The sequence below is a fragment of the Capsicum annuum genome, chromosome 6 (assembly GCF_002878395.1).
Source record: "Capsicum annuum cultivar UCD-10X-F1 chromosome 6, UCD10Xv1.1, whole genome shotgun sequence".
Lineage (NCBI taxonomy): Eukaryota > Viridiplantae > Streptophyta > Magnoliopsida > Solanales > Solanaceae > Capsicum > Capsicum annuum.
In genome coordinates, this window is record NC_061116.1 from 34994120 (window position 1) to 35060469 (window position 66350).

At 34.6% G+C, this 66350-nt stretch overlaps 1 protein-coding gene across 1 annotated transcript; it reads left to right on the top strand.

The window, feature by feature from the left end:
- The first annotated feature begins 37281 nt into the window (after positions 1 to 37281).
- Positions 37282 to 47007, top strand: LOC107853423 (ATP-dependent zinc metalloprotease FTSH 7, chloroplastic). Its single transcript, XM_016698416.2, has 13 exons — positions 37282 to 38317; positions 41617 to 41682; positions 41778 to 41912; positions 42044 to 42109; positions 42439 to 42624; positions 42705 to 42791; positions 42869 to 42982; positions 43093 to 43217; positions 43308 to 43416; positions 44165 to 44290; positions 45221 to 45541; positions 45665 to 45788; positions 46276 to 47007. The coding sequence occupies exons 1-13, from the start codon at positions 37484 to 37486 to the stop codon at positions 46401 to 46403; spliced, it is 2421 nt and encodes an 806-aa protein (XP_016553902.2). The 5' UTR covers positions 37282 to 37483; the 3' UTR covers positions 46404 to 47007.
- Positions 47008 to 66350: the final 19343 nt, after the last annotated feature.

Here is a 66350-nt window from a genome sequence, read left to right on the forward strand (position 1 = left end):
TCTCTCGCAAGGTTAAGTGCGATTAGTCCTCGAATGGGGAGCTCTAGGTGCCCTAGGTGGGCTGGTCAGAGTAGGTGGGACTCCCGGAGTAGCATTAATCTCTAGATTCTGAGCTCTATTTTGGGTCCTCATCCCATGAGTAGGACGGACCTTATCTGTCTGTACATTCTGCTCGATAGTATGACGAGGAGACATGATTGTTTTTTCAAAACACAAGAGACCATTGATTAGGGGATAATTCAGACTCTAAAACACGAACTAAACCATAGAGAAGAGAAACATTCCTAAACATCTAGTATTTTTCCGCTTATAAGTGTGGCACACTACATACCCATAAATAAAATTTTACCCGATGCGATTTTGCAGACACCCAAGGACCATGAACTATGCTCTGATACCAAGTTTGTCACGACCCAAACGAGGGCATGGCTGTGATGGACATCTCGAACCATGAAGGCCCAGATTCCCTACTTTATTTGATCTGCTAATCATGTACAACATTCATATAAATAAAAAAAATACGAAAGTATAATCTAATACGTAAACATGGTCATACTCTAGATTCAGTTTAACCATACAAAATGAAATACGAAATCAACTAAACAACTTCTGAAACAGTATGCGAAATCTCTACTACATGATCTAAAGATAACTGTTTGAAAAGTTGGGACAAGGCCCCAGTAGACCAAAACAAAGGAATCACATAATCTTAAATGATAGGCCTTCTGGAACAAATAAGGCTCACCACTGCACGAATCACTTCTCCCTGGATACTCTACTGATTAACCAGACTCCTAAACTAAGCCTCCAAACCTGGGAGGTAGGGGGTCAATACAATTGTATTGGTATGTAGATAAAATCCAAAATAATAATTTATATTCAACATATATGAGAGCAATTAAAAACATTTCATAAACATATCATATAGTAAAAAATCTCATGGGCATTTCTAAAAGACTCTATAAAATCATCTGAACTCTATGACACTCTTTATTTTACTTCTATGCTAGGTGTTATACCCTACATCTCTGAAATTCCATGGTCTATATGGAATTCATCATTGACTCAGCGGGAAAGCCCCCAACCCAAGTGTGCCATAAGGGTTGGAGTCTCTGACTCTGCTACGCCACACGACCGTTGCCAGCGTAAAATAATATACCTGGATTGGCAAATCATGGTTTTAGATTAAGAGTTACTTGAACTCAAACCTTTTTTGGGTAACCACCTAACCTTCTTTAAGCCCATTTTAACTCTTTAAAACATGCATTCTCTGAAATCAAACTCTGAAAAACATACTCTGTTATTATACTTTAAGCCATTATTGGCATATTACACTCTCTGTTTCCATAATATAAATTCGAGACGACCATATCAATAAATCATTTCAATGAAACCTTTCTTTAAAACTCATGTAAACACATATATGCAACTCCCTTTGTCAAATTTTTAATGATGCAAGGTGGCCATATCAAAGCTCTTGATCTCATGCAAATATTTCTCTTTTAATAAAATATATTTACATCAAGAAACTTCCTCTCATAAATCTCTAAATCATGCTCAAAATACTATGGTATTTGAGTAAATTATTTTCAAGCCGTGAATTAAGCATTTCAATCATTCGCCATAAGATCATAAACCTAAGGTTATCACAGGAGAGGAATTTTTATTATTTTTGCTCTCAAACAAATCTTCAATTTCAAGTTTCATACATATACTTATATGTGTAAATCAGTTTAAGGGGATAAGGCCTAAAGGCCAAAACAACAATATCATTAAACATGTATAAAGCATAATAAAATCATGGATCTCAAAATCCATTTAACAAATTCATGCTTGATGATTTTTAAAATCATAATTGGGTGTTTTCAATAAGTTCGTGTATTTTTAGGATAAACCCCAAGTTCGTGTATTTTTAGGATAAACCCCACGTACCTCAATTTAGAAACTTGATGGATGATTCTTGAAGCCTACGGTTTGGGGATTCCAAATCTTCACTCGATTTTGAAAACCCATGGTTGAATCTTGAGTTAATTGGGTTTTTAGTTTGAAACCCTAGAGAGTGTTCTTGTGAATTTTTCAAGAAAGTATAAATAATGTGGTAACTTTTTAGTATAATCCCGTGTTTAAGCTGATAAGGGGGATAGAAAATACCTAATATACCCTTAAGGAGACGGAATAAAATATAATTGGGAGCCCGATTTTATGGGTCACCGCAATGTGACACAATCGCATTAGCTCATTGGAAATTGATGAATGGGATTCTTAGGGTCACCGCGACGTGGATCCATCATGTTTTACCACTGGTTGGGACTTAAACCTTCAATGCGATGCGCCAAAATCGCGCTAGGCTACTGGAATTTGACAATTGTTAAATAGACCCCCTCCGCGACGTGCCAAGCACTAAAATGATGGTGTTTTTCGACTAGGACTTAAATTAGCCATAATTACTTTCCTAGGTATCGGATTTGGGCGAATCTTAAATCGGCAAAAAGCATATCAAATCTCCCATGTGATGAAAAGTCAAAATTAGGAAAAATAAATACATGGTTTAAACTTTACTCACTTTGGAAGTCAAAAAAATGAGACTAAGTTTCTCTGACACTAAAAAAACTTGAACTCTAAGAGCATATTATCATGAACTAACGCATGGATGATGCGGGGTGTTACAATGCTAACATGTGTTATCTATTCATGTACAAGTTAATGCATAACAAGTGTTTGATAAAATATCTCTATGAATGAATTATGACCGAGAGAACATTTATATGTTATTCAAAGTTATTCTTTGCTTTACTTTTCATGCTATCGAGTCTTGGGGTATTTAATACCTGATAATTTAGTTGTTTATATAGAGACAGTGTCAGTTACAGAATATTATAAGTCATGTCACGATCAGTAGTACTCTCAGTCCATTATAGAACTCAGTAGAACTTAGTCAGTTACAGAACTTAGGAAAACTCAATAATCTTAGTATCAGTACAGTCCAGTTCAGTATTCTCAGTTTAGTGTCTTTTAGTTGGGAGTAGGATTCAGTACCGAGCGAGCCTAGGGATGGAGGCACTCCCGTTAGTTAGGACTGGGTCCCTAGAAGCAATCCCTAAGTTCCAGAACTACGTAGCCAGCATAGGTTATGAGATGTCACTTGTTAGATAGGACTGACATACTCAGGGATCACCCGCTAATTTAGGACTGAACTCAGGGGTCACCCGCTAGATTAGGACTGACTATACAGCAGTTGTTAGTACCCATGGAACGATATTATCACCCTTCCAGCTGGGGTTACAGGTTGGACCCCAATTAGATTAGAAAGGGGCATGTCGGTTAGATGATTACCTCTCACAGTTTTGGTTTTAGTCTTACTATAGAATTCAGTTCAGTTCTACAGAAATAGGACTGTTAGATATAGTCAATTAGTAACACTAACTCAGTTATCAAAATTTAGTACTTAGCTTAAGAAAAGCTCAGTTACAGTATACATTCACGTATATGCACAGTATTGCATACTCAGTAGTTACAGTAGTTTCAGTTTTCATGTACTCTCATATTCAGTTACTCTATATCATTCAGTCAGTATTGTTCATGTTTATAAACCCTTGTATTCAGCCTCACCTTATCTTACATACCAGTACATTCCACGTACTGAGCATACTCTCTCTTACGTTATAATGTCTTATATCATAGATTTTGATACTCTGGTTCCTGACCGTGCATAGACAAATTCAGATTCAGCCAGCCATAGATTTAAAAGTGAATTCTTATCTATTGAGGATATAGTTTATTTTAGTATTTTAGTAGACTCAATATTTTAGTAGAGGGAGTTATTTGGGGGATTATCCGATCAACTTCACTTTAAGACAGTTTCAGTTGAAGGCTTTTTAGACTAGTTTTCAGACAGTATTCAGTTTTACAGATTATTATTTCAGTTTTTACACTTTATCAGTATTTAGATTTTGAACCTTATGGAAATTCATCCAAATTCCTCATTTATTTCATGATTATTATACAGTTCTCACAGTAGATATCAGTCATGTGTTAGCTTGTGGTCCTTTGGGGTTGTAAGCACCGTGTGGCGCCTAGTGTGTACTCTCGGGGTGTTACAGCTACCTTCAAGGAATTCACTCTTTATCAAATAGATATAGAGTAAGTATTATTGAATGGATATATGAAGGAACAAGTCTACATAAAACAACAACTTGGTTTAGAAAGTAATGAGTTTTCAAAATATGTCTACAAAATTGACAAAGCCTTGTGTGGCTTGAAAAAAGCTCCTAGGGCTTGGTATGAGAGATTGTCAAGCTTATTACTGGAACATCGTAACAAAAGAGGTAAAATTGACAACACCTTATATTTGAAAACTAATAGAAAAGATCCGTTGATTAGGCAGGTATATATGGATTATATTATTTTTTGAGCTACTAATGATAAGATGACTCAAGAGTTTGCAAAATTAATAATTGAGAAATATGAGATGAGCATAATATGAGAACTCAACTTCTTTATTGGATTTCAAACCAATCAAACTTTCACTAGAACAATGATATATCAATAAAAGTATACAAAGGATCTGATCAAAAGATTCAATATATGGGAGGCCAAACAAATTAATACTCATGTTGAAATTGCTACAAAACTTAATCTTGATAAAACAAGTTCCTCTACGGAGGAAAATTTTCATTGAAATGATTGGGTATCACTTGTTTCTTACAGTAAGCTAACCTAACATAGTCTTTAGTGTGGGACTTTGTGCAAGGTGTCAAGAAAAACCCAACTAGGCTCATCTAAGACTATCAAGATGATTCTGAAGTATCTCAAAGGATCAACTAATTTAGAATTATGGTATCTAAAAGGTAAAAATTTTATCCTGTGGATATGCAAATGGGACTGTGCAAGATACCTAATTGACAGAAAAAGTACCTTGTATGACGCACTTTCTTGGATCATAGTTGATCTTCTGGTCCACTAGAAAGCAAAATTTTATTACATTGTCTACTGCTAAGGTTGATTATGATTCTTTCGGATCATGTTGTGCTCAATTATTATGGATCAAATAATAGTCAATGAATTTTGGTATAGATGTAGGATGTTTTCATAGTTTGTGTGACAACACTAGTGCCATAAATATTTTGAAGAATATTGTTCAACATAAAAGGGTCAAGCATATTGATATAAGATACCATTTTCTCAGAGATAATATAGAAATGGGGTTATATTTTAATTAAGTTTTGTAGTACTGAAAAATGGATTGCTAACATTTTCATCAAGGCACTAAGTAGGGAGTTTTTAGAAAAGAATAGGTTACACTTGGGGATGATATGAAGTCTGTCTTAATGGTTGGCTAGAACTAGTTTCCTACTTTTACTATTGGTTGATTAATTGTGGACTACTCAACCTTATCATTTAATTGTATGTTATTATACCATATCAAAGGCATTTTTCTTACATTGTTTGACATTACAATATGCAGTGGGACACCCTGAGGAAACTTTAGTGATCCACTCATTACTATCCATCAAGTATGTGTTTCATCCTTAAATAAATCTATATATATATATATATATATATATATATATATATAAAAGAGATCAATAGTCTAATCCTATGTGGCATGCCTTAGAAGACTCCAAACATATTTATCTTTTTTGTGGTTTTTTGGGATATTTATTGAGTTTTCTTCTTATTTTAAATATTTATGTGCTTAAAGAAAAATCAAAAGTCACCACATTTAAAGTCTATTTATTATGTAATAAAACAAAAAAAAAAGTTTGAGGTAACTCATCTATTTAATTTCTACTAATAATATCTGTAACTCTCAAGCTATTCATGATTTTATATTTATAACCCCTAAATATTTGATACAAAAATTATTGATACCTTATGGTATTTCTTTATTTTTATGTATATAAATTCACATTTTTTGTTTCATGAGATGCTATCCAAGGTTACCCTTCATTTTCACTATTATATTCATATTTTCGTTTGTCTTGGAAAGAAGAAGACTTTGGAATGGTGATAGGTTTGTGGAAGTAGATATCAAGACATTTATGTATTCAATCCGTTTTTCTCTCTATAGACGTTCATATGTTTTGTTTCATACAATTTTATCCAAGGTTTCATTCATTTTCAGTATGATGTTTATGTCTTTATTTCACTTGAAAAAAGAAGAAGACGCTCTTAAATGGTGAAAGACTTGTGGAAGTGGATTTCGACAAGAGCTCAAACATTTCATTTCAGCTTTCTTTTTATTTTTCAACTAATGTTTAAAAATATAATAATATGTGTATTGTATTATTTCTATATCTACAGATGATGCCTCTTAAGTTCAATTTTTTAAGTCTATAATTTCTTTTTGTTAAATGAATAACTTTGTAGTTGGAAATTTGCTAATTATCAATTATATTTTTTAATTTATAATTGATTTTTTTAGGCATGTGGAAATACATACCGAGACATTAATGTATTCATTTCATTTTTCTTATTAATAAAGTTCATATGTTTTATTTCATGCGATTTTACCTAAGGTTATCCTTCATTTTCACTATGATATTTATGTTATTATTTCACTTGAAAAAGAAGAAGATACTGTTAAATGGTGAAAGGCTTGTTGAAGTGGATATCGGCAAGAGTTTGGATAATTATGCATTGGTTTCATCTTCTTCTTTTTTTAATTAATGATTAAAAATATAATAATATGTGTATTGTCTTATTTTTATATCTATATAAAATGCCTGTTAAGTTCAATTTTTAAGTCTATAATTCCTTTTGGTTCAAATGAATAGTTTTTAGTTGGAAATTTACAAATTATTAATTAAGTTTCTTAATTTATAATTATTTTTTTAGGTGACTAACTTATTTTCATTAAACACATGTAAAGCAATACAAAGCAACCAACATCCACCGATAGCTAAATAAATTTTAATAATTAAAATATATTTGTTATTTGGTCTTAGTTATGATTAAGTTTTAAGACTATCAATACATATGCATGACAAAAAATTTGAGAAATATAAAGGAACATGGAGGCGAAGGAGAAAAAATGAGGTAATTAATTCTAAAAATTCTAAAAAATTTATAAATTTTATAGGATCCCTGTCTTGCTTCTCCTTCACTTCCTAAACTAAAAAGGATTCGGAACCGCTTTGCACTCCTATAATACCCTCAGTATCATCAAACAACCTAACCCCCAATCTAGCCAAACGATGTACCTCACGGGCCAACTCCTTGTTACCAATCTCCACATGTGCTACACTACCCATGGGCTTCCGACTAAGGGCATCTGCTACTACATTGGCCTTGCCCAAATGATATAGCATGCTCATATCATAATTTTTCAACAGTTCTAACCATTGTCTCTGCCTAAGATTCAACTCCTTTTGGGTGAAGACATACTGCAAGATCTTATGGTCCGTGAAGACGTCGACATGGACACCAAACAAATAACATCTCCAGATTTTCAAAGTAAAAACCACGGCAGCTAATTCAAGTTCATGGGTAGGATAATTCTTCTCGTGAGGATTTAGCTGCCTGGAAGCATAAGCTATAACCTTGCCCTTTTTCATCAATACACAATCCAAACCGACTCTAGAAGCATCACAATATACCACAAAACCATCAACACCGTCAGGCAAAGTCAACACAGGGGCTGAAGTGAGTCGAGTCTTCAACTCCTAAAAACTCTTCTCACAAGATTCAACCCATAAGAACTTCATTTTCTTTTGGGTCAAATGGGTCATAGAAGATGCAATAGATGAAAATCCTTCAACAAAACGACGATAATAACCATCTAGACCCAAGAAACTTTGGCTATCAGAAGAAGAAATAGGTCTAGGCTAACTCTTTATAGCCTCTATCTTTTGAGGATCAACTCTAATACCTTTGGAATAAACAAAATGACCCAAGAAGGCTATAGAGTTCAGCCAGAACTCACACTTACTAAACTTAGCATACAACCGATGAGTTCGAAGAGTTTCCAAAATGATTCGGAGATGATCCGCATGATCACCCTCACTTCGGGAGTAAATAAGAATATCATCAAGGAACACTATTATAAATAAATCCAGATATGGCCGGAATACATGGTTCATAAGATCCATGAAAGCCGTTGGAGCATTAGTTAACCCAAAAGACATCACTAGAAATTCAAAATGACCGTAACGGGTTTGAAAGGCTGTCTTGGGGATATCACATTCCCTAACCTTAAGTTGGTGATAACCGGATCTGAGGTCTATCTTCGAAAAGTAGCTCGCACCTTGCTATTGATCCAATAAATCATCAATTCAAAGAAGCGGATATTTATTCTTGATAGTAACCCTATTAAGCTGTCGGTAATCAATACACATCAGCAAAGAACCATCTTTCTTATGCACAAACAGGACAGGTGCACCCCATGGGGACATACTAGGTCTGATAAAGCTTTTGTCTAAAAGATCTTTCAATTGCTCCTTCAACTCTTTAAGTTTCGTGGGAGCCATGCGATACGAAGGAATGGAAATAGGCTGAGTATCGGGAAGAAAGTCAATCCTGAACTCTATCTCTCTATCAAGAGGTACTCCAGGGAGATCTTCTGGAAAGATATCAAGAAACTCATTAACAACATTAATTGACTGAATGGTCGGGGTTTCGGACTTAGTGCCTTTAACCTGAACCAAATGGTGGATGCAACCCTTGGAAATCAACTTCCTAGCTTTGAGATAGGATATGAAACGACCCTTAGGAATCACAGAACCCCCGGATCATTCGAGGATAGGTTCATCAGGAAACTGAAACTTGACCACACGGGCACGACAATCAATAGACGCATAGCATAAGTGAAGCCAATCAATACCCAGAATGATATCAAAGTCAACCATATCTAGCTCAATAAAATCAGTATACATAACCCGATGAAAGACAGTAATGGGACATTTCTTATACACCCGCTTAGCAATGACAGACTCTCCAATCGGAGTAGAAACCAAAATAGTCTCAGAAATTAGTTCAGGATCCGTTTCAAAATTTACAGCAACCAGAGGTGTCACATAAGAAAAACTCGAATCGGGGTCCATCAACACAGACATCAAAATAGAAAACACGGAGCATACTAGTGACAACATCGAGAGAGTCCTCCTGCTCCTGACAAGGTGGTATAGCATAGAAATAATTTTTGTGTTGACTGCCAATAGTACTAGATGAAGCACCCTTAGGAGGAACTGGATGGGCTGCGGGAGGTGGGGCATTGGTAGCCTAACTCTGGGGATGGGCATCACGACTCCGCTGTCTGGCATATGGGCAGTCTCTAAGTATGTGGCCCAACTTGCCACAACCAAAACAGCCTCGCTGCCCCATATAACACTCCCCAGAATAGTCTTTACCACACTTAGCACACGAAGGAGGATGAGGCCGGTTGCTTACACTGTCCTGAGACCTAGAAGGTACCGACCTATTCTCGAGCTCTTCCATACCCCGATATACGAGAGCACTAGCTGAGGAAGGCACAGGTATAAATGTTCCGAAACTGAGGGCGACTCCCTCCGAAAAATCTAGTCTGACCAGACCCCTGTTGCTCCGATCTGACTCTCTTAGTCCCTCTTACTCTTTCTCTTTCCTTCATCTTGTCTGACTCAATCTATTGGGCGTGAATCATTAACCTACGAAGATCAATCTCCCTGTTGATCATAGCATATCTATATTCTTTCACCACATAACCCGACACCCCATTTAGAAACTTGCTCATACTAGTCCTCGAGTCAGCCATCATATTAGAAGCATACTTCGATAGCTGATTAAACTTAAGACAATACTTCTTAACCGACATGGAGCCTTGTCTCAAATTGATAAAATCCTCTATCTTATCTTCCCGTAACTCAAGAGGAAAGAATCTTTCCAAGAAAGCATCTTGGAATAAGTTCCAAGTCATCGAAACAGTATCTTCCTCTCTACCCTTATTCTATATCTGCACCCAGTCATAGGCAACATCCTTCAACTGATAAGAAGCCAGCTCCAAACTTTCTTCCTCGGTCACGTGCATAATCTATGTAATTTTCCTCATTTCATCAACATACATCTATAGGTCCTCACCTGCTCTCAACCCATGAAACTCTGGCGGATTCATCCGCATAAAGTCACGAATTCGTGCTGCTACCAAATTATTTTTCTGTGGAGGTGGAGCGTTGCCTCAGTATTGGTCTACCTAGGCTAGCGTCTGAAAAGCTGCCCTAAATTTGGCATGGGATATTGTCTCATGTAACGGATCAACGGGTTGAGGTTGGTTGTTATTTTCGTGAGCTCGACATGGAGGCATTTTCTGTCATAAGAACGCATGAATTAGCAGCAGAAGGAAACAGTTGTAAGCCTGATAGACTCTTGTAGAAGAAAGAAACAACTTTTTCTAGAACGCCCCGCAACCTCTTGATCATAGGTGTGGCATGCTACACACCGATGCTCAAGACTCTACGTAATGCGGCTTGTCAGACTCCCTAGGACTCTTCACAACCTTAGGCTCTGATACAAAGTTTGTAATACCCCGAAATATCATCCCGAGATGCCACACAATGCCCAAGGCTACACGTAGCCTCAAGCTAACCTTTTAAACCAAAACACTACCCTTGGTTTCCAACACAACAGTATACACTCTACGCTAAGGATATATACATAAGTACATATCATATCATATCGCACATGGCACGAAATATCATTAGACTGTACATATATGGAATGTCTATATACAAACTAACCCAACAATACACTAGACTAACATAGCCTCTATACAGCAAAATCAACAAGCTATTGGGTCAAACCCCTAACTGACTCAACAGACCAAAGGGATCACAAAACAGCAACACCAAAACTAGCAACTTAGTCCTCGAACCATGAGGACTCACCACTGAAGGAATGTAGATGCGGCACTCGGATATCACTATCGCGGCTGCGGCTGAGTACCTGAACCTACATCATGGTAAGAATGTAGCCCATAAAGAAATATGTGGGTCAGCACAAGATACGTACTAAGTACATGGGGGCGCATGCAAAATATAAATAATATCACAAATTTTGTAAAAACGTACATACGGATCATAATGACACACCTGGCTTGAGTGACACTGAATTATGCAACTCATAACATCTTAGATAGGAAATATAAGAGAAAAACCTCATAAATCATTATAGATCATCATAGTTAACTTGACTTACCACATCAAAACTCGGAGTGACTCGGTATTTCAATAAACATGACTCTTATGGACAGGGGAGTTTCCTATAACCGACAACCCCACGTGAGCTACATGGAATACCAACCTTTGAAACCCCCATTGGCAGGAGCGTCATACTTTTTGCGAGGGAGTACGACCTTAAAACTGCAATAATCACAATCGGGCTCTCTGGCCAATAATATCATCATCAAACAACCCTACGGTGGCACATAGGTTTGGGGAAATACCAAATTGCCCTCTTGGTGCTAAGTACTACTCCCCGACAAGCTCAGAATGAGTTAGGAAATCCACCACAACATCACAAGGGTCTATCATAAAGACCAAATCAAATCTCTTTCTCATTTATCAAATCATATCAATTTGTGGATTTCTAACTCAACACATTTTAGCTCAAAACATTTTAATCTTCCTCAACATCAACAAGGTATCAATGCATTGCTCTATAACCAACTCGACATTTGGACAAGGATATGAAGACTCAATATATAATATTTTCAACAATTTAACTCATCAAAACCATCCGAAAAATACCAAGACTCATTGCAACTTCAATATCAATATTTCTCAATTTGCCATCCAACTTTCATTTAAAGGTACTTGAGACATCAACCCATAGTAGGGATATAAAATTTTCAATATCAATTATAAATTCATAATAAGGAAATAGTGGAATGATAGTATAAATCAAAGCTTAACAAATTAAATCATTATACTCTCATAATCAAATACTTTTTGGACATAATGCCATCTCAACATCATACACATATCGGATGACATAATCCCATAGCTCATGGACAATAATACAAGATATAAAACCATATTTCCAATTCATGGTAAAACATGTAAAATCTCATGTCAATGTAATTCAACAAAAATACCGGGCACAAGATCGAAAGGATAATCTTGTTCAAAGCCCCACATACCTAAAAATAGAAGATGAATATGAACTTCTGACTCCGGAACTTTATTCACGAAAATAAAGGGTGCTTCTCAAAGCCCTTAACATGATCAACTCGAATCCCAAATCAATTTGAAATTTCTACGATTCAATCAAGAGACATAGAAGGATGAAATTTGGAGTAATAGGGTTGGGGTTTGAGCCTTAGGAAATTTTGGAGAAAAATAAGCTATTGAATGCTCTTAATTGACTTAAATCCATTGTTTACCCTGATGGATTGGAGTGGGAATGACCAAAATACCCTTAAAAATCAAATAATGTCAAATCTGTCCTTTGGTGGACTGTTTTGATAGGTTGAAGTAGATCGACCATAACTTTTTTCTTCTATGGACAAATTGGATGAAACTAATTTCATTGGAAAGAGGACTTTCAGAGATTTTTGTTGATATATAGTAGCTCACCTAGATCATTATGTACAAGGAGTTATGATCGTTTGAAGTTAACCCTAAAATTCTCCTGGCCTCAGTATTTTTTCTTGCATATTTATTGTTCACCACTATTCACGGTTAGATCGGAATGATCATAACTCATCGCTCGAGTGTCTGTTTAGGATGATACACATATCGTTGAAGCGCTTATTCAATGCTCTACGCGATGACGGGTTGTATATCTAGAAATTCCACAAAGAAAAATTATTAATCATTATAAAGAATAGAATTCAACATATTTTCGTCTGAAATCTTAACGAAAAAATTTTTCAGGGCATCACAGGTATGCACTGTGTAAGCAGTTTAAAGATTATAGTAACCTGAAATTTCAGTAACAAGTAGCACAGGTGAATTTTATTAAAACGAAAGCAAAAATGAACGATACTAACTGATATGGTTACTACTGCTAGAAGAAAAGGGTAAAGATGAGAAAGGTTATAAAGAAAAAGAGAGGCTCCGGGGCATCACAGGTATGCACTGTGTAAGCAGTTAGATTGTAGTAACCTAAACTTTCAGTAACAAGTAGCACAGGTGAATTTTATTGAAACGAAAGCAAAAATAAATGATACTAACTGATATAGTTACTACTGCTAGAAGAAGAGGGTAAAGATGAGTAAGGTTATAGAAAGAAAGACAGGCGAGGACATGAGAATATGTTGCAACATAATACGATGATGCCCTACGTTTTCCTGCACATTTTCTGTTCACCACTATTCATGGTTAGATCGAAATGATCATAACTCATCGCTCGAGTATCCGTTTTGGATGATACACATATCATTGGAAAGCTTATTCGATACTCTATGTGATGACGGGTCGCATATCTAGAAATTCAACACAAAAAAATTATTAATCACTATAAAGAATAGAATTCAACATATTTTCTTCTGAGATCTTAACGGAAAATTTTTCTGGGGCATCACAGGTATTCACTGTGTAAGCAGTTTAAAGATTGTAGTAACCTAAACTTTCAGTAACAAGTAGCACAGGTGAATTTTATTGAAACGAAAGCAAAAATGAACGATACTAACTGATATAGTTACTACTGCTAGAAGAAGAGGGTAAAGATGAGAAAGGTTATAGAGAGAAAGAGAGGCGAGGACACTAGAATATGCTGCAACATAATATGATGATGCCCTACGTTTATCCTAGATACTGCATAATATATACGTGCCTTATCCCTGTTGCCATATATAATTCTTCAAAAGCCTATTGACATGTTTCTGCCTATTGCTCCTATGTGGCTGCTTCTCAGGCCCAATTTCTTCTGTTTGAACGGCTAGCCTATTTACTTCATTGTCTAATATCGGTTTACTGGTTGGGTTCATAACATTACTCCCTCTTGAAAGGAGAACCTTATCCTCAAGGTTCTGAGTAGTTAATTCTTGGAGCTTCAATGGAGTAATTTGTTGATTGGGTTGTCCTCTACAGCGTTTAAGCAACGAAATATGAAACACCAGATGAATGCAAGCCTCCTCGGGTAGCTGGAGTTTATATGCCACCAGCACAATTCTCTTGAGCACCTTGTATGGGCCTAAGTATTTCCTGCTCAGTTTATGTTGTTGGTTACTTCGTAAGGATTATTGTTTATACAGCTGCAACTTCACAAAGACCCAGTCACCTTATTCAAAATAATCCTCAATTCAACCCTTATCAACGTACTCTTTCATTCGATCTTGCGCCTTGGAGAGACTAAGCTTCAATAGATCCAAAAATTCATCATGGCACAACATGTATTGCTCAACGAGATCATCAGAAGCACTGCTAAGAATATATCGAGCTATGTTAGGAGGTTCTCTCCCATATAAATCTTGAAAAGGTGTCAACCCAGCTGATGTATGAAGTGTTGGATTATAACAAAATTCAACCCATGGCAGCATAGATATCCATTCATGAGGGCTATCGGCTACAAAGCATCGCAAGTACTGCTCAACACATTTGTTCAATGCCTCAGATTGTCCATCTATCTGCGGATGATACGCCTTGCTCATAGCCAAAATAGTCCCCTATAATCTGTTTATCTCTTTCCAGAAAGTATGCAAGAAACGAGGGTCATGAATAGTTATAATTGTTCGCGATGTGCCGTGAAGTTTAATCACATGAATAACAAAAATCGCAGCCACAGTTTGAGCATTAAAAGTTGCTGGAAGAGGAATAAAATATCCATACTTGGACAGTCTATCAACCACAGTCATGATGGTAGCTTTTCCTTTAGAGCTCGGAAAACAAGTGATAAAGTCTATTGCTATCTCTTCAAAAACCATCTTCGGCATCAATAATGGTTGTAACAGACCTACTGGCAATCGATTAATGTCCTTAGATCGTTGAAAAGTCTGGTACGAAGCAATGTAAGCCTTAACATCATTATCCATTCCGGGCCTATAAAAATTCGAGGCCAAACGATGAAAAGTACAAGAAACTCTAGCATGACCCCCTATATTCGAATCATGAAATTCTGAAAGTAACAATTGTTTCAAGGGAGAATCTCATGGTATTACAAGACGTACTTTGTAGAAGAGGAGCCCTTTGCAAAAAGTATAGTCAGTATATGCAGCAGGTGCGTTCCCCAACCCCTGTTGAACGAAAAACAATTCTGGATGGCATTTATTCGCTTCTAACAGTTCCCCAAGCCACTCATAAGTGTGTTCTGAAATAGCAAACAACACTTCAGCATCAGGTGGTCTGAACAAGGCATCAATGGCCTTGTTCTGTTTTCTCGGTCGGTAACGTATCATGAAATCATATCCCACCAGCTTTCCAAGCCACTTTTGTTGCTCTAGGGTTTGAAATACCTGATTAGTGAGGTTTTTGAGGGATTGCTGATTAGTGAAAATGGTGAAACATCGACCCAACAAGTACTGCCTTTATTTTGCCACAGTTTGAGTAATTGCATACATCTCACAATGGTAAGTGGAAGCCTTTTGCATTTGAGGGCTTAACTTCTGACTTTAGTAAGCAATCGGATGTCCCTTCTGTGAAAGAATAGTGCTAATACCAATACCGAAAGCATCAGTTTCCATGTGAAAGTTATCATCAAAGTTGGGCAAGGCCAAGACAGGGGTGGAACTGAGTCGAACTTTCAATTCTTTAAAAGCTTGTTGGGTTTGAGCAGTTGATAATGCTCAAATTACACCTCTCTTATGAGAGAGTAAGTGGTCGTTGTCAAATATATAACCCAACTAGGTTGGGGTCGAATTCCAGAGGGAATATGGTGCTAATAAGTTGTATGCAGATTAGTTGACTTTTAATCATTTGTTTCCGTAAAATAAATAGGGGGATTTGGTTCAGCTCACAAATTAATGGTTTTAGTTTAACAAGATGAAATATGTGTAGTAGTATTCAAATTCAGAGAAATAGCAAGCTAGGGTTATGTTTCAATACATTCTAACTATGGGCTTTACGAATTCATACATGCATCGTGTTTACAGAGAAACGTATTGTATTTAACAACATAATCCTAGTGTTTCTCAACAATCAAGGACTAATTCACTTTAGTTCTCTCGAATTAAAAGCGTTTACCAAAAACAATACAAAATCTCCAAGTAGCTAATCCTGCTAAGGCATTAACTTATAAAATAGGGGTTGGTAATTCTATTTTCTTGTCACTACTCTCTTTTTTGAACATCAACTTTTCTTTCGAACAAGTTGCATTTTAAAGCATATCCTCTATGTTTGCAACCACGAGAATTCAAGATAAGCGAAGAGAGTATGATGTAAACAAATCAATGCATAATGAATTCAAAACCCAAAGTAATAGATTGTATGCTACAAGGCTTCCATAACCCTAACTAATAAACTTAGCTACTCATGAATAAAACGAAAAGCATCATAAATATATTCATCATACCAAAAACTAGAAGACGATCTTGGTGTGCGAATAGTGAAACAAGAGAGAAACGTTTTTCTCTCTCCATCCTAAGTCGTTATACCCTTCTCAGAATACTATAGAATAATTCAATAATGAATAAAAATTCAGCAAGTCTTTTAATAATCTCTTCTCTCATAATTTCCTTCTAAGTCCCTGAACTAATTATAAATAACAAATTAGTCTGGGACATAGTTTCTAGGCGCCACATTTGGTCCAAATTGCTACTCTCTCTTGTGTCATATGTCATCCGCATTCCATAGTCCCATTATGTCTTCATCTACCTCATTAATACCTGAAATCATGCTAATCACACCGGTTAGCTCAATTACATAGAAGTAGAGTAAAAACATAAGAAACTAGGCACTTTATTCTCTAAAGTTAGCAAAAATATGGATAAATTATGGTGCTTAGGCATATAAATACACCCAAGATCAGCAGTCGACAGGAAGGCATCCGTTCGTAGTAAATCAAACAAAGGAATAGAAATAATCACAAAGTGATAAATGAATCGTCTGTAGTACCTGGTGAGGCCCAAAAAACTACGTACCTCCTTCACTGTCTTTGGTGCAACCCACTATTTAATAGTGAAAATTTTTGAAGGATCCACTGCCAGTCCATCGAGGGAGATCACATAGGCCAAATAATCAATAGTTTACTTCCCAAATTGGCATTTACTGTATTTAGCCACCAATTGATGTTGTTGGAGCAATTTGAAAACCAATTCTAGATGTTCCAAGTGTATCAACCACTACGTACTATAAATAAGAATATCATCAAAGAAGACCAACACAAACTTACGAAGATATGGGCAAAATACATCATTCATGGTCTCTTGAAAGGTGGAGGGGCTATTAGTTAAACCAAATGGCATGACCAAGAACTCGTAATGGCCGTCATGGGTCATGAACGCAGTCTTTGGGACATCAACAGGACGAACTCTGATTTGATGATAGCCAGACGGTAAGTCCAACTTGGAGAAAAATTGAGCCCCATACAGTTCATCAAATAGCTCATCAATAGAAGGAATCGAAAACCTATCTCACACAGTGATGGCATTGAGAGCTCGATAATCGACACAAAAATGCCAAGAGCCATCTCTCTTGCGAACTAATAACACGGGTGATGAAAAGAGACTTGTACTAGGATGGATAATTCCATCCTTTAGCATATCTAAAACTAATTACTCCATAATTTGTTTCTGAAAATATGGATAACGACAAGGCTTAACATTAACAGGCCCAGCATTGGGAGTGATGTGAATGGCATGATCCGTAGACTGAACGGGAGGCAACCCCTGTGGTTTGTTGAAAACTACAGAATATGAATTCAATAATCCCCATAAGTCAGGGGCATATCCTTATTATTCTTAATCGTAGTGCCCTCGTGCACCAGGAAAAGGCAAAAACATGAAGCAATTGCATCGGTGGCTGAATAGCGGCGTAGTGTTTTTAACTGAGCCTATTGAAGATTGTCCGGTGAGTCACCTACCCATTGCACCTGCTTGCTGTCCAAATAGAATTCCATATGACATTTAGAAAGGTCAGTAAGAACAGGTCCTAGAGTAACCAGGAAAGCCCCTCCAAGCACCACATCTACCCCATGGAAGTCCAATACATGCAAGTCCATAGCAAGGTCAGTCCCTTGGACTGAGAATCGTACATCTCGAATCACCCCTTCACACCGAAGACATTGGCCATTACCTACAACTACCGCAAAATTAGTAATGGGTGTAACCGTGAGGTTTAGGAACTTAGCAGCTCGAATTTGAATAAAATTATATGTACTTCCCCCATCAACCAAAACAGTGATTGGAGACCCCTACATGTGCCCTTTGAAACATAAAATAGTAGGAGAATGGCCTCCAGCTAAGGCATGGTATGAAATTATGGATTGAGCTTGCAATTCCAAGCCTCGGAGCTCCTCAGTTAACAATTCCTCCATGGTGGTATCGTTTAATGCCAGACTTAGGGGGTCTGAATTATCTTCGAGTAGAAGGATTTGAGGTAGATTTGGGCACTGATGATTAGCCACATATTTCTCATCACAATAATAACACAATTCTTTTTCCCAACGTTGTTACATCTCAACCGAAGATAAACGTTTGATAAAAAACTTAGCAGAGGGAACACCCATGTTTCTAGAGGGTGCTAGAGATCGAGACTGAGGGTTGGGTAGTAGAGGTTGGGTCTTAGTAAAAGCTGGTTGCATTGGCCCTCTTTCTAGATTAAGACGCTGCTCATGGGTATAGGCTAAGGAAATAGCCTCATCGAGAGTCCTGGGTTTATGAACCAACACATTAGTTTTGATATCCAAACGAAGCCCAGATACAAATAACTTGACCATCAAGGTGTCTGGTATATCCTCAGTCTCATTAGTGATAGCTTCAAACCTAGCCTGATAGTCGTCAACGAAGTTTCGCTAGCTGGCCTTCTGAATCCTCCAATTCTCTTTTTCGAAATCGAATGACTAGCTTAGAAGAAAAATGAGGCCAATCAACCAACTGCTTGTTTTAGAAGAGCCAGCGATACCATTCAAGAGTGATCCCATCCAAATAAAAGGAAGCCAGAGGTAATTGTTGCTCTAGAAGGATGGAGTAAAAAGTAAAATACCATTCAACTTGAAATACTCAGGCATCCGGGTGTTCACCAGAAAACCTACTCAGCTCCACAGATGCTGGTTTATGTCGGAGCATAACTGAGTTACCACCGTCGATGCGGGAAGACAGAACAACTTTGGCCGATTTTAAGCGAGAAGATTCAGCCAATTGATCTTTTAATTGAGAACTAATCAATGACACTTGATTAAGAACTTCTTGCATCAATTTTTGCTGACTGTTGACTGCCAATCGAAATTCTAACATCTCTCGGGCCATGCCCATTTGTGCCTCTTCAAGTTGCTTGAGTCGAGTATCCACCATTGAAATACAACAATGAAAGCACCAATGTAGTAACCTAAACTTTCAGTAACAAGTAGCACAGGTGAATTTTATTAAAATGAAAGCAAAGATGAACGATACTAACTATTATAGTTACTACTGCTAGAAGAATAGGGTAAAGATGAGAAAGGTTATAGAGAGAAAGAGAGGCGAGGACACGAGAATATGCTACAACATAATACGATGATGCCCTACGTCTATCCTAGATAATTCATAATATACACGTGCCTTATCCCGGTTGCCATATATAATCCTTCAAAAGCCTATTGACATGTTTCTGCCTATTGCTCCTATGTGGCTGCTTTTCAGGCCCAATTTCTTCAGTTTGAACCGCTAACCCATTTAATTCGTTGTCTAATATTGGTTCACTGGTTGGGTTCATAACAAAGATGCTAAGTGTCTACTAAAAGTAAGAGCAAGACACGTAAATGTGGATACATATCAGATTAATGGAATGCATTGACCAAAATGCTCCTATATGAAATTTATTTAACGATTAATAGCCGATCGAAACCAGGTTTTCTATAATATGGAAAAGTGTACACATTAGACAAATTATTTCATTCATAGACAACTATTCTGATTAACTAATCTGAGTTGCTGGGTGGTGCAAACTATCACATATCAAAACAGTTAAAAAGGAAAAAAAAATAGAAATAAAGAGGAATTAGCAAGAGGTTCAATATGAAGACAGGAAAAAATAGAAGAGTTAACAAGATGTCCAATATGAAGACCATCAGAGAAACATAGCCAAAAACAAAGGTGGAACTAAGGTAGTTGGTGAAACTCTAAGACCATGTTTAGAAAACAAGGAAAATTACGTACGTAGTTGTTTAAAAATATCTAAGATGAAGATGAGGCCAACCTTCACAGACTTTTTTTCCAATATATAAAATAAAATCCATACTTTAATATTATTAAATTGAATAGTATTTGTGGTTTTGGTGACGACAAGAGAGGTATTGAGCTACACATACTTTTAAACCATGCAAACTGCCAAACTTCAACATATGAAGAATGTCACACATTCTCTAATTTAGGGCCCGTTTGGCCATAAAATTTTTTCCCTTTTTTTCAAAAATTTTTTTACTTTTTTCACTTTTTCAGAAATTGTGGTGTTTGATCATGAAAATTCAAAAAATTATTCTGGAATTGAATTCCAAAAAGTGAAAATAACTTTTTGTTGTTTTCACAATTTTCCACTCTCATTTTCAATTTTTATTATTATTACATATAACCCCAATCTTTAAATTTTTACACAAACACCTCTTATAACTACAACCAACCACCAAAAAAAAATTATAATTTGTTTTCTATAGTACAACATCATTTTTAGTTGTTACAGATATTCTAATCTCTTTTTCTTCTTTTAACCAAAATTTACTAACGTGAAGTAAAGAATAATAAATGACAATCTATGGCGGAAATATATCAACTTTGTTTTGAATGAACTATATATAGAAATATAAGACCTAGTACATTATGTTATTTAAAAGTGAGAAATTTAATATTTTTTTCTTGTCATTCTAATTTTCTGTATATGTCATATAATGGCTATTATAATTTTAATAAATTATTAAAAAGTAGTCAACAAAGTCGCATTTCAAACATAATGCAACGATCCATATTTACGATACAATAATATTCAAGAAAAATCAATAACATCAACAAAGAAAAAGCAAAAAATTAGCATTAATCTATTCAAAATTATTCATCTGTAATTTTTTTTAAAAAAATAATAAAATAATTAATTCAAGTGAAAGTAATTAAGAATTTTCATCAACAAATTTAAGAAAATATAAAATATATTTATGTCCATCAATCATAATTATCAAAATATATTTACTTTATTCAATCGATTATGGTTAGATAAACTCATTTTGCTCGTGCTTGTGATATTTTTATTCAAATTTTAGAAGAATAACAATCATAATAATTAGTTTACTGTTAATTATTTTATCAATTGAAGACATATAAATTATTTTCTCAACATTTGATTGTATGTTAGTAGGTAAATTAGTAGTTGAGTGATTTTGATAATTTTTAAAAGTTGAGGGTATAAAATCATATTTAGAAAAGATTTTTCAAAAATCTAAAAAAAAAATTAAAAAAAACATGGTCAACCACAACTCCAACTCCAACTTCATCTTCAACTCCAAACGGCTACTTATCTTTTCCCATTTCTCTAACATTCTCTTATTTGTTCTTTCCCTCGTACTTTCTCTCATTAGTTTTTTCTATGCAATTTAATTAATTAATTAGACAATATAAAGAAAAATCACGTGATTACGATTTTTTGGATAATTTTAGCTCTAAACATATCACTAAAAGAATGGAATCACTCTTCATACCACTTGACCCTTTGAGGGGTGAGGGATTTTCTAACTATGAAAAATATAGTTTAGGGAGGTTTATGACCCTATAAAAACAACAACAACAACAATAATAATAATAATAATAACAACAACAAAATGTTCGGTGTAAATTTATAAATGGTGTTTGAGGAAGAATAAAGTATATGCAGGTTTTTACTTCTATTATGGAAGGTATAAATATTGTTTCCGGTAGACTTTCGACTCAAGAAAAAGTAATGAGAAAATATCCAATTACCCCCCTGAACTATACCCAAAAAGGCGATGACACACCTCAATTTAAAGGGGGTCCTATTACCCCCCTAAATTAATTAAAAGAATAATTTTGACACCCTTAATGTCTACGTGGACACTTCAGTATGTTGTGTCATGTATGTGCCACGTAGGTTCCACATAGGGACCAAGTGTGTCAAAATTATACTTTTAATTAGTTCAGGGGGTAATAGAACCCCCTTTAAGTTGAGGTGTGTCATAGCCTTTTTGGGTATAGTTCAGGGGGTAATTGGGTATTATCTCAAAAGTAATTTAAAGAAGTATCCTAACAAAAGAAGTGACAGGAGCGAACAAGTCATGACAAAATACTACAGAATACATGTCAAAACAATCTAAAAAAGGATAGTGATTACTACAACAAAATAATACGATGATTGATGTAAAAGAAACAACAAATAGTAACAAAAAAAAAATACTATTGAGAATAAGCTAAGTGGAAAGTTATTGCGAAGAAGCCAAGTGGCAAGCTATTGAGAAGCCACGAAACGGTTTTAGAAAAAAACTTAGTGGTATTGTAATAAAAGTTTTGAACTAAAAGATTAAAAATATTTAAATTTAAAAATATATTATCCTTTATTTATTTATTTTAAAAAAAGATTATCATTAGCTTGAAACTAAAAACTAACATTGAAGAGTTCTAAATGAACTAATACTATTCATTAACTAATCCCTTTTAATGTTTTAAAATATATTAACATATTATATAAAAGATAATAATAATAATAATAATAACAACAACAACAACAACAACAACAACAACAACAATAACAACAAATAATAGATGTAGAATTAAGAAACACATAGTAGTAATACTTTTAGGCTGCATTTATTTTTTTTAAGATTCAAACATCTAAATCTGAATGTACATATGAATGATTAAGTTGTCTCTAGATCTGAAAATTGAATGATTAAGATTGTTTCTTTTTCAACATATGAATGTGCAAAAAATTTTTATTTGTATATATAATAAAATAAAAAATATAATTCAAATAAAAATAAACTATATATTATAAAAGTATGTAATTCAATACAACAAAATTATTATTTGATTGAGAAAAAATATTTATGTTTGTTAGTGATAGTGAAGATGGTTTATAATGACGGTTGCGGTGACAATGATTGATGTTAGTGATAAATAATATTGGTGGTGATAGTTGTGATGGTTGGTATTGTAGTGACTGTTATGATGGTAGCGACTGATGGTGGTGGTGGTGGTTGTGATGTGACGTTGCTTGATGTTAGTAGTTTGAGGTGTTGATTTTGTTGGCTGAAACATGAATGCATAATGGTTGAAACATGAATGCATGATGGTTGATGATGTGTTGGTGCTAGTTGGAGATGTTGTTTGTTGGGATAGTGGAGATGGTTGCTAGTAGAGATAAATTGTAGCGATGGTAGTAGTTGAAGTGGTGGTAGAGGTAGCGTTACAAGTGACAATGGTTGTGGAGACCAAAGAATGTGTAGAGGTTGTGATTTATTAGTGGTAGTTAGCGGTGGTGCTAGTTGTGATAGATGAGTTGGTTGGTAGTAGAGATTGGCCGGTAAAGATTGATGATGATGGTGTTGTTGACGGCGGTGGTGGCGGTGAATATTATAGAATAATAGAGGTAGTGCATATAGTAGTGTTTGACAATAGTGGTTGGTAGCGATATTTGTTGTCAATGGTGGTTGTGATGGTGGAGGTGGTTGGTGGTAGGTGGTGGTTGACAATGATATCAGTGGCAGAGGTGGTTAGTGATGGTGACTGTTGATTATGAATAGAGTGGTGAATATTATCAGACATCAGAATATCTCTTCAGACCTATTAAAACTTGGTTCTAGATCTGAATGATTAAAGACCTATGAAGAGTCACAATCTTAATAAAAAAAATACACTTAATGGTCTGAAGTCTGAACCATTCAGATTCAGACCTCCATTAAGTGCAAAAAAATGAGACCTTAGTCTACAAAAATGTAGTAGCATTTGTAAAACAATAATAACAATGTAAATAAATAAACAATAGTAATAGTAGTAATAGTAGATATGTAGTATTATAATAATAGCAATAAAAATAATGATAAATTTTTAAAAAGGTGATTTGTCTTTTTTAAAAAGGGAAACTAGAACATTTATAATATTGTAATAAAAAATTTGGATTAGAACAACTAAAAATATTTAAATTTTAAAATATTAAGTTTTCTGAAGAAAACAAAAAGAATTTTCATCAACGTAAAATTAGGAACCCAAATTAAAGAGTTATAAATAAACTCTAATTATATTATATTCATAATATTAATAATAATCTATAAATAAATAATAGTAGAAGTAATGATTGTTTACACACATGTTGTTGTTGATAGTAGAAGCAGTAGTAGGATAGGAGTATACTAATAATAATAACAACAATTATAATAATAAAGTTAATAAAATAAATCTGTAATTATGTAAATGCACATTTTAAATTTGATTTGTACTTCTTTAAATGAAAAAAGGACAATTTTTAACCCAAAAATTGAAAGATAAATGTAGAGAAACCTATTGTTAATAGGTCATTCATATTTCATCTAATAAGATAATTATAGTTTCATTTTGATTTTGAATTTAAGTTTATCAATAAGGTAACTATTTCAATTTTGAAATTTCAAATTCAAAATGTTTTCTATATAAAGTCATCAACATTCATCATTCCACACAAATTTGTTCTTGCTACTATTCATATTTTCTCTTCTTCTTTTTTTTTCTAGAAGAGGGATTTTTATGAATAATAACAAATTATTGGTCCAACAACACTCGCCCCGATCCAACCTGGGTCAAATAAAGCTTGACAAAAACAGAAAAGGAAAAACAAAACAAATACACACTTAGAGTAAGTAGGGTTTCCAAATTAAACAAAGTCGCCTCCTTTCCTTTCCCTACAATGATCTGCGCCTCTTCCTCTGTACAAGCTCATTTTTCCTCCATGTTGCGATTAAAAAGGATAGTGAATGCCTTCTCTTCTTTCTGTTGTAGATTTGTGATGCTTGTAGGTACTTGTAACTACCATTCTTCTTCCTCTCTTTCTTTTTGTTGTTCCAGCTCTCAAACGTAAGTACATCTTCCTCTATTAGATTGTATTCTCAACTGATCTTGATTTCTTCAGTTGATTTTCTCTGAATTCCTTTAACTTATGCATATGCATCCTAAAATTAGCTTCGTTTTTGTTCAGATCTGGATGAAAAAAAAAACTAAATCTTCCCATGGTGATGTGAATCGGCTTTTCTGGTTGTCATTGAAAAGGATAGTGAATGTCTTCTCTTCTTTCTGTTGTAGCTTTGTAACGCTTATATGTACTTTGTAACTACCATGCCTTGTCTCCTATTTTTCCTTTATCCTTTAATTGGTGTAATCCTTAAATAGGGTCTGTTCCATTTATCACTATTAACAATAGCTTTACCTCTTTGATATAACTGCTGAAAACTAATAAAACTGACTGTTCCTCCCGACTCTATAGCTAAATTAGCAAGATAATCTGCCAGCTTGTTTCCCTCTCTGTAAATATGTTGGTAAATTACTTGTCTATCCTGCAATTGTTGTTGAATTTTTATGATTATACTTTCTATGCTCCATGGACTTTTTCAGCTTCCTGTTAGTACCTTCTGCATGAGGAGTAAATCCATCTGAAATATGACTTTGTCAAATTGTGTTTGCCTGCAATGTTTAGCTACCTGTAATATAGCATTTGCTTCTGCTTGCGTACTTTCTGCATATGATTGTGTTTCTGTATGATCATATAATAGATCCCCTGCTCTATCTCTCAAGCAATAATCATAAGAACTCTTTCCCTCTGCTTCTCTGAAAGTTCCATCTATATTGTATTTGACTTATCCATGTTCTGGTGCCTCCCATTGCACAGCTGTGTAATACTCTGCATGTTTCTAATCCTGTGATTCATACTTGAGTACATGACTTACCATGAATATCCTAGTGATAGGATAGCTTATGATGAATTAAGCAAGTTCATATGAGTCACTTAAGGTAATACAAGCTAAGAGTTTTTGAATCCATCAAGTTTTAGTATTTGATTTTGTAAGGGTCATCTTTGAACGAGTATAACTCAATGTTAATGTGGTATTTTTGCTGATTTAGACTCACCAAATTGTAAAGAATCGAATTATCTTTCCAACGATACCAATTTCTCCTTAATCCAATACCCGAGCGAAAAGTTATGCCCATTTTCATGAGAGACAGTAAGCATAGGCGATTGGTTAGGCACCGCCTAACCCAAGCATAGGCGATTGGTTAGGCGCCACCCAAACCAAGCATATAAGATTACTTGGGCGCCGCCTAAGCCAATTCCAGGTTCCAAAAACACTCCCTATTGAGTTATTTTAAAGGGAATTAAGTCTTTAAATACTCCTTACACGTCTCTAAACTTAACCCTACGAAATTTATATCTTCTAAACATACTGCAACCCTATTTTCATCTCAAGGATCATCATCCAAGAGCACTAAAAAAGAAAAACAACTAGGGTTGCATAAGTAAGCTTGAAGATCCAATTTCAAGAAAATTACTCCGTCAATCATCAAGAATCTTCCTTCTAAGGTATGCGTAGTGTTCATCTATGGATTCAATTCGTTCATAGAGTTCAAAAATCAATCTTTAAAATACAAAAGCTTGGTTGATTGTGGTGCTATGATCATACCCATGTTAATGCTTATTTTTTCCCCCTTTTCATTATAAAAGTATGATTTATATATTGTTGGGTGTTGATGATTATGTTGTTGATATTGGGTGATTCCTAAGATGGAATCTTTATATGTCTTTATAAATTCATGATATCATATGAGTTGGAAACATGCAAATTTGGTTGTTCATGATGTATAATTTAATGAATTCACCTATGCTTAAGATGTGCATGTAAGGTGTTTGATAAAATGCCTACGGAACTAGAAATCATGCAATATAGCTAAATTGTGACTAAGTGAAGGATTCATGATATGCCCTTACATTCCAATGACTTCTATGTTGTTAATGTGCCTTGTAAATGTTGTTAGAATACTCATGAACTATTCTTATGAGATTATGCTATGTTTACTTGCAAATCCTACTTATGAACAAGATGTATGATAACCATATAATCCCCATGTCCTTCCATGCTATTAGTATGTGTTGCCAATATGATTATGCAATGAACATGATATTAAGATTGTGCAAGTACTTCCATGTGATATGAAATCCTTTCCATGCAATACATTGTTGATAACCATGCATAGTATGAGATCCCTACTTATGATATTATATGTTATGGACTCTATTCTTATGATCAAGTCAGTCATGTGTGTCAGTTTCCTTCCATCGATTCCTGGGGGTACTTGTACCCGAAAAATATAGCTATGTGCCTAGAGCCATGTCATGTTTTCATGATACTCTCAGTCAAGCCATGATCTATAGAATTCAATCAGTCATGTGACTTAGGAAAGCTCAGAAATCTCAGCAACCTCAATATTCACAGTCAATCTCAATAACTTCAGTACTCTCAACCAATCCACAGAACTCAGTATATTCCGTCAATCATTGGAATCCAGTAAACTTAGTTTATCTCTACTAAACAATACCACTAGTATCAGTCCAGTTAATCAGTATTATTTCAGCTAATTAGTTCAGTTCAGTTATTCAGTACAGCTTAGTTATTCAGTTCAATGTCCATCAGATGGGAGTAGAGGTTAGCACCGAGTGAACCCAAGGATAGAAACTCTTAACCCATCATCTTAGGGTTGATGAGGTGGCTAAACTCGTCAGTTTAGGGTTTCCACCGTTCTCATTGAGTACTTACCAGATTAGGGTCACTCACAGTTGTCCTTACTAGTGGTGCGGTATTGATACCTCTCCAGTTGGGGCAGAGATTGGACCCCAGCTTAGCCATAACGGCATACACGGGGCATGTCGGTTAAATACTATTTCCCACAGTTTCAGTATTAGTCTCAGTAAAAGAACTCATATAGTTCTTCAGATTTCAGTATATACAGGACTGTCAGATACAGTCGTCCATGTTATCAATTTCAGTAACAGTCTCAATAAAAGAACTCCGAGCGTTCTTCAGATTTCAATATATACAGGACTATCAAATATAGTCATCCATGTTATCAGTATCAGTATCAGTCATGACAGTTATCAGTAAACCATGTATTAGCTTATAGGTCATGCTAACAAGTATTCACGATCCCAATTTAAATATGTGTGTGTTTGCAGTCCCACGTTCATATTAGTCAGTCAGTGTTGTTCATGCATGAAACCCTTTATGTTCAGCCTACCTTCCTCTTATACTCAGTACTCCAGTTGTACTGACGCATTTTGCACTATGGTGCTTTCTTTTCATGTTACACCATAGGTTCTGAGACACGAGCTCCAGCCCAGCAGTAGCGGTAGAGTTCCAGTCTCAGAGACATAGTGAGTCCTCATTGATTTGAGGACAATATGATTTGATTTATTTATTTACTCTTCAGTTCAGTTTTATCGAGTTAGTTGGAGACATGTTCCTTCAACTCCTTATTCATATAGTTTAGAGGCTTTCGGATTTACTTACAGATTTACATTCAGATTTAGTTGTTTTAGGTATGTTCGCCCACAGAATTGTATTCAGTTAAACCTTATGGCCTTACAGTTCCATGTATTACGCATTATTATATTATGATTTACAGTATACAGGTACAGATATCAGGCATGGGTTAGCTTGTGGTCCCTCGGGGTCATGAGCACCGTGTAGCATTCCGGTTCAGCAAATTGGGGTGTTATAAACTTGGTATCAGAGCCTAAGGTTCAATAGAGTCCTAGGAAGTCTGAAAGTCGCATCTATTAGAGTCTTCTACATGGGTGTGTTGCGCTCCACATTTATGTGCGGGAGGCTATAAGATGTTTTAGGAAGAGTCCCCTTTCTTCATTATTCATGTCAGGCTAGTGCGCATAATCAAAAGTTAAACTCTCAGTATAATCCATTTTTCTATATAATAAAGAGACATGACCCTCTAAGGTCACTGACAAGTCAAGAACTTTCCCATTGTACAGTTTGTACCCTAGCTAACCACACAATCCTTTAAGCACTCATGTCTCTAAATCTGATTTTGAGTTGTTACATTGTGATATTTAGGGTTCTTATAGAGTCCCAACTCATAATGGAAAAAGGTTTTTTGTTACTATTATGGATGATTTCAATAGGTACACATGTATTTTCTTAATTTTAACTAAGGCTAATAGTATAGTAATACTTAAACACTTCCTTACACAAGTGCATAATATCTATTCTACTATAGTTAAGACCTTGAGAATAGATAATGGCTCTAAATTCTTCAGCCATGCATTTCAAACTCTACTGTGTGATCTTGGTATTGCTCATCAAAGTACTTGTGTGCACACTCCTCAACAGAATGGTATTATTGAAAAAAAAAAACACAGAATTATCTTTTACATGGCTAAGTATATCAGGTTTCAAGCATTTATACCACTCAAGTTTTAGGGTGAGTGTATCACCACTTCTGTTTATTTCTTGAACAGACTTCCATCTAGAGTGATTAGATTTAAGTCACTATTTAAGGTGTCACATCATCATCATCCTTCACTCACTCATCTCAGAGTCTTTGGTTGCTTGTACTAGATTGCAAACCCTACCATTTTGGATAAGTTTTCTTCAAGAGTAGTTCATGTGGTTTTATGGGGTACTTATCCTCACAAAAGAGTTATATACTGTATGATATTCATAACCACTCTTTCTTTGTTAGCAGGCATGTTAATTTTCAAAAGGATATCTTTCCTTTTAAGCATCTCAAAGCAACTTCTAATCCTATATTTTCAGTTTTTGAGTTCATACTTCCAAGTGACATTTCTCCAACTGTGAATCCTGCTTTTGATGCCCCTGCTACAGATAATACTGGTGTTTCTTCCCCTAATGCTAATGTTGTAGATAATACTTTATCTTTCGTAGTAGCACCATCAGTTTCTTCCTCCTTGCCTAGTATTTCTCCATCTAGGAGGTCCAATAGACATAGTAGGCCACTTTTGTGGCTGCAAGATTTTGTCACTCATCCAAAGGGTAACACCTTCTCTTGTCCTATGTCTAATCAACTCTATTATTCTCACCTGTCTTCTGCCTACAGAAAGGTCTTGCAAGCTTATTCAGTTCAGTGTAAACCTGTGTTATTCAAAGAAGCTGTTGCTGGTCCAGCATGGGTCAAGGCTATACAGCTGGAAATTGCTGCACTAAAAAATAACAATACCTGGTCCATTATTGACTTTCCACCTAGCGAGAAAGCCATTGGATATAGGTAGATATATAAAATCAAGTACCTTTCCTCTGGTGAAATAGAGAAATATAAAGCCAGACTTGTGACTAAAGGCTTTAGTCAAAAGAAAGGTTTGGATTATGGCGAAACCTTCAGTCCTATTACAAAAATGGTCATAGTAAGGTCGATTGTGGCTCTTTCTATATCCAAGGGTTAGTCTATTGTTAGATGAATGTTCATAATACCCTCTTAAATGGTGATTTAGTTGAAGAAGTGTACATGGAAATTCCTTATGGTTTTGCCAGACAAGGGGAAACTTATAAGGTTTGCAAACTTCACGAGTCATTGTATGGTCTTAAAAAAGCACCAAGTCAATGGAACATAAAGCTTACAGAAGTATTTGTACAGATGGGATTCAAGTAAAGCCACTATGACTACTCATTATTCACAAAACTAGTTGATGGTAACACTATGGTATTAGTCTATGTGAATGATGTATTAGTAACTGGAAGTAATTATCATCTTCTGTGTGAGACCAAAAACATTCAAAAGAAGCTCAATATGAAGGATCTAGGTGAACTAAAATTCTTCCTAGAAATTGAGTTCTCTAAATCTACCAAAGAAACAGAGAAAGTATGCATCGGAATTAGTGTCCGAGTCTGACCTGGGGGGAGCTAAGTCTACTTGCACACATTTGAGATAAATCAAAAGCTCACATCAGTGAAGTATGATGAACGCATCAATAATGCAAGTTTTGAAAATGACAACTTGCTTACAAATCCTACAAGATATCAGAGGTTAGTGGGAAGACTATTCTATCTTATAATGACAAGACCTGATCTTGCATTCTCTGTACAAGTGTTGAGTCAATTTATGTATTGTCCTAAACAATCACACATGGAAGCTTCATTAAGAGTTGTCGAGTACATCAAAGAGGCTCCTAGTTTAGGATCGTCAATGCTTACAGGAGAGACATTACAATTAATAGCCTATTATGTCTCGGATTAGGGTGCTTGTTCAGAGAATAGGAGGTCAGTTATAAGATACTTCATAAAATTTAGAAGTGGACTCATATCTTGGAGATAAAAAAAAAACAAGAATGATATGTGATAGCAAAGATCTAGGTATAAGTGTAAATGCTCTAATAAGAATGATATGTGATAGCAAAGAAGCTATCTAAATTGTAACAAATCATATCTTTCATGAAAGAACAAAACATATACACATTGGCTGTCATTTTGTTAGAGGAAGGATTTGTCAAGGAATATTGAAGATTGAACACATTAATACCAAAGATCGGCTGGATGATATACTGGCTAAGAGTCTAGGAAAAGTTCAATACAATCAACTTCTCAATAAACTTGAAATGAATGATATTTTTTAAACATAAGCTTGGGGAGGGAGGGTGTTGACAGATAGTATTAGCTAGCAAGCTGTATGGTGCAAATAGTTAGCTAATAGTTGTAGTTAGTTAGATATTGATGAGCTGACAGTCACATACATTAAAGTAGTGTCAATTAGTGGAGTCTATATATAGTTGGTACTATCAATTAGTCAAAGGTATTAATGTAATAGTGTTTAATGTAAAACTTCCATTTTTATTCTCTCTGGTTTCTCTCTCTCACTCACTCACTCTTATTGCTAATTCTCAATTTTCATGGATAAAGTTATCAGACCCAAGCCTTGAAAATAACTCCCGAAAAAAATGTAAGGTAAGACTGCGTAAAATAGATCCTTATAGTCTGAAACTTCTCCAATCATGTGCATTACGAGAGTTTTGATGCATCGAACTATCTTTTTTTTCCTCAAATGCAATATATTGCATCTCATAAACTTAAATTATCTGTTCAATTTCATTCTAATGAAAAGTTGTGGCCTTGTACTTTAACATTTTTTTATCATACTTTTGGTGAATTATTTATGTAATATTTAGAGGTGAATTTAAAATTTGAATTTTATGAATTTATACTTTTTTTTTTAATTTATCATTTCTATTAAATTTATTAGGTTCAATACCTATTGTTTGTACATAATTTATTATTTTTAATATATGCTACTTTATCTAATTACTTACTACTAAATATAAGGGGAATCTTAAATTTTCGTTGTCATTTTAGGTATTTTACTTCTTTGGTGAAGTGAATTAAGTTACCACATATGGCAAATGATGTTGTTTTATTTCTATATATTTTCATTTTTACTGTTATTCTTTTTTGTTAAGACTATTCCCACTTGTGTATTTTTAATTGGTCTCTTCTTGCCACTTAATATATAATTTTTTAATTAAAACAACCTTCATTTAAATCAACATTCACTTCAGTTAAAAATAATCATTTTCAAGATAAATTTTAATATAAAATTAAAGTTTGCAATAGTTTTCAACTACACACTCATAATTCTTTAAAAAATTGTTCGATCTTTAAAAACATGTAATAAAAAGGTAACTTAATAAACAATAATAACATAATGTGTGTAGTATTTTTCTTACTAGACATGAAAATATTTAAATTAATAATTAAAATATGAGGAATAGAATATTCTTTAAAGGTGCCTTATTACTATTATTATTATTATTATTATTATTATTATTATTATTATTATTATTATTATTCTTATTATTACTATTATATCAATATTATATTACTTTACTACTATATATAAGGGAGAACATTTCATTTTGGTGGTCATCACATGAATGTATTTTGTCCATTTTATCTTTAATTAAATTTTAATGACTTTCTAGGATTTTATTCATTTTAGTAAATTTAAACAATTACATGGGTTTTTAAAATGCTATTCAAAAAATGACAAGTCATAAAAAAGTGATAGTGACATTATAAAATATCTATTATCCAACTAAATTTAAAATTAATTTAAATTTTTATTGTCTTCTTTTATGTGGGATAATAATAATTTAATAAAAAAACACTCATTTTTTTAACCCTCACAAAAAATTTTTGAAGCTTTAATAATCTTGTAAGGTTTCACCCACTGAAAAAATATCTACAAAAACTATTTTGCTGTGTCTAACTTTTAATTATTTAATTTAAATACTATTTTTATCATAAATCATACAATAGTTTGTAGCATCAAATATTTTTATATTAAACAAATATTGTATTATTTTCTTAAAAAATGAATTAGCCAATATAAAGTTTAATTGAGAAAAATTAATGAAATTTTAATTAAACGTAGGGCAAAAATCAATTTAGATCATTAAAGACGTTCATTTTAAAATTTTCAGTAAAATAAAAAGGAGAAAAATTATAGTGTGTGCATTTGTTTGAAAATTAAAAGAAGACCAAAATATACCATAAGAAAAATATTATTTTTAACTTATAAAAACTTTTACTTCCTCCATTTTAATTTATTTGTTTGATTTTGACTTAACACAAAATTAAAGAAAAAGTAACAAATATTTTTAAATTTTGTGGTCTTAAACTAAAAATATGTAGAAAGGATCAAAAATATCTATTGATTGTTGTCTTAAGCATGCCACGTGAAAAGTTGAAATTAACCCAAGAGAGAAAAGAGATATTTTCTTTTAAAATGAACTAAAATGGTAGGACAAAAAATTGAAACAAATATATAATTCAACATTTTAAAAATATCAAGAAATAATTAAACTATACCGTTAACTAATATAATAGTATAAAACAACAACAATAACAACAACAACAAAAAACCTAGTGTATTCCCACAAAGTAGGATCTGGGGAGGGTAAAATATACGCAGTCCATACCGCTACCTCCGAAGAAGTAGAGAGGTTGTTTTTGATAAACCCCCGACTCAAGATAAAGAATAGTAAACAAGGTCGTAATGAAACATGAAGCAGGATGTATGTCATAACAGAAATAATGAACAAGAAATAATACAAATAGAAATCAGAGAAATACGAAATAAGAGAAATAAGAGCAATACAAAATAAGAAATAGGACACCCACCTAGTAGTAACATACACTCACAAGCCCAAAGACACCCACCCCACCCAAACTCTCCTAACTAGAGGCTCCTACCTATTGACACAGTCCTAGGATTACTAACTCGGCTACACAAGAGCTCTCCTAACTACTAGCTATAACCCACACACTCACACTAGCCTTTTACCATTATCTGCGACCTCCACACCTTCCTATCTAGGGTCATGTTCTCAGTAAGCTGTAGCTGCTCTATGTCATGTCTAATCACCTCCCTCCAGTATTTTTTTAGCCTACCTCTACTCCTCCTAAATTCATCCAAAGCTAGTCTCTCATACCTACGAACTGGGGCATCCGTGCTTCTCCACAGTACATGCCCAAACCATCTCAGCCTTTCTTCCCGCATCTTTTCCTCCACCGAAGCCACTCTCACCTTCTTTCGAATAATCTCATCTCTAACTCTATCCCCTCTAGTAAGCCCACATATCCAACGCAACATTCTCATTTCCTTCACCTTCAATTTTTGAATGTGGGAGTTCTTGACTGGTAAACACTCTGCTCCATACAGCATGGATGGACGGACTTTCACTCTGTAAAATTTGCCTTTAAGCTTAAGGGGCACCTTCTTATCACACAACACTCTCGAGGTGAGCCTCCACTTCACCTAACCCGCTCCAACACGTTTAGAGACATCCCCATCAATCTCGTCATTCCCCTATATCATATACTCAAGATACTTAAAACTTTTCCTCTTACAAACATTCTGGGAATCCAACCTCACCACCACTTTGTCCTCTTGCCTCAAGTCACTAAACTTGCATTCCATATACTCCGTCTTGGACCTACTCAACCGGAACTCCTTAGATTCAAGGGTTTGCCTCTAAACCTCCAATTTCTCATTCACCCCTTCGCGTCTCATCAATCAGCACTACATCATCTGCAAATAACATACACCAAGGCACCTCACCTTGAATACTCCGCGTCAACACGTCCATCACCAACGCAAACAGGAATAGACTAAGAGTCGATCCCTGATGCAACCCTGTGTCAATCGAAAAATGCCCTGAGTCTCCTTCCGCCGTCCTCACTCGAGTCTTTTCTCCATCATACATGTCCTTAATAGCTCTAATGTACGCCACCGGGACCCCTCTCACCTCCAAGCATCTCCAAAGAACCTCTCTAGGGACTTTGTCATACACCTTATCCAGGTCGATGAACACCATGTGCAAATCCCTCTTTCCTTTCCTATACTGCTCCACCAATATTCTCACCAGGTGGATTCCCTCTGTCATCGAGCAACCAGACATAAATCCAAACTGATTCTCCAAAATGGACACAACCCTTCTCAATCTCCGCTCAACCACCCTCTCTCAAATCTTTATAGTGTAACTCAATAGCTTAATACCCCTATAGTTGTTGCAACTCTGAATGTTACCCTTGTTTTTATATAATGGAATCATCGTACTCCATCTCCAAGCCTCAAGCATTCTCGCAGTCTTGAAAATGCCGTTAAACAAATCAGTCAACCACCTTAAACCTGCCCTACCAACATACTTTCAAAAATTCATCGGAATCTCGTCAGACCCCGTCGCCCTACCCCTCCGTATCCTACGAATAACCTCTCTAAACTTATTAAGTACGCCTTTGATAACATGTATACGTGGAGTACATAAAATAAAAGGAAAGGATTTAACCACTTTTGTATTATTTGAAAATGTTTTAATTTTTCTTTTATCAGATTCTTGTCATTAACTAATCATCTCATACTCCCTCCGTTTAAAAAAGAATGACCTACTGTGACTTGACACAAAATTTAAGAAAATAAAGAAGATTTTTGAATCTTATGACCATAAATTAAAGTAGTGTCAAATGCACCAAAATGCCCTTTAATCTTGTGGTCATAAACATGCTATGTGGAAAATTGAAATTAAAGTATTGCTAAAAAAGGAAAATGATCATTCTTTTTTACATGAATTAAAAAGGAAAGTATGTCATTCTTTTTGAAACAGAGGAAGTATTTATTATTGACATGCGTTAGTAGAGTTTTGCCAGAAAAGACATGCATTTCACGTGTTTAAATTCTTAAAAAAAATTACTCCTTAATTTTTTTACTATAATTAAAAAAAAATTCTTAAATGGGAGCTGATTTAAGGAAAAGATAAGATTTTTTTTTTGATAAAATAGTATTAGCTAAAAGAATTAAAGTTATCCAATTTCAAATACTCCCTATTTTTTTTAAAAATAACCTATTTTTTTTTAGTCCTTTTAAAAAATAATGATCATTTTTCTTTTTAGCATCACTTTAGTTTTAACTTTTCACAAGATTAAAGAAGATTATGATACATTTGATTGATTTAAGACCCTGAGATTTTTTTTATTTTTTTAAATTTCATATCAAGTTAAAATATATGAGTCTTTTCAAAATAGAGCAAGTATTTATTTTAAATTAGAATTTTATTTCCTTTTTAAACTTCCTATCAAATAAAAGTATATCATCTAAATTGAAATGAGGAGTACTTGCCCCGTTTGTCCATGAAAATACTTTCTTCGTTTCATTTTATAGGACATATTCTTCGTTTCATTTTATAGGACATATTTTGAACGGGCACAAAATTTAAGAAATAAAGAATTTTTTTGTAATATTTATCAAATTGTTCTTTATTAAAAAATATACTACTACTATCTTTAATTAAGTGAGACCTTACCAATAAGAATAAATGAGTAATTGTGTTTTTAAATAATTATCAAATAAGCAAAAATGATATTTTTTTATTGAAACGGACCAAAAAAATAGCAATACATTAAATGGACAGAGGGAGTAATAATTTTTCAGAATTGGAATTGGAGTTGGTGTTGTGTTTGACAATGAATATAAATTAAAATAGCTTTTAAGATTTTGTGAGAGAAATAAGAGTGAAAAAAGTGAAAATAAATTTTACTTATTTTTATTTTTCAAAAAATAATTTTTATTAAAATAAAATAATTTTAATGACCAAATACTTTTATTTTCACTTCTTTCATTACCATAAAATATTTTTTTCATAAAAAAAATAAATAAATTCTGTCGCCGAAAGCGTACAAAGTTGATCCATATTCTCTCAAATACAAACTTGTATAATTGAGACAATCTCACACAAAAATTCGGATAACACGAAAAAACTGACACAGGTAAATCAATCATCAAACGGTCCAAACCAACCTCACCCGGCAAATCCTACGTCCATCCTTTCTTCTTCAAGCTTTCACCGAAAAATAAAATCACTCTGCAATCTGTAATTATCACTTCGAATCCCCCCTCCCGCGCCTCAAAAAAATGGCAACAACAATTCGTCCCTTTATACATGTACAAATTTCCTTAAATTTTCACTATAATAATCATCCTAAGTGTTTGTATAATAAACATACTACTTTTTCTTTTTTCTCCAATCGTTATGGTTTTTTACATGAAAAGAAATCCATTTCAAGAAAATCCCTTCATGGGTTTCAATTCTTTGGCCAAAAAAAATCGAAGAAAAAAATTCGGGTTAATGGGTCTTGTGAACAAGATTCGGATTCATCAGAAAAACCCGAATCATCAGCTACAGATAGCAAGAATTCACCGGGTCAAGAACCGGGTCGGGTACCGAATTCGGGTTCATCATCAAGAAGGGAGAAACAAGGGAAAGATAATTGGTGGGGGAAGAAATTGAGGTGGGAACCGATAGTTCAAGCTCAAGAAATCGGGGTTTTGTTATTGCAATTAGGGATAGTGATGTTTGTTATGAGATTGCTCCGACCCGGTTTGCCGTTACCGGGGTCGGATCCTCGAGCTCAGACAATGTTTGTAAGTGTTCCATATAGTGAATTTTTAAGTAAGATAAATAGTAATCAAGTGCAAAAAGTTGAAGTTGATGGTGTACATATAATGTTCAAATTGAAAAATGATGTGATGAGTAGTAGTACTAGTGTTGTTGTAGAGAATGAGGTTGTTAGTAAGTTGCAAGATTCGGAGGCGGCATTGTTAAGGAGTGTGAATCCTACTAAGAAAATTGTGTATACTACGACGAGACCGAGTGATATAAAGACACCTTATGAGAAAATGGTTGAGAATGATGTTGAGTTTGGTTCTCCTGATAAACGGTCTGGTGGATTCATGAATTCTGCACTGGTAAGGTTTTTGATGAACGACATTTCAAGTGTTCTAATGTTATTATATGCAATGTTATCGATAAATATTACTCATATTATACTTACTCGCGTCTTGTATATGTGTTACAAGATCTACTAAAAAAGTACAAATTGAATTCAGAATCTAGCCAGCTTTATATGAAGGCATAAAACATGAGCGTGTCCTTTAACTTGGCCTCAGGCCATTAGATGACATCTTTGCCCTTTAACTTTGTGTGTGTCTACTTGTTCACTTTTATGATAGTTTAAGTTCCTACTTGTGCACACCCAAAGTTGAAGGACATAGTTGCCAGTTGAGTTTAAGTTAAACGGCACGGTTATGTATTATGCCTTTCTAGAATTCAGAATCCATGAAGTTCAAATCTTTTCTCCTTCTCTAATGTATATTTATACCCGACCAGCCATTTAATCTTAGTTAATTATAGGTTAAAGTAAGAACACATCACTTAATCATGATTAAGTTGATAAATATGTATGTAAGATACTAGTCCTGTATTTATTGGTTAAAAACAAAATGCCTGTATGTACTTACTGTATGCCTCAAGTTGCATACCATGCCATTGTGACTGGTTTTGATTAATTTAAAAAAAAGAAGAAGAAGAAGAAGAACAGACTTCAAAAAGACAAAATCTAAAAAGTAAGAGGCCACATAAGAAATACTATCATATTTCAAGGGATTAACTATAAATAATTTTGCAAGAAGGCCGGGACAAAAAATTACTGTACTGTACTGTACTACTCGAGATATCTACACCGCTGCATGTTCACTCACTTTATCTGTAAATGTTTTAATCTTTCTAAAGAGGCTGTAATGCCGGCTCCACAACAAGAGCAGTAATAATACCAGTAGTAGGACAGAACTACCACTAGATACACATTCAGTTAGCTTGAAATGGACTGGTAATTAGATATCTGATGCTTCGTCAACAACTATCGTTAAAATATCTTATTTCTTTCTTCAACTTTTTATAAATGCTCTTTATTGTAACTTCATTGCTTTTGATTTTGTGTATCTTGAGTTTCAACAAATGGAGCAGTTATAACTAGATCAACTTAAATAGTTGTTCTTACCTTTGTTGGAAGGAAAATGTTGTCTTGATTCTTATGCCATGTCGTTACTCTATTTTTGTCACATGGCACTTAGGGTTTGTTTGGTTAGAAGCAAGTTATGCAAGGATTAGTAATTAAGGGATTGTAATGCAAGATTTAGTAATGCATGGGTTAATGCACCCAAGGGTGTGGCCGGCCTTGTGGTTCAATGAAGTGGGTTGAGCACCTTAAGGTCTCAGGTTCAATTTCCAACAAAGACAAATACTAGGTGATTTCTTCCCATGTGTTCTAGTCTTGGTGGGTAGAGTTATTTGGTACTTGTATCCGGTTGGAGGTGGCAGGTATCCTGTGGCATTAGTCGATGTGGACGCAAGCTAGTCTGGATACCACGATTATTAAAAAAAAATAATGCCTCGGGTTCATACAGGATTTAGTAATATATGGATTATAATAGTAATATATGGATGATAATGTGGGATTATTTACTATTCAATTTCCGTTTTATTATATTAGATTATACTATGTATATCTCAAAATATATTTTTATTGTTTTAACAAAATAAAATAGTTGTTATTATAATGAATGGTTATTTTTGTCATTTAGTGGTTTTAATACATATATTACTAATTTCTGCGTTCTTATTCCACATTCTATTCTGCATTAAATAAATAATACACATATTCCTGCATAACTTATGTGGAACTGAAAATTGAAGCCAAACATTGTCTTGAACAATGCTAAGTTTAAGTGGAAAGAATAGATGAAACCAAACATTGTATAAACGACGTTGAATTTTATGTGGAGATTATTCTTCCCACTAGTACCCAACCAAATGACACCTTAAGGTATTTCTCTGCCTATTAGTTTGGTGTATTTCGTTTAAATCAACTAGACTTTACTCCCTTACTGGTTAGAGTCGGCTAACCTGTTGCAACATTCCTCTTTTATCAAGATTTAGGGTCAGTTATGAGAAGCTCATTTAGTCAGTGTTTAGGGTGTTCTATTTGAAGACACTGTTCATGGGTTCTCAATGAGTTATTACTTGTTTGAGATGATTTGTCTTGGGGATTTTGGAAAAACCATGGAGTTTGAGGATTCACCAGAATGATTATTTTGAGTCACCTGTTCTATTTTATTGTTCGTCTTTCCTTTCTTCTAATTTTCTCTTTATTATTCACATATAATATTACAAGTTATATTCCATCATACATTGGAGTTCAAATTCAATACCCGTATTCAAAATACATTCATTGGCCAACAAAAGAAGATATGAATGAGGATTTAGATTGTACAATTTTCATTGTATGGTTGGTCTTTTTTGTTCTTCACATCTTTCTTTATGGTGGAAGAAAGTATGGCTGGGTGTTGAGTGTTTGGAGAGGATATGTATGAAGGAGCTCTCACGAGCACGAGAATGGATTTCTACAAAATCGTGCGTCTCAACCATGGATCTGCCTCGAATAGTAACTTGCTAATGGAGGAGTGTGATGAGAGTGTCATACAATAGGAGGATACCTACCAAAGAAAAAAGCATGTTTTGCATAATAGTTGTCAGACGAGGAGTGAATTTTTCTTCTAGCATAAAAATTATAAAAAAGACGAGGGCCATAGTGGAGCAAAATGTATTTTGGTGATTCATATAAATGTCCCCAATTAGCTGGTCATTAAGCCAAACTTCTTCTTCTTGCTGTTAAAATATTTTTAGGGAACAAACAACAACATCTAACGAAAATATTTCAGAGTTGAGTTCAGTCATAAGTTCCTCTCTAAGTTGATTTCTTAGCTTAAAATGTCTCGTGTTTCGTACAATGTTTCAAAGATGACCAGATTTTCTGTCGATTCCAAGCTAGCCCATTCTTTTAATTTGCTATGGGAAGTTCCACTTGCCACTCTTATGGAACAAAAGTCCTGCTCGAAGTGTGAACACAGCCCCTTTTCACCCTTTCCTGTCAGCCAGGTCCTTTGACATGACATTCTGGAGTGTGAGAGATCAATTTTTTTTTTTTTTCCCTCAAGTGCAGTGGTTTCATACCTTTTATAATTTTCTTGTTATTTTGTTTCATATGAATTTTTCGCTCATGCAACTTGACACTTCTCTCTAGTGCCCCATTCGTGTTATTCATCTGTTCTCTTGTGTGCACAAACTCATTAATGTTTCTCTACCCTTATTTTTTTCTCCAGATGTTGGAATTAAAAACTTGAAGTGCTAACTTTACATTTATTTGCAGATAGCATTATTTTATATTGCTGTACTAGCAGGGCTTCTTCATCGCTTCCCAGTGAACTTTTCTCAGGTACATATAATCGTATGTGCTATATTTCTGTGATTATTTTATGTCCACTATATTTATGAATATATCACCAACTTATTTTGGCTGTTTAATATCAGAGCACAGCTGGTCAGCTCAGAAATCGCAAGTCAGGGAGTTCAGGTGGCACAAAAGTGTCTGAACTAGGGGAAACTATCACATTTGCTGATGTTGCAGGTGTTGACGAGGCTAAGGAGGAGCTGGAAGAAATTGTGGTATTTTTCATTTTCAGTGGTGAACTTCTCTTAACAACATTTCTACAATAAGTGCTGCATTGTGATACCATAAGATGTTGAATAGTTTGTAACTCTTTGTTATGGTGTTTTTTAATTGCTATCCTTTGCAGGAATTTCTTAGAAATCCAGATAAGTATATACGGCTTGGGGCACGTCCTCCTCGAGGTGTTCTGCTGGTGAGTTTTAAATTTGACATTGTTGTGGGACTGGTAGGTGGTAACCAAAGTGACATTTTGTAGAATGCTATATACTAATTACAGGCTTCAAATAGGGACTCATTGAGAACAACTGCTTTTCAGTTCTTGGTTTTTTCCTGTTTCTGAAGGGATTCTCTCTTTCGCTTCATGTCACTTTGTGATGCCTCTACAATTAAATGACATCATTCTAATGTTGTTATTCGACTGTTCGACTTGTAGACCATTCTATTTGGGGAAACCATTTGTCTAGTTATATGCTTTGAGCTTTTTGATGTTTAAATTGTAAAAATAGCTTTAATTTGTTTCAGGTAGGTCTCCCTGGAACAGGAAAGACACTTCTAGCAAAGGCTGTTGCTGGGGAAGCTGAGGTTCCTTTTATCAGTTGTTCTGCAAGTGAGTTTGTAGAATTATATGTTGGAATGGGAGCATCACGTGTTCGTGACCTGTTTTCACGGGCAAAGAAGGAGGCACCTTCAATAATTTTTATCGATGAGGTCACTTGTGCTTTCCTCCTTTCTTCCTCTACAAACTCAAAAATATCCTGATAAAGTTGCGTTATTTTCTGGATGTGCAGATAGATGCTGTGGCAAAAAGCCGTGATGGTAAGTTTCGCATTGTGAGCAATGATGAAAGAGAGCAGACATTGAACCAACTACTCACTGTAAGATGTACTGATTTTTGTGGGGCTTCATCACTTCAGTTTTTCATGATAAATTAATAGCTTACGATAATCTGTAGGAGATGGATGGATTTGACAGTAATTCTGCTGTAATTGTTCTTGGAGCAACAAATCGTGCTGATGTCTTAGACCCTGCTCTTCGCCGGCCTGGGAGATTTGACCGTGTAGTGATGGTTCGTATCTTTTCTTCAATGGGAATGAATTTTTCCTTTTGGTATAAAGCTTTTGTCCATTGTAGAACATGGTCATAAAGGGAAATGGTGATGTAAGTTTCTGTGTCTAGGTGGAAACACCTGATAGGATTGGAAGAGAAGCTATCTTAAAGGTACATGTCTCCAAGAAAGAACTTCCCTTGGCACAAGATGTTGATCTTGGTAACATCGCTTCTATGACTACAGGTTTCACGGGGTAAACCTTCTTCTCTGATTTTCTTAAGCTTTCAATTTTGTGTGTGATGTTTCTATGACTGCTTGATTATTCATCTCGGGGATGGTACAGGGCAGATCTTGCAAATCTGGTGAATGAAGCTGCTTTGTTGGCAGGAAGGCTGAATAAAGTTTTAGTTGAAAGAGTTGACTTTATTCAAGCTGTTGAGCGTTCAATTGCGGTATCACTCTTTACCTCTCATAAGTATGCTCTAATGGCTGACCAACAGCATGCACCATTACTCTTTTTGCATTACGTGTAACTCTTTCTCCATATTCGTGCATTAGATCCACGATGATTAGTTTAATAAGAGCAAAGTGGCACACATAAGAAGCTTGTTATGAGAAAAGATATCCATGTTAGATGTTCTCCCTTGAACAAGAGTCCACTGGAAGGATTTTCTATTTTTTGGCTCCGTTGCTGATAGATTAACAAGCATGGATTTCCAGAGCTTTAGAGAAATGGCACATATTATCCATCCTTAAACTTCAAATGTGTCCATGCCGATGCTTTGAACCTTGATGCTTTTAAATACTCAGAATTTGATTAGCTCCTAAAATTTAATGGTCTGCAATGACAGACATGTGCAACACCGAAGAATTTATAGCATTAGAGTCAATGGTCGAATTGGCTGAGTCAGGCTTCATGGACAACTTAAGTACCAAGCATTGTCGAGTGCACTCAACAATGTTGATGGTTAATTTTTCAAAAATGCTAGATGGCGGATTACTTATAGTTTGCATTCCCAATGCTTAATCTAGTACTGCTGGTCTTTGGGCTCAATAGGAAATTGAATGAATGAATAAATGAAGTATTTCTTGTTCTTGATCATGCTGCTACTGTGCTACAATATCTGACTTGTTTCTTTTAGTTTCTCTTCTTGATCACCCTTGACATTTATGTTTACAAGCTTCATTTCGATATTTCAGGGTATCGAGAAGAAGACTGCCAAACTGCAGGGCAGTGAAAAGGCTGTAGTTGCAAGGCATGAAGCAGGGCACGCGGTAGTTGGGACTGCTGTTGCAAATCTTCTTTCTGGACAGCCACGGGTTGAGGTGATCATTATTATCACTTGCTCTGAGAAATTCTTATTCTTCCTGATTTACTGCAATCTCATGTTTTTTGTTTTTACTTTTTATTTGTTTTGTGTCCCACTGGATAGCATCTGACAAAAGAGGCTGATGTAAAAAGAAAAAGAAAGAATTATCTAATAGAATTGCTGAAGAAATAGGGTTTCTTCAGAAATGCAGAAATGCAGGTAACCTCGTGGTCTGGCCCTTCCCTAGACTCTGCACATAGCAGGTGCTTTAATGCACCGGGCTGCTCTTTTCATTTTAGAAAATCAAATATGTCTGCAAGTCTTGAATAGCCAGGTTTTAACCTTTACCAGGGACCTAATGCAGCAGCAAAACCACTTCCCATGCATTTGGCATGGGACCTCTAATAGAGTTTAAATTGGGTTCATAGCTTGTATTTGGGTGAAGGATTATGGAACTTAAAGAAATTAGGATTATTGATCAATGCAGTAATCTTTGTGACCTGTCCTTGTCATAATATTACTGTTATTTGAGTAAAATAAAATTAAAAGATAGAAAATGAGGAACCAGTGGCTTATTAGTGTCCTAGTTGAGTGAAAAATGTCCAAAAGAGAACAGCTACCAGCCCTCTTAATTTTGATGGCACCAGTTAGTTCATCTTTTACCTTCCCCAGCTATCCTATTAAAATGTATTTCTTTTTGAAAGGAACCATACCAACATGGTTCTGGAAGTAGTCTTCCTGCAAGGTTTATCAATATGTTTGCTCCTTTTCATGTGCAAGTTTTCAAGTGATCAGCCATTATATTGGTTCATGATGCTTTACTATAGTCAGTAATTTGCTGCGTCTCAATCGTGCTCTTCTCAAACTGCAATTGTTGTTTTTCGTGTACATAATTGGGAATAGTGCAGTTATGGTTTCAACAACAGTTTCCTTTTTCGTTAATCAGAAGCTAAGCATATTGCCGAGATCTGGAGGGGCTTTAGGATTTACTTATATTCCTCCGACCAATGAGGACAGATATCTGCTCTTTGTTGATGAATTGCGTGGGAGATTGGTCACTCTTCTTGGTGGACGTGCAGCGGAAGAAGTATTGTACTCTGGACGTGTATCTACTGGTGCTCTTGATGATATACGCAGAGCAACAGACATGGCCTACAAAGCAGTGGCTGAATATGGTCTTAGTCAGACCATTGGCCCTATTTCAGTGGCAACACTTTCTGGTGGTGGGATGGATGATGGTGGGTCCATGCCTTGGGGAAGGGATCAGGTTTTTTCCGCTCTTGCCCCTCTCTTGATGTCTGATTTCTCTGCTTTCTTCTGCTCTAATATTTAATCCCAGCTTAAGAATACCCACCTCCATAGCAGATCTGAAAGTCAAATTATTCCACAGGGTCATCTTGTTGATCTTGTTCAAAGAGAGGTCAGGGCTTTACTGCAGTCTGCACTTGATATTGCACTCTGTGTTGTACGTGCTAATCCCAAGGTTCTTGAGGGGTTAGGAGCTCAATTGGAAGGTAATATTTTCAATGACACACAACTAGTCAACTTTTCAGTATTCTTAAATATTGCTTTCTTTCGATTCACTTCACAACACAATGATTTTGCATTGAAGCTAAATAAGAGAATCTCATTTTAATATGTTCATAAATAATGAAGATCTCTTTATGATATGTGATGCGTCTTTCCCTTTCATTCTCTTCTTTTTTTATTTGAGGAAGGTGGATTCTCTCTCTTCCATTTTATGACATTATTTCGTTTAGTGTGTAAAAAAAAAATGGCACCCTTTTATATTTGAGAACTCTTCAATTCTGTACTTCCTATTTACTCTCCATGTCATGCTCTTATAGCCACAAAAATGACATGTTTGTGGTACTTTTGATGTGTATAAAGAATTTTCTTTCTTACATGAGCATGCACTCCATGCTCAGACTGCCATATAAATGAAACCGAAGAAGTATTATATTTGATACTTTGTTATGGATTGATATTTCTTCCTCTCAGAGAATGAGAAAGTAGAAGGTGAAGAACTACAAGAATGGTTGAGCATGGTCATTGCACCAGCGGAACTTACTTTTTTCGTAAAGGGCAAACAAGGGTCTTTACTTCCACTGCAAGCAGGCTCTGGATGACAGCATATGCAAGCTTTAGAAAGTCATCTGTACAAAAAGGAATTCTAGTCTGGACTTCCACGCCTTCATCTTTGCTCTCAAGGAAAACAAAGCTATATTCCTGAACCAGATGGGCATCGCTTGCTGGCATCTAGCCAGCGTGATTTTGCATGTATTAGTAAGGTAATTGACAGCTACTTAACTCCTACAAACACCATTGTTATATATGCTGATCACACATTGGTAACTCGAAGAGAAGGCATACGCAAAAATTCTAGCCAAGAGTTTCTTGGTTGTAGAAGTGAAAGGAAAATGGGCTCGTGATCGGAGTGATGCCTATTGTTATTTTTCTTCTACATCACTTGTACATGTGCCAATTATTCTTAGTAGTTACAAGAATCAGTACCTTTATATTGTATCATACATCTGTACTGCTGCTTACAAAGAAGTTATCCAATGTCTAATGTTGTGGGAGGCGAAGCTGTGTATACAATGTAATCTTTCTGATTATGAAGCAGTATCAGTAGGTTGCCAAATCTCTGACTTGTAAAATTAGAAGTATTGATGACAATGTAGTTGATTTACGCACAAAAAAAGCCAAAGTAGTTGATTTCTTGCTTGTTCATGAATGTGAGTCGTTTCTTTTAGAGTTCAGAGTTAAAGGGCAAGTTTTTAATTCAAAATTCTAAAAGGGCATATCAAAATGGAAAAAATATCGAAATGGGAAAAAATATCGAAATGGACAAGGTGAACACATGTGTTTACCTTGTCCATTAAAAAGTTCTCGGTGTTGGTCACATGTAAAGTGCAAGATAAAATCATGAAAGTGTATTGCCTTATCTAGTGACCGAAAAAGTATAATATCTTATTTTTTGACTGAAAAAGTGAGGAATATATTCCCTTAGGTTAGGAGTTATCCTTTGACCGAAAAAGTGGAGAGTAAATTTTCCTAAGGAAGGAGTGTCTTGCAAGCTGACGAGGGAATAAATTTCCTTTTGCTGACTGATTGTAAGTTGAGTATTTACTCTCACCTTATAAAGGAAGGTCTCATGTTCAACAAGTAAGGTAGGATTTCATGTTTGCCTTGTAACAACTTCAAAATTTACGGTGCTATATACTGTGAGGGTAGGTGTCTTTCATTTGCATCAGTTAAAAAAAAATTATCGAAGTTTGTAACTCAAAATATTTGTTGAACCTTATTCACTTCTTACTTTAAGATGGATGATAGTAAGGTAAGAGTAAATTTACATTGGAGTGGTGAAGTTTTGCATGATGGGGATTTCGTGCGATATAATCGGCGTCCTATAGTGGTTCTATCGTTCCCTTTATCCCTCAAATATGATCGTTTGAAAAGATTGTTTAAGAGTAAAATGGGTATTACTAATTCGGAAAATGATGTGGTTATTTCTGGTCGATATTCGAATTATTTTACGTCCAACGGACAATCAATATTTGGTGAAACTCCTATTTGAAATGATGATTCTTTATCTTTATTTTTTCGTACCGTTGAAATTTTTGGTAATCGCCTTAATCTACGGACACTTGGCCTTAATGTACAGACACTTGATATGTATGCGTTTGTGGAAACACTCCCTTATTGTTGAAGAACCCACAGATAGTGAGTTTGATCTTCGAGCAAGTCAAAATTCTTCGAATTTGAATATTGATTCTTCAAAAATGGCAATGAAACAACAATTTGATGGTGGGTTTGAAACACATTAATGACTTAACGCAGGTTTAGGTTTCACAAGTTGGTATGATAACACAAACATTTGGCAAATCAGTAAGCTAAAAATTAGATTAATAATATTAATACTACATACTTGTTTGTTAGGTATTGAAATAATTATATAAAAAGGTGATTAAAATATCCCTTAAAGTGCAATTTTTTTGATGAAATAGACTTTGAACAAGAATAAGAACAAACACCAAGTAATGTGAATGAAGAAAGTGAAACAAGTAAACAAACAAATAATGTGAATAAGAAATGAATGAAATGAGTGGTTTATAAAAGAAATTTAATAAGGTAAGGGACAATTTTTTAGGGCTGTGCAAAAACCAAACTGATCAATAAAGAAAATCGATAAAATTATTATTGGTTTATTCTTGGGTTAATGATTTTATAAATAAACTTAATTGGGTTATTGATTCGATTTCGATTTTTTCTTATTGAGTTATTTAATACCAAGGGTAAAATAGGTAAAAATGAATAAATTATTCATTGATTTTATAAATACTTGTTCACTTTTGACTTGATATATGCATTAAGAAACAATAACTAGATGGGTGATTTTACTATATCACCCTTTGAATATAATAAATTTTTTATTTTAAAAAATGCAACGAGTGATGTATTGTATTTAATACCAAGGGTAAAATTGGTATAAATAAATAAATTGTCCATTAATTTCATAAATTGGATAAATATTGTTGGACATCCAAAATAGAAAAGTGGATAAATAAAGATGAACGGAGGGAGTACATCGGTATCATTAAATTCCCAAGCTCCATCAACTTTTTCAGTCAAAAGATAATGTAAGTGACTCCATTTACCTTGTAAGGTAAAATCATGATATTACCTTGCATTTTACCATCTAACCAAACGATGTTAACTTTTCATGGACAAGGTAAACACCTGTGCTTACCTTGTTCGTTTTGATATTTTTCCATTTTGATATGTCTCTTTGAAATTTTGAATGAAAAAACTTGCCCTTTAGGCTTTGGGTTCTAGTTTTTATTTGGGATGAATTAGAATTCATTGAAACGACAAGTGGGTGTCGAGGGTCCTCTGGAAATAGCCTCTCTACCTCCACGATATAGAGGTAAGGTCTTCCCATACTCTACCTTTCTAGGACTCCACTTACGATATCTTGGTGGTTATGCGTTTATATGGACAATTTGTTTTTTCAAGAGGTGTACCATTGTATTCTTAAACCATTTCTAAAACAAAGCTCCAAATTCACCTTGGGGTTCTCCTATTCTGTTTGTGAAGAAGAAGACTGGTTCTATGCATGTGTATATCGATTACAAGTAGCTGAATAAGGTGACTATAAAGAATAAGTATCCTATGTATCGTATCGATGATTTATTTGATCAACTTTAGGGTGTGACAGTGTTTTTTGAGATTGATGTTTTTTAATATTGATTTGAGATTTAGCGACTATCAGTTAAGGATTTGAGCGGAGAACATCACTGAGACAACCTTCAGGACTCGCTACGGTCATTACGAGTTTCTGGTGATGCTTTTTGCGTTGACCAATGCCCCAACAACATTCATGGACTTGATAAACCATGTTTTTAGGCCTCTTGTTATCTAATGGTTTCAGTTCGAATCCAGCAATCGTTATCATACTGTTATGGATCATCTGACCTCTTTTTATTATTCACTAGTTTTGGTTTGAATTCGACTCTCGTATTGTTACTATTATGAATCTGGATTGGAAATTGAGGCAGAATCGATAAGGTTTGTGGACATGGCTTGGATAGAAGTATATGGTACGCTTGTCACATATCTTGGTTTATTTCACGTTTATTACTATTATTTATGATTCTTACTTTAGATATTCACTGTTTGCACCCAAATGGTTTATGGGGGCTCGGTTGAATTAATTATTTTCTTGTGTCTTCTGGGCTTATGGGGCCCAATTAGGTTATAGATAGAATTTTATTTTCACTCTCGAGTTACTTACTCCTTATTTATCACACTTTGCCTAGTATAGCTATTTGTTTTCATTTTTATCCCTTATTATTGACTTTAGCTTACGTTCTTGCACTTTATTTATACTTTTATTGTATTTGAGCTCAGTCAGCTGATGATGGCTACGAAGTACCCATATTTTGGTACTTATACTATACTTGTGGATCTTTTTTATGATGTAGATCTGAGTACAAGTCACCGCTGCTGACGTAATCTTCAGGTCGTATTGCTGATATGGAGACAGAGAGAGATTTCTAGAGTCAAAAGCAGATCCTCCTCCTTCTGTTTCAGTAATAGTCTTTTTGCATATTTAGAGACTACTAGTGGCTCTTGTACTGACCTTACTAGGTCTTTGGAGGGATTCTTTTTTGTATATTTTATCCCCCCCTCTTGTGTAGTACATCATGTATGTATCTTTTACTTCCTCTTATTATTTACTGATGTTGATTACATTCTTATTTTTTTTCTTCTATTTGTTAGCCTGTCACTTTTCGTTTCGAGCCACGACTTGGCTTACCTACTGATGGGTTAAAGTAGGCCCAATCATGACTTGAAAAACCGAGTCATGACAAAGGCTCTTTTTTTCCCCATTAAAATCAAGGATGGATTGAAACCCTAAATAAGCTATCTAATTAAATTGAGTCTTCTTCTTGTACCAGAGTCAGAAACCCCACGTATGAAATTTTCGTTCTTTTTCTCTTGAAATGGAAAATCCCCAGGGAAAACTCAAAATATATAAACCACAAAATAGAAATACGATAATCAACAATTGAAAATTGTATAATATGAAATAATTTGACAATAAAACATACCCAACAAAAAGATAACAAACATCTTAATTTGCTCTTGTTTTTGTTTAGGAGGAGAAAGATTAGAATGACTATGTTTTAGCAGAAAAAGAGATACACAACACTAAAAGAGAGATCGACACGTGCTTTGTAATTGCTTGTAATTTATACATGTGTATAATTTGAGGAATACATTATTGGCTTATACTTTAGAATGACTAAAATATTCTTTATCTGAATTTCTTATGACACCAAGCTAACATGTCAAAATACCTCTTCTATAATATGAAAAAGCTCTAAATTCTCTTCATTCTCTATTTGAAAAATCATTAGTTGATATTCGATAAGGACAATATAATCATTTTAACAAGAGCTATTGTCAACACATCTATACCAAACTATATGTCTTAATATTGTAGGACTTCTTTTTTTAACTATGGATCGCTGATATCAACAGGTAAGACAACTAAAACTCAAACTTCAAGAAAGAGAGAAAGAGGAGGAACTAGATGAGCTTACTACTCCAACTGTAACTGGATCAAAAAGAGAGCGGACTGAGCATCTTTTTCCAATTTCAAAGATCTATCAAAGCCCATTTGAAATGAAGACTCCTGCTCTGCTTTCAAACTTTTCAACTCTATGTGAGTAAACTCCTACTCGCTTTAGGGTTGTCTAACTCATACACCCTTATTAATGCTCTATTCGACATCCTTAGAATAACCAAGACAAAATATATGACTATGTTATCGAAATATCTGAATATGAAAGTTGGAAAACTTTCTAACTAGAGTTGTGTAACTCCAGATGATGCCAAAAAATCCCTTTCTCGGATTTGAACCGATAAATTTCTTAGCCTATTTCTAAAGGGTGAACTGATCAACTTGCAATGTGTTAAGCATACGACTGAAGTAGCATGATTAGACCTTCTTATCACTTTTTCTTATTTTTTTAATTAAAGGTTGAATACATATGTAGATTCTTAAATTTGATAAAATGTTTTATTTAGACATCTAAACTAAGGATGCAACTTATTGAACCTTGACATATGCTTAAACTATGTCTATTGAACAATTCTAATGACATGAAAAGTGTGTCAGCCACCTAAACTGAGCGCGTCATTGCTTGAACTATCATATTTTCGCTAAAAAAGAAAGAATCAATTTTTGGCTATTTCTTTTTCAACCAGTTTTCTTAGGATGGAAACACCAAATAGGAAAATTATTTGGATTAACCCATCTTCTTCCTTGATCAGTTACTAGTAATTACATAAGGAGTTATATTGTTCAAGCCGTGGAAACACCCTTCGAGAAAATGTAGGGTTAAATTGCGTAGAATAGACCCTTCTGGTCTGATCCTTGATATCTCATGAGGTGGGATATCGCATGAGATTATTTTATCCCTTCCTTTCCATAGGATAGTAATTCCACCATTTTAGTACAAATAGTGGAATAAAATAGTCCCGAATTAAGTAATAACTTATTTCAAACATGGAAAAAATTTAATCCCAAATTTTATTCCAAAATTATTTTTCTTATCCTCCTACTAAATGACCCCTTAGCTGTAACACCCCCCATTTTTGGATTAGAATTCAAACAGTTGTTATCAAGTGTACAGACCGAAACCCAATGATTCTATGTCTATATATGGATAGTTATCAGTTATATAGTGTGAAAATGTCCTTTGATATCAATCGAGGTCATAAAGATCTCTTAACTCAAAGATGAGTTGAGGACGCTTCTATTGATTAAATTTTAGCGAACATTTTAGCTTGAGTCAACTTTAAACTACCACTACTCCTTGTACATAATGAGTTACATATCCTACCTTATATCAAATGAAATTTTTTTGAATTATCTTTCCAATGCATTTGGTTTCACCTTAATCTGATATCGGAGAAAAAAGTTATACTCATTTTACTTCATTATGTCCGTCTGTCATCTAAGTGACGACCTGAGCTAATAAGCCATCAACTATTTGATGACTTATCAGCCAAGTCGTCAACCCAAACCTAAAACCCATAAAATTAAGCTCCTAAGTGATGACTTGAGCTGATAAGCCGTCAATTATGTGATTACTTATCAGACCAAGTTGTTACCTATGACCGGACTTGATCAACGTCACCCTTAAACGGTTTTGGAGGGGTATGTTGGTATTTTCCCTCACCTCCCATGACATAAATCACAAAAAATACGTATTTATCCAACACAAATCAGTTTTGAAAACCCCTAATCCTCTTTGTTCACAAGAGCAAGATTAGGGTTTCCTCTTAAGATCCTCTTCCAAGAACTTCAAAACTCCATTACTCCTTATTCAAGATAAGCAAGAATCTAAGCTTTCTAATCCAAGAAGTTCTAGAACGTTCCCAAGAACATCAAATTCAAGTCATCCTCTTCAAGAAAAAAATCAAGAATTAAGCATCACAATTCAAGAATCTCAAGAAAGCATTCAAGATTATCTCCTAGGGTTTCAAAGTCAAATTCTCTACATCCAACCAAGTCTATTAAGGTATGTGGGGATATGTACAAGGGCAATTCTTTTGCCCTTGTGCCCAAAATTATATTTTTTCACAAATTTCTTATGATTTTAAATTAGAGTTCATACCCAATTCTCAGTATTTGAAGATTATGAGTTTACAAGTGATTGAATGTTGAAGTGCATGACTATATTCATATATTTATGCGTGTAGTGCAATTTTTCAGATTTTTCAATTGAGTTTTTAAGCATGATATCGTGATTCTTGATTTTAGTATCTTGATACTGTTGAAGTATTTCAATAAGTATTATTGAGCTTGATGTTTTGCTATGAACTTACATGAATCTAAAGAATGGGTCATGAAGCCCTATTTTGAATATTGATGTTTTGAGAACTTGTGCTTTTAAGCACCCTAAGATTATTCTATTTTCAGATATTTATATAGTATTGATCTTCGAATCCTCAATTTAGCAATGGAATCCACTTTACAGATTTATTATAGATTTCAGAAATCAGATTAGCTTTCTTACAAATTGATTTAGATAAATGTATAATTGGTTTTATAATAAACCCTTATGCTAGTTTTTAAAAGGGAATTTCCAACAAAATGAGCATATAAGTAAGGGAGTAGTATTTAGCACCGAGCGGGAAGTGTGGGATTAGCGTGCCCTATCTTCTACCGAACTACGTACCCAATGTAGGTACAGATTATTCCTATTTCTATATGGATGATAGATACAAATGTGATCACATAGCTTAGGTTATACTCCTTGGAAAGAGTATGACACCTCTTCCCAACGTGAGGTTTTTCTCTTAGGGGAATAAGACAGGACTCTTCCCAATATGGGTAAGACATTGAACTCTATGATAGCTCACATGGTTTATGTCGGTAAGAAGAACCTCCCTAATAAAAAAGTTTAATAGAATAGTTCCTAAAAGAAAAGACTACAGAAAAACTCTTTAGAAAACTAAGTGTAAAGGCGCACACTTTATTCAGATTTTGTTATATAAAGAAGCTTTAGCTATAGACTTTAGTTTTCAGATTTAATATATAGAAGTGAGCCCTTTCTTCACTTGGAAAGTATGAATTAAATATAGTACAACTTTTAGAATTAAGTGTTATGATTCACAAAGATTATCTATGCTTTACATATTTATGCTTTATTATTTCACAGTACATGTTTCATTCAAGCCAAGGTGAGTCATTTACACTTAGCATGCATTATTTTAAAGTTTATGAATATATTCAGTTATTATTTCACTTATGCATTCACCCCCACACGCTTAGTATATTCCAAAAGTACTGATCCATATTTATGTCTATGTGCTACATTATCTCATAATGTAGGTACCAGTTGTAGCACACATATCATAACCAGACAGCTTGCAACTTCCAGTAGATGATGGGTTCTTTTGATTCAAGAGCTCGAGTCAACTTTAGTTTTAAGAGCATCTTGTTTTATTTATTCTTCCAGTTATATTGATTCGGGATAGTTAGGGGTCATGTCCCAACTACCTAAAGTCAATACTAGTAAAGACTTCATAGACAGTCAGTAGAGTTATGTATTTTATTTTAGTCTTATTTTATATAATTAGAGTTGTAATCCTTTTAATATAGTTTGTTTTGATCATACTCAAAAAAGATATATCTTCTGCTTATTTCTTTCAGACTTATGTATTTTATTCAGTTGCTTATGAGTTATGCCAGTATAAGAATTAGATTTGGATCACTTGTGGTTCTAAGCATCGTGTGATGAATAGGGGGTAGTCTCAGGTTATTACAAACTTGGTATCAGAGCATAAGGTTCAAGTGTCCTAGGGTATTTGTGAAGCCATGTCTAGTAAAGTCTTGTGGAATGGTACTGAGACGTCTATACTTTTTTTGAGAGGCTACAAGGCGTTGAATAAAAGTTTCTTTTCTTTCATACTCTAGATTATGCTGTAAAGTTGTTCTCTCAAAAACTTCTATCGATTCGTGTGTTACTCCATAATTCTCCATCTGTCATATTCTTGAGATAACCTAATTAGTGGTTCCAATTCCTCCTGAGATAATGCTCTCAAATTTACTATGAGTAACTTTAGAAGTCACACAAGGGGCTCGAGAGGAGCTCTCTAACATGTTACAAGTTCCTCAAGTTTAAAGTTATGTTCTCATTCTTATGCGTTATTCAGTTAAGACAGAGTAAGATTTGTATTCAGATTCCTCATTAACCCTTCAATATAGATAGTACTCATTAGAGGAGACAATGTGAATATAGATTGTTGAATAGAGTTTGTATTCATGAGATATTAAAACCTAGAGTGTTATGATTCATAAGTAGTAGAACCTTCTTATAGCCGGAAGTATTCGTTTAGAAGTGTAGTGACAAGAAAGGTGGTAAGGGAAATTTATGAAATGTATATAGCTAAAAGTTTGCATACGATTTAGTTAGTAGTGAAGTGATATGCCCTTGTTTGTTAGTTTAGTGGAAGGAAGAGAAGGAGTTATTAGTTAAGGTGAATTGTTGTTTGCTTGAATTATGAAAAGAGTTATTGATGGTATTTGTTGTGTTAGAAAAGTATAGGTTATTGATGAGAGTATTGGGTAGTTGTGTATTGTGAATTTAGGCTTATAGAGATAAAAAGAATATTTGGGTGTATAGATGAGTGGATAGTCATAATATGTAGAAGGAAGATGCATTAACAGATTTTAATAAGGTATTTTATTGGATCATGATCGATTGTCATTATTATAAGGTTCTAGTGTACTAGTATTTCTTGATACTTTGTTTTATAGCTTCCAAGTGAGAATAGTATGTGAGGTTGGGTTATAAATCATATTTAGCACTAGACGTTAAGTTTGAACGGTGGATGATCATCAAGGTGAAAGTAATGATTGCGTAGTTAGTGATGCTAGTTATATGGAAGTGATTTAGTAGGCTTGAACAGTCTATGGAAGAGTGTAAGTTCATGTATTCATAATTAAGTATGATGTAGAGGTGTGACAAGGTGATATGGTGCTGCATTATTTTTGAAGTTTATTAAGTATTGTGTGTGGTTAATAGTACCTTTGAGTGGTTAAGTAGAAGAAGGCTAGCTATAGCGTTCATGGTGTTCGTAATAGATGACTTGAGGTGTTATGGATGCTGGTGGTGAGTCTTTTAAGTATGATTTTTATTCTTATGATTTGGGAAGGATATAGTTTTGAAATGTGATCTTGGTAGGCTATAATTATGTGTTTAGTGAGGCTAGTATATTTGTTGAGTTAATAGAGTGTATGTCTATGATAATGACTATTGAAGCTAAAGGAAGTTAAGGATGGTAAGTACTAAGAGAGTGACCAAGAATGAAGTTAGTATGGTTAATTAAAGGTTTGGGGATATCCATAGTTAGTTTTAGAATTTAAGTTTGAATCTTTGATGATTGAGCTAATAGAAATAAGAGTTGAAGCTCTAGATAGTGTGAACTCAGGGTATGGTGATACTCATGAAGATTCTATGCTAGTAAGTGTTCAAGTTATTACACGATGATTTTTGGGGCTATAGAAATCAAAGAGTTAAATCTCAGAAGGAGGTAGTAGCAGAGGGCATTACAAGTAGTTTTTCAGGGTACGTTTAATTTATTTATTTATTTATGTGTATTGTTATACCCCAGACTCTAGAGTAATGCGATTGCAGTTTAGATTAGAGTTTAGTAGAGGGTCCCACAAATTTAGAGTGATGGATTAAAGTTAAGGGGGAGATTGTAGAATGTGTAACCAAGTCAGGCTTCCATGTTCTAGTAGTGATGCCAGTGTAGTGTAGAAAACCAATAAGGGAGGATGATGTCTAACCCAGTCTCATCTCAGTAAAAAGTCTTATACTTCAGTTATCACGATATCTACTCATGCCTTACATGTCAGCTCCATGACCACAATTTATATTTATGTACCTTATAGAAAATCATGTACGCTTCCAAATCCCAGTATAAGGAACTCCAATTCACTCATTAGTCGGAGTCATATTCTCTAAATTATGAACTCTAAATCCAAGTCATGCAGCTTATGACTCATGTACTCACACTTTACAGTATGTTCAGTTCTAGTACTCATGCAACATTCTTAATGATCAGCGAAATTTCAATTTATATCCTATATGTCATCAGTTTGGATCTCTTTAATGAATCTATGCCTTTGACATTATATTCCTCCGGCCTCAGGTAAATGTCAAGGTTACGTATACTATGCTTTCGTGCTTCAGGTCCTTATATATTAGCCCTTAAATGACCTCTGATTATGTTAAGATTGTGGTGATGATAATGGATAAGCAATGGTTTAGATGAGAGCGAGTTTATGGACCTCATTAAGAAAGATAATTTGTGCTTTTCTATCTAAGGCTGGAGGATGAGGGAATATTGAGGTAAATCGTTGGTATATGTCATAGTTAGTGGAGAATTGTGAGTATGCCTTCTTAATGCATAGTACAAGAAGGTTGCTGTTGATAGAGGTTTAGAGAATATGAGAAGTGTACCTTTATGGGTGTTTGCCTTGAAGTTCATAGATGGTTATAAAGATAGACTTGAATTTCATGTTGGGATATAGGTGGAGGAATACAATATGCGCTAGTGAATTCATAATAAGAGTTATGAGTTAGTCATTGAATTGGTAAGGCATGTTATGCTTAGTTTGTGAGCTCTAAAAAGACATAGAAGATTGAATCATGTGGTTTAGACTAGTATTATGGTATGTGTTGTACCTTGTGATTTCGAGTTAAGCTTGATCATTGTGAGAGGATTTAGTTTACTTTAGACTTTAGTTGATGGAATTATCAATGCCCATGTGAGAATTTTAAGTTGATCAAATGAGTATATTATTTAAGGGGAATAATATAGTTGAGAGAGTATTTGACAAGTGTTGTTGAGCTTGAAAGTAAGAAGTTGCATTACTTAAAGCCTAGTAATTCTACCCAACTTTTGAGTTATATGTCTATGTCCCATGTTATAGAGTTATAGCCATGATACGACTCCTTATTCAGATATCTCATTCAGATCATGCCCAAGAATTCTTTGCTCCCTAATATTATTAGAGCTTATTAGAAAGAGCGTTGAAGAAATACTCCAGTTGAGTATAAGCTTTCAGTATGATTCAGTCCGTATAGCCTGCAATCCAATTTAGGAATCAAGCAGATAAGATCCTATAGATTTCCAACTTTCCATTTAATCTTACTACCCAAAGATTCATGAGTAAGGACATTTCATGAGGAAAAATATTTGCATTTATGAAAATTACAAATTCATCTCAGTTCATACATCAGTTTCAGATTCCAACTAATTAGTCATGATCTAGTTCATAAGTGTTCAATGAATGATCTTAGTTTTTCCAAGTATTCCAGGTCAGACTGTTTAATACCCATTGTACGATCTTAGTCTCGTTGTCTCATGGTTCGTGCTTGAATAATTTATCACTTTGCAGCACTATGTGTATGATTGAATCATGAACCCTTCAAATGAATTCTAAACTCTTAGATGAATCATCTCCTTATAGTCAGTAAAGTCAAGTCAGCTCTGAAATCAGCTTCATGATAGGCTTTATAAAGTTTCAGCTCAGCTATATCCTTCATTAGAATACATGCCATGTGTACATTATTCCATACTTTTAGTGTTTAAAAAAGTTCCTCCCTATCATTCATGGACGAATGTTCGCAAGGAGGAGATAATATAACACCCCCATTTTTGGATTAGAATTCAAACCATTGTTATCTAGTGTACAGACTAAAACCCAATGATTCTATGTCTATATATGGATAATTATTAGTTATATAGTGTGAAAATTTCCTTTGATATCAATCGAGGTCATAAAGATCTCCTAACTCAAAGACGAGTTGAGGACGCTTCTATTGATTAAGTTTTAGCAAACATTTCAGTTTGGGTCAACTTTAAATGACTATTAATCCTTATACATAATGATTTATGTGTCCTACCTTATATCAAATGAAAGATCTTTGAATCTTATTTCCAACGCATTTGGTTTCACCTTAATTCGATATCAAAGCAAAAAGTTACACTCATTTTACTTCAACATGTCCGTCTGTCATCTAAGTGACGACCTGAGCTGATAATCCGTCAACTATGTGACGACTTATCAGCCAAGTCATCAGGCCAAACCAGAAACCCATAAAATTAAGCTCCTAAGTGATGATCTGAGCTGATAATCCTTCAATTATGTGACGACTTATCAGACCAAGTCGTCACCCATGACCAAACTTGATCAACGTCACCCTTAAACTATTTTGGAGGGGTATTTTGGTCTTTCACCTCACCTCCCACAACATAAATCACCAAAAACACGTATTTATCCATCATAAATCAGTTTTGAAAACTCCTAATCCTCTTTGTTCATAGGAACAAGATTAGGGCTTCCTCTTAAGATCCTTTTCTAAGAACTTCAAAACTCCATCACTCCTTCTTCAAGATAAGCAAGAATCTAGGCTTTCTAATCTAAGAAGTTCTAGAACCTTCCCAAGAACATCAAATTCAAGTCATCCTCTTCAATAAAGAAACCAAGAATTATGCATCACAATTCAAGAATCTCAAGAAAGCATTCAAGATCATCTCCTAGGGTTTCAAAGTCAAATTCTCTACATCCAACCAAGTCTATTAAGGTGTGTGGGGTTATGAACAAGGACAATCCTTTCGTCCTTGTTCCCAGAATTATATTTTTTTGAAAATTTCTTATGATTTTAAATTAGAGTTCATACCCAATTATCAGTATTTGAAAATTGTGAGTTTACAAGTGATTGAATGTTGAAGTGCATGACTATATTCATATATTTATGCGTGTAAATCAATTTTTCAGATTTTCCAATTGAGTTTTTAAGCATGATATGGTGATTCTTGATTTTATTATCTTGAAATTGATGAAGTATTTCAATAAGTATTATTGAGCTTGATGTTTTGCTATGAACTTACATGAATCTAAAGAATGGGTTATGAAGCCCTATTTTGAGTATTGATGTTTTGAGAACTTGTGCTTTTAAGCACCCTGAGATTATCTTATTTTCAGATATTTATATAGTATTAATCTTCGGATCCCCAGTTTAGCTATGGAATCCACTTTATAGATTTATTACAGATTTCAGAAATTAGATTAGCTTTGCTTACAAATTGATTTAGATAAATGCATAATTGGTTTCATAATGAACCCTTATGCTAGTTTTTAAAAGTGAATTTCCAACAGAATGAGCATATAAGTAAGGGAGTAGTATTTAGCACCCAGTGAGAAGTATGGGATTAGAATGCCCTATATTTCACAGAATTACATAGCCAACGTAGGTACAGATTCAGATTATTCCTATTTCTATACGGATGACAGATACAAATGTGATCACATAGCTTAGGTTATACTCCTTGGCAAGAGTGTGACACCTGTCCCCATCGTGGGGTTTTTCCCTTAGGGGAACAAGACATTAGACTCTCCCCAACGTGGGTAAGGTGTTGGAATCCATGATAGCTCACATGGTTTGTGTCGGTTATAAGAACCTCCTAATAGAAAAGTTTTACAGAATAGTTCCTAAAAGAAAAGACTATAGAAAAACTTTTTAGAAAACTACGTGTATAGGCTCACACTTTATTCAGATTTTATTTTACAAAGAAGCTTTAGCTATAGACTTCAATTTTCAAATTTCAGATATCGAAGTAAGTCCTTTCTATACTTGGATAGTATGAATTAAAGATAGTACAACTTTTAGAATTAAGTGTTATGACTTATAAAGATTATCTATGCTTTACATAATAATTCTTTATTATTTCGCAGTACATGTTTCATTCAAGACAAGGTGATCCATTTACACTTAGCATGCATTATTTTAAAGTTTATGAATATATTCAGTTATTGTTTCACTTATGCATTCACCCCCACATGCTCAGTACATTCCAAAAGTACTGATCACATATACGTCTATGTGCTACATTGTCTCATAATGTAGGTACCTATTTTAGCATATACACCATAATCAGATAGCTTGCAGTTTCCAGTTAGTAGATGATGGATTCTTTTGATTCAAGGACTCAAGTCGACTTTAGTTTGAGTAGCATCTTGTTTTCTTTATTCTTTCAGTTGTATTGATTCGAGATAGTTGGGGGTCATGTCCTAACTACCTAAAGTCAATACTAGTAGAGGCTTCATAGATAGTCAGTAGAGTTATGTATTTTATTTTAGTCTTATTTTATATAATCAGAGTTGTAATCATTTTAATATAGTTTATTTTTATCATACTCAGAAAAGATGTATCTTTCACTTATTTCTTTCAGACTTACGTATTTTATTCAGTTGCTTATGAGTTATGCCAGTATAAGGGTTATCTTGGGATCATTTGTGGTCCTAAGCACCGTGTGATGATTAGGGAGTTATTACATTAGCATTCAACATTACCCTTTTTATAAGGAGCTGTACTAATTTATATAATGGCCAAATGTTAAAAACTCAAGGACATGTCACAAACTGATCCAATAAGATAAAATTGGAGGACTGGAAATGCCAAATAGGGCAAAAACTTTAAAAGAAACAAATTTGATTTCCTTCTTGTTAAATTTGTTTTTTATTCTTATTGAGTATTGTGACATCATTCTCAGTATTCTTTTTATCTTGTAACAACCCGTATAGTGGTTTTTGAGTATTTATGTATTTTGACTATTTTACTCGTATTATGGTATTTTTGATATGTGAGATTCAGTGAAATGATTCACAAGGTGGTTTGTTGAATTCATACAAGTTTTTTGTTTTGGTAAGTTTGAAGTTAGTATGATTGACTTTGATCAACATTTGGAGTTTTAGGCGTCGTATGAGAATTTCATCAGTTCCGTTAGCTCAGAAATATTATTTTTGGATTAGATGCATTATTGGTTTGAGTTCCCAAGCATTTGGATGCATTTTGAGTAGTCGCTTGAAAAGTTGAACTATTTTGACATAGAGTTGACTTCAGTTAACATGCATTAATATCGACCTCTGCTAGTAAATCCAATGATTCTATGGAGTCCAGAATATTGATTTTCATCTAGTAACATAATTGAATTGTATTCATGGGGTTCCAAATGTGTTCTGCAGGTCTGTCGGGGCATTTTTGAACTTGAACCTTTAGCTGTGATAGTTGTTGCTTATGTAGCTGATGCACTTTCTTCGCATTTGTGATTGATGAGAAGGATATTATTAACCTTTATGATTGCGATAGAGGGCTTGCATTTGTTAAGGGTTGTCGGGTTTGGATTGGGGCAGTTGTTCATCGTATTCATGGTGTGGGAATCATGATTATGATTGTTTGAGTCGAGCCAGTGTTGCAATTACGACAGACCCACCGGGATTGCAATGAAGGAAATTGTAACATCCCAGATTTTAGTCCCTAAAAATTTCTTGATTTTTTAGCTTACTGTCCTTACTAGGAGTCACCCTGTGAGTTGTAGGGTGTCATTATGGGTGTAGGATCCTAATCGTAGCCTGACTAGTGTGCTTGGTTGATTTTTGAATTGATTACGACTAGCACCTAATGAGTCGTCAAGACTCATAACGAGTCTTAGTGTTCCAATCATAGGGAAACTAGTGTACAATCCTAAGTTCCTATTGTGACTACGACTAGAATGTACGAGTCGTAATGTCTGAGTATGAGTCATATGGTACGACTCATATCTAGACTAGTGTGGGTGCCAAAGGGCACTGTCCAGACTATACTTGACTAAGCGAGTCGTAAGGTGACCCTACGAGCCATAAGGTCGCCTGTAGCGATTGGGCATCATTTTTCAGCTTTTAAATTGAGGTCACTTGACATTTCCTCTTTATCACTTAATACCCACAACCATAAAACACCCTTGGGACGTCATTTTCAATACTTTAGCACTCAAAGCACTTTCTCAAACTCTCTAAATTCTCCAAAGTCAAGATACTTCGGGTTTCCAAGAAGTTGGTCATCTAAGGGCTCAAGGGTTGATTTCTCTCCATAAATCTTGGTATTCCAGGCATGATACTCTTCTCCAATTCTTATTTTATGAAAAGAATGTGTTTTAAATGGTTTACAATGTATGGATTTGAATATAGGTTTTGTTATGGTTGAGGGTTTTGGAATGATTGATCCTTGAATTATTTTCCCATGGTTTTTATGAGTTGTTTATGCTTTGAATTGAATGTTTTAAATTAATGGGGTGCATGGGTGTGGGAATTGGAATGGGAGTTGATTATTCCAATGAATCATTTTTTTGAACTTGGAATTCATTTTGAATAATTGTGTTCCCTCAACCTATTTGTGTAAATGGATTTGAATTGTGAAATTGTCATTTGGTTTGACTTGCTCACTTATACTATTGCATTGAATAAATGGTCAAACAGTGAATATGGATTTTAAAGGCCTTGTTGTCCATGTTTTGAATTAAAAAATGAACAAAGAAGGTTGAGGCATTCCTCTAATTTGATTTAATTAACAAAGGGGGTCGAGGCATCCCCCCAAGTTAATGTCATTATTATGGCATAGAGATAAGATTGTAAGTGAGGGTATGCCGATACCCATGTTGTGCCTTAACGGATAATTCTATGGTTAATCAATGGCTATGTGAAACTTGTTTTAATTTGGGCTTAATAGTGGTTATGTAGCTAAGCCGTGAAGGTGTGGGTCTTGGATGACTTATAGTGGAAACTCATGTTTGCCAACGTAAGGTTTGGTCTTGATTACTAGGTGCATTGTTCATACTATTGATATATTTTTATATTGGATTGATGTTGGGTTGGGGCATTCCCTAGTCTTCCTTGATACCTTCGGTTCATCTGGCTAACACGCACTGGGCCCTTTCAGTAGGGGGAGCTACACCCATATAGCCCGTGGGTGCCTATTTATGATGGTTGAGCTACATAGTCAAGGATAAAGTTTTACTTCATGTAAGCCTATTTTCTCTTCCGGCATGATATATATTTATATATATGATTATGTGGATTGGATTTGAATGACTCTTGAAATATGAATCATGGAATTATTTTATCCCCTATCCTTGAGTTACATGTTATTACCCAACCCACTAACCATCTCCAGATGCTGTATCCCCATATGATACAGACACCAGAGATACTTCTACTTTTTCTGTGTAGTGTTAGGTGGATTGGCTCAGTTAGTCGGTCATTTGTGGTGAAGTGGTGAGCTTCCATTCTCCAGAAGACTTAATCATTCCATCGGTTTCTTATATAAGCTAGGATTAAAGAGTTCACATTAACATTATCATTGTCATTGTCATTGTTAGGGTCGTGAGCATGTCCCAACTTATATTATTTTTAAATTAGTAGAGTCTTTGTGGATATTACTGTGGATTGGTATTAATGTTGACACTCTTAAATGTCTTTGAGTTTAGACCCAAAATAAAAGTACAAAAATATAGGTATCATTGGACTCGTATTTACATGTAGAACTTGTTCTTGATAGATTAGGAACGTTCTTAAGCTATTTGAAAGGGAAATGCTAGTTTATGAATGGTAGAATCTTGCAATTTGACTTCAAGGTAGGCTGTGACTTAATTTTCTTTAGACTTTGATTTGAAGGGAACTTATCATGTAAAGCATCCTATGAGTTAGGAAATTCATAACTTCTATAGTGAATAAGGCATATTATTATTCTGATGCATGATTTGGGACTTATATCATTTTAGCGATGTGCAATTTGGATCTCTGACTTTATATTGAGGCTTGTAGTCTGTGTTTATGAGTTGAGTGTTATCTTAAGATTCTATACGTATTTGTTTATCTAGTTTCATCTTATTTTCGGGATCATGAATACTCTATCATCTTATAGATCATCTGATTGCACCATTGAAAGTACTAATTTGTGAAAGAAAATGAACCATATTTTACATATTAGAATGATGAATGATTCTAGAGATAGAAAAATATGGTAATAATTTAGTCTGATGTAGTATTTTGGCCTTGTCTTTGGTAGTATTTTGGTGTGGGGTATATGGAACTCACGAGTCCCCCATAGGTCCCACCTTCCAGGGAAGATCGAGAAATAATTATATATGGTAATATGGCTATTGCATAACATCCCACATATGTCATGACCCTAACATAGATCCTTGAAGAATAATCCTCTTGAATCATTAAGGCTTGAGAGAACCTCTTAACCTTCATCATGAGCATTCAATTCAAAGAAGTGGAAGAAATATTCTTAAAACAAATGATATAGTATCTGAATCTTTACACCAAATTATAAAACTCTAACAACAACTAAAATGAACTGAAAACATCTAACTGTTATCAACCTAGATCTACTAAGCCTCTAAACATAAAATGAATATCAAAGACGGGACAAGTCCCTAACAATACGATAAACTAAAATACTATAACATCTAAAAAAGATATGTGTTTTGGAGGATATAGGGATCACCAAAGCTGAGACTTCTACGAAGGCCCCTACAACTTCCCAAAACCATGGAAATATGGAATGATACCTACATCATAAATGGATGTAAAGTCCAAGATTACCAATACATGGAATGTATTAGTAAGTAGAACAGTAAGAAAAGATCAAATAACATATGTAAAAGATTACTGAACAAAAAAGTGATACATGAAACTTTTGTTGGAAGGGACCTTTTTACACTTCTTATAATTACCTCTGAACTATATTGTATCACCTATATTATATACATTCCGTGGACTATGTGGGTCTGATCAACACTCAATCGGCTAAGACCTAATCCCTGTTTGCCGCATTGATCGAGATTTAGTTGTTCTGTGTAAGCAAGCATATAATATGTACATTTGAGGTTATCTATTATTAATAGATATAATCATTCCTACATTAGTAAAACATAGGTTTTGTGTGTTTGAGCCTTTTCAAAGTCACACCTTATTGGTTAACCATCTGATTCTCTTAAGCCCATATTTTAACCATGTTCATCATGCCAACCATTTATTCACAAACTCATCAAAGTTCCATTTAACCCTCTATTTTCATAAAAAGTCATTTCATTATTAGTATTAATATACCAAGAATTGGATGTCATTTATTCATAATTCATGGAATCATTAT

Bases quoted from the DNA above. Each gene is read 5' to 3' on its own strand.
- LOC107853423 (XM_016698416.2), top strand. From the start codon at position 37,484: ATGGCAACAACAATTCGTCCCTTTATACATGTACAAATTTCCTTAAAT. The intron at 43,417-44,164 runs GTATCACTCTTT...TCGATATTTCAG, and splicing joins CTGTTGAGCGTTCAATTGCG to GGTATCGAGAAGAAGACTGC. The intron at 44,291-45,220 runs GTGATCATTATT...TTCGTTAATCAG, and splicing joins CTGGACAGCCACGGGTTGAG to AAGCTAAGCATATTGCCGAG.